The sequence below is a fragment of the Conger conger genome, chromosome 10 (assembly GCF_963514075.1).
Source record: "Conger conger chromosome 10, fConCon1.1, whole genome shotgun sequence".
Classification (NCBI taxonomy): domain Eukaryota; kingdom Metazoa; phylum Chordata; class Actinopteri; order Anguilliformes; family Congridae; genus Conger; species Conger conger.
Genome location: NC_083769.1, coordinates 13,512,953 through 13,585,041, shown reverse-complemented (window position 1 = coordinate 13,585,041; position 72,089 = coordinate 13,512,953). Strand labels below are relative to the sequence as shown.

The window sequence follows — 72,089 nt, the reverse complement described above, 5'->3', positions numbered from 1 at the left end:
GAATAATATTAATAATGTTATTAATCAAATCTATAACTACAAAACCAAGCAAACTGCACACAGAAACACAGGCACTTGTTTAGTTTTCTTTTTCAGTTCCTACTGCTCATAAGTCGTTACTCCCTCCAGTGGTCAGACATGGGAATTACAGTGTCTTGCTTGCACAAAATATAAAACCATTGTTAACAACACACTAAAGAAATGCTGGACATTCATCGGCCAGTGTGTCTGTCCACTGTTATCCTCTTCCAAGGCCTGTAGTTTTTAAAGCCTTCGGGGGGGAGGGGGGCCATAAATAATGAAGCTTAATCAAGTTGAGTGGGGTCTTAACTAACTGGTATTGTAGTGCTGGGTATAATCACGGGTCTGGTAAAGACTGGGAGTTTTAGTTGGTGGTCTTGGTGTGGAAATACATGTGAGTGTTCCTGTTGAAAATGAAAATGAAGGTGGAATGATTCTGGAATGTTCTGAGTGCATTTGGTACCAGCGCTGAGCCTTCCTCTTGTGTGGCCCCAGTTGCTTAGAAATGATACAGTCAAAATATGAGAGAAATGCTGTTTGAGCACCGCCCATAATGCAGGGTCCACGGTAAGCTGAGAGCTCTATCACTCCCAACCAAGAGAGCGGTGTGTGTGTGTGTGTGTGTGGCGGTATGTGAGTGTGTGAGAGAGAGTGTGTGTGCATGTGAGAGAGAGTGTGTGAGAGAGTGTGTGTGTGGGCGCGTGAGTGTGTGAGAGAGAGTGTGTGTGAGTGTGTGAGAGAGTGTGTGTGTGTGGCGGTGCGTGAGTGTGTGAGAGAGAGTGTGTGTGTGAGTGTGTGTGTGTGGGTGCGTGAGTGTGTGAGAGAGAGTGTGTGTGCATGTGAGAGAGAGTGTGTGAGAGAGTGTGTGTGTGTGGGTGCGTGAGTGTGTGAGAGAGAGTGTGTGTGTGAGTGTGTGAGAGTGTGGGTGCGTGAGTGTGTGAGAGTGTGTGTGACTGTGTGCGTGTGTGTGTGTGTCTGTGTGTGTGAGAAAGCGTGGGAGTGTGTGTGTGTGTGTGTGTAAGAGTGAAAATGTGTGAGTGTGTGTGCATGTGAGTGTGTGTGTCTGTGTGTCCGTGAGTCCATTTAATTGAACCATTTTTAAAATACAAGATCACTATTGGGTGGATTGGGTGGAGAACACCTTAAAAAAAACAAAAAAAAAAACAGATTTGAGCATTCAGGAGGATCAAGTGTTTTTCTTGCATCAATGCCAGAAGCCCTTCCTCGCTGAAGCTAAAGATGTCCAAAGCAAGCTATTGTAGAAGAGTCATGGGGGGGGGGGGGGGTCTATGTGGCATTCCTTAGCTGTTCCTTCAGTGTAGAGTCCAGTCAGCCAAAATGCAAAGATAATACACAAGGCCAAGATAATACACACGCCAAGTATACCTGCTTTTTTCCTCTAACTGAAACCACTGCAGTTATACACAAGCTGCATACCCTGCTGTAAAATCCAGCCAGGCCAGCTTAACCAGGTTGAAAATTGAGCTGGTCAAGCTGGTCATAAGCTGGTCTATCAGGGTATGAGCTGGTCAACCAGCTACCAGCTGTTTCAAAACATAGCTTGAGCTGTTTTTTATAGCAGGGTAGCTCTCTCTGTCATTTCCATCGGCAGTAATATGGAACCATCGTATTTCTCTCTCCCTCTCTCCCTTTCTCCCTCTTTCTCTCTGAGCAGTGCAGTGTAGCGGGAGAGAGAGGGAGATATGTACAGAGGGATGCCTGGCAGACTTGGCCGGTGTCCTACAGGGACTCCCTCTCCACATTCCGCCCCGGAAGCGCGTAAATCAGCCACGCGCACCGTCGCGGTCTGAAGCACAGGTGAAAATGACATTACTGTCCCCCCCTCTCTCTCTCTCTCTCTCTCTCTCTCCCCTGTCTCTCTCTGCCTCTCTCCCTCTCCCCTGTCTCTCTCTCTCATTCTCCCTCATCTCGCTCTCTCCCCTCTCTCTCTGTCTCTCCCTCCCTCTATCTCTCCCTCTCTCCCTCATCTCGCTCTCTCCCCTCTCTCCCCCGTCTCTCTCCCCTGTCTCTCTCCCTCATCTCGCTCTCTCTCCTCTCTCTCCCTCATCTCGCTCTCTCCCCCCTGTCTCTCCCTCTCTCCCCCTGTCTCTCTCTCTCTCCCTCATCTCGCTCTCTCCCCTCTCTCTCCCCCCTGTCTCTCTCTCTCCCTCGCTCTCTCAGGTGAAAATGAAATAACAGCCAGGTGGCTTTGCGCCACATGGCAGAGCCCTCTCCTCCGCAGCGACACAACGCCGCACTGTCCTAAAATGGAGCCTCATTCACCCCGCTACCTGTCCTGAAACTGACAGGCCAAAGACACCGGAGGACAGGAGTCAGTCGGTCTCCTGCTGTGGTCCAAACAGCTGGAGGAAAGATAGGGTTAACCCCCCCCACACACACACACACACACACACCCCACGGCCCATCCACACCCCCAGCCCTGATTTTTCATCAGGAAAATTCAACAGTACCTCCGGGTGGCCCAGAACTTAATGTTCATCCACTAATTACAGCTGGAGTGCCATAAAAAGCCATAAGGTAATTTATATTAATTATACAGGAATGACTGTAATAGCGCAAAACGTGGCGGTCTGACACGCCGTACATAACACGCCATAAAATTGTCAGAGGCACGAGAGCTAGAGGCCTCTAATTGATGCGCGCGTGTGTATGTGCTCGTGTGTGTGTGCGTGCGCGTGTGTGTGTCTGGGAGAACACACAAGGGCCTATAAATTACCCCCATCATCTGCAGGCTTACAGTGATTCTGTGACTGCCTGCACCACTGCCAGCTTTTCCTCTGCAACAGAATGTATGTGTGTGTGTGTATGGGTGAGGGGGAACTGTGTGTGTGTGTGTGTGTGTGTGTGTGTGTGAGGGGGAACTGTGTGTGTGTGTGTGTGTGTGAGGGGGAACTGTGTGTGCGTGTGTGTGTGTGTGAGGGGGAACTGTGTGTGCGTGTGTGTGTGAGGGGGAACTGTGTGTGCGTGTGTGTGTGTGTGAGGGGGAACTGTGTGTGCGTGTGTGTGTGTGAGGGGGAACTGTGTGTGTGTGTGTGAGGTCTGTGTGTGCGAGTGTGTGTGGGTGAGGGGGAACTGTGTGTGTGTGTGTGTATATGTATGGGTGAGGGGGAACTGTATGTGTGTATGTGTGTGTGCAAGGGGAAACTGTGAGTGGGTGTGTGTGTGTGTGTGTGCGTGAGGGGAAACTGTGTGTGAGTGGGTGTGTGTGTGTGTGTGTGTGCGTGAGGGGAAACTGTGTGTGAGTGGGTGTGGGTGGGTGAGGGGGGGACTGTGTGTATGTGCATATTTTTGCCGCATGTATGCAAATTGGAAAATCTGAAATGGAGCAGCAGAAGCCCACTCTTAGTTCTTGAAACGAATGTACTGATGAGCAAAAAAAAGAAGAAGAATGAGAGACTTAACGGGCACTAATTATAATATTAATAGCGCTGCAGGTACGCTAACGACGGCGAGCGCGGCTCTAATCAGTGAGGGGCCTCTGCGCTCGTCTCCGTTAGCGCTCGTCTCCGTTAGCGCTCGGCTCCGTTAGCGCTCGTCTCCGTTAGCGCTCGACTCCCTTAGCGCTCGTCTCCCTTAGCGCTCGTCTCCGTTAGCGCTCGACTCCCTTAGCGCTCGTCTCCGTTAGCGCTCGGCTCCGTTAGCGCTCGTCTCCGTTAGCGCTCGGCTCCGTTAGCGTTCGGCTCGCGTGCGAACTGTGCGAACGCAGCGGCTTACGAGACGCACTCATTCAATTTCACTCTGTTTATGCCGCGGAAAAGCGCGTGGCGAGGACCGGAGAATGGGCGAAAGGCGGCGATAAACAAAGCTACTGTTTGTGTAGAGGGGTGGGGCGCGGCCGTGGAGACGCAGCGCCAAGCGGCCGTAAAATGGCTTCTTTGACGAGGCGCGGGTCTCGGGCCAGTATCCCTCGGCCGCCCGGCCTGGTTTATGGCTGCGGCCGGCCTCGATGGGCCCGTTTATGGATTCTCGTAGAAAAGTCATTCCGGCGCTCGTCGCGAAGCCGGCCAAAAACAACACCACCGCCGCGGTTCTCCCTTTCTCTTTCCCCCCGTGCAGAGCCGTAAATCAGTCACGCATGTTTCTGCAAGAAAAGGACCGATAAATTCCCGTACGTGAATAATATTCTATTCAGATTTCTTCGGCCGTAGCTTTGTTTGCTGAATTTATTTGCTTGTTATGGTGTGGTGGTGCAGGGCTAAATTCACTCCTCTACGGGAGAATTGCACCAGTATATTACACGGAAAATAGGAATGAGTGAAAGTGGGTGATTTACGGCTGTTGAGAGTGGTGCAGGATAGATAAATCTCTGCCAAGGAGAATAAAGAGAACAAGCAAAGCAGGAGAAGAGGAAAATGATGAAGAAGATGAAGAAGAGAAAAAACCAGCGAAAAAGAGTTTTCGCAGAAAGCTCGAAAGCTCCAGCTGGTTTGGGGATGCCCGGATAAAAAGACACAAGTGCATGGCAACAACGTGAGGACATGTTCTCACAAGCTTCACATATAGGTCTATGGGTCAAGAGAAGCAAGGTCAACGTGTGTTTTTGTGCATTAAATTAAACACGGCACTCCGTCTTGTGCAGCCTGGCATACCGGAGTCATCCTGATAATCGCATGCCTTGTCGCGGGCCAACCTCACAAAGGGAGTGCCCATGCTTATACTTGGCTTCATACAATGAACATGTGTTGTTCGTTGTTGTTTTTATCGTACAATATCGCTGTGCGTTTCTGCAAATACTGTAGCTCATGACCTTCACGTGCGTGGCAGAGGGAGGGGGGGGCTCGGGGTGCATATGATTAATTGAAGCCACACTGAATAATCTAATCAATTCACTGACATCATTTGGCTGGATGTGGGTTTTTTATCCAGAATCTCAGTCAAATGACCACCCTGCTGAAACAAACAGCTGAAGCTAGGTTTTGAAACAGTTGGTAGCTGGTTGACCAGTTTAGACCAGCTTCATACTCGACATTGTTTGACCTGCTCAAGCTATGTTTTGAAACAGCCGCTAGCTGCTCATTTAAGATGGTCATGGCTGGATTTTAGTTGTAACGAACCGTGGATTTTGATCAATTCCTGAAAGGATACCCGTAGGACGAGTCACAAAATGTTTGTCAAGCAACTGCAGTTCGTCCCAGGATTCCCAGTAAGGCTTTTTATGGGGTGTTTATGGGGAACGGCCAAAACACACCCCAGGTTGACGGTACTGGCAAGGCGGCGTTCGTAAAATCGCGGCCAATAGTCTCGTCCGACCAAAAACATTCCCCGGGTTCCGCCGTGTCCAAGCGCAACATTTCGGTGCTTACTTTGAAGCAGGCAGTTGGCCGCTGAGCAGAACCGGGCCGGGGCGGGCCGTGACAGCGAGGACCCGGGCAGCGCAGCTGGAGACGCGAGGGGAATCTGGGCAGATACGCACGGGGGGCGCCGGCGCCACCATCTGGACCGGATCAGCACATCTGGCCGCCACCCTTTCAGGGGGTACGGTGAGACCCGGGCCCTGGCGGGCGGCCCGTAGAGCGCTGCGTTTAATTACCTCCCGCACAATAGCCGCATTGCTACATCGACTCTGAGGAGCGCTGCATGTAGAGAGACTCGTTTGTAATGGCGTTTCACGTAGCATTAATTCGCGGTGGTTAGCAATTATAACAAGTTTATGTTTTTCTGCGCTCCAACCCCCGGTGTCTTGCGCCTCTCGACTCTTTGCGCTCTTGTTTGGTCTTGTTTAACTCAGAAATTCCTCTGCCTGCAGGCTGCACGTTGCCTGATTGTATTTGGCTTTTTATGGAGCCGGAGAAAGAAAAAAAACAAAACGTTTTATTTGGCTGCATTCTTCTCATCGTTCAGTCTCTCGGTCTCTCCCCCCCACTCCCCAGATTCCTGGCCAGCAGCGAACCCCCGCTAACAGACTCCCTTCCTGACAGATTTACCGCTGCCGCCCCTCCATTGGCCGCCAACCTGACAGCGGTGATTTAATGCTGGCCTCCCATTGGCTGGTGTGTGACAGGCAGATTTATGGCTGCTCTGTGATTCGATGCTGGCTGGCTTTGATGTGAGTTACTGCTCTGTCGCTTATAGGACACAGAAACGGTGTCAGGTTGCAGTCGTAAAATCCTGTCCCTGAGGGCGGGGGTCTGTGGCCTTGACGTCATAAAAGAAGGGAGAGAGAGGGAGAGAGAGAGAGGGAGAGAGAGAGAGAAGGGGGGCAGGAGAGGGAGAGGGAGAGAGAGAGGGAGAGAGAGAAGGGGGAGGGAGAGAGAGGGAGAGAGGAGAGAAAGAAGGGGGAGGGAGAGAGAGGGAGAGAGAAGGGGTGGGAGAGAGGGGGGAGAGAGCACACGAGAGCATGATTTAAAGCTGCAATATTTTTCAGCTACATATAATTCTCTGCCGCAATTGCTTTCGTGGAAATGCATTTCCTGCTATTCCTTGATAAAAAAAGGCCTTAGAAACACTCGCACATTGTACACATTGTACATTAGGAGGAAACGCATTTCCACGAAAGCAATTGCAGCAGAGAATTATAATCAGTGTCGGGCAATGAGTGCAAACACTTGTAATACAAACAAACACGCCGTTGCATTAAAATTTAAACATTGTTGCAAGTACCCCATTACTCTTGAAGTCATCATTTCCTTTAGTGAGCTCATTTAGCATTTATTCCTCTCATCCTGAGATGTATAAACCGTTATCACACCCTGATTGTGATTGATATGCGCAGATCGTTTTGGAAAGTGTAACATAAACTGTAGCTTTGCGCAGTTCACTTGTGCATGAAAATGGGCAGTCATTTACAGCAATAACTGTGTCTGTCGTAGTGAAGGTCACATTCATTTACAGCAATAACTGTGTCTGTAGTAGTGAAGGTCACATTAATTTAGTGAAGGTCACATTCATTTACAGCAATAACTGTGTCTGTAGTAGTGAAGGTCACATTCATTTACAGCAATAACTGTGTCTGTAGTAGTGAAGGTCACATTCATTTACAGCAATAACTGTGTCTGTAGTAGTGAAGGTCACATTCATTTACAGTAATAACTGTGTCTGTAGTAGTGAAGGTCACATTCATTTAAGCAATAACAGGGGTGCCTCTCATCATACTGGACCATATTAATAATCACATTTAACATTTTACTGTTTGGATGAAGTGCTGTTGTGTGTGAATGATTGTGTGTGAATGGGTATGTGTCTGCGCATGTGTGTGTGTTTGCATGTGACTGTGTGCGTGTGTGTGTCTGAGTATGTGTGAATGAGTGTCCGTGCACGTGTGGTAGTGACTGAGTATGTGTGAATGGGTATGTGTCTGTGCATGTGTGTTTGTGTGTGTGTATGTGTGGTTGTGACTGAGTGTGAGTGTGTGTTTGCGTGTGACTGTGTGTGTGTATGAGTGTGTGGGAGTGTGTGACTAAGTGTGTGTGTCAGTGTAGGAGCAGGCTACTGCAGTAGTACTGTCAGTACAGTATGTGTCTTTTTAATAACTTCTACAGCAGTGTCCCTCTCTGGAGAGCCTGTGCTTAATGTCTTTGTAAGTTAGTGTCGTGTGTTTAAATTACAGCTCTGCTCGTTTTCTCCATTTTATAAATTATGCATCATACATAAAAATGATGCTCCTAGCTTACACTGCAGAAATACACTCCTGCTCTGGATTTTGGAGATTTTTTCTGCGTAAAGATGAATGCCTGTTGAAACAGCCTGGCTGGGGCAGGGAAAATACGGTGGAACAAAAAACAGCAAATAAACAGCACTCTGGGAAACCACACCTTCCCCAAACTCCCTCCATCTTCTATACCCATCCTGGGCTTGCCTTCAATCTCTCTCTCTCTTTCTGCAGATGGCCGATCCATCATCGCATAGCTGTATATTAATATCTCTGCAGATATTACTTCCTTTTTAGCCTTCCTAACATCCAATCCTATATTATACTCACCGTTCGAATAATAAAACGCAGAACTTCCCTCCAGAAAAAAAGATAAGTGTGTGTGTGTGTGTGGAAGGAGGGGGGGGGGGGGGGTACAAAAAAAGAAAAGGTTGGAAAAATTCTTATATATACATATTTGGTTTAGCGACTTTGGAGCACGCTAAAATCTTTCTCAGCATGAGTGGGTTTATGACGAGGGCAATATGTGCACCATTTATTAAGCTGAAATACCATCATTGTGTCACCAGCCTGCCCCCCTCCACCTACCCCCGTTCCTCTGGGAGTCAGTCAGCCAGAGTATGACTTATAATATGTAAAAAGTCTCTGAACAGCGCAGTGTAAATCAGGGCTCCGCATAGCTGATCAGCAGAGGGAGACCGCCAAAGTCACTCTGCTCTCCAGCCTTTCTGTCTGCCTGTGCGCTTCTTCACGTATGGCTTCGCACGCCATCTTTCTGTCCGTGCGTCCGTCAGCCCGTGCATCAATCTGTCAGTCTGCAGCGGCCCGGGGGAACCGGGGGGGGGGCGCGGGGGGGTCTGCCTGAGACTGGGGTGGGTGGGGGGAGGGGCGTCAACGGGTCCATTTTAGGTCAAAGAGACCGGGTGAGGTAAGTTAACCGCTTCCATTGATCAAAGAGTGAACGGTGAAAACCAGCATGCACTGCAGCTCTCCGGGACCGGAGTTGGCCATCCGTGATCGAAATAAAATGAGTAATCCTTCACTACAATGTAAAATACAAAGATTCCTGTTTTTTTCATATTTACTTGGTTATTTGTTTGTTCATTCATTCTTGGACTAAAAGCAAACCTTTCGCTCTGTGCTCATGTGAGAGTGGGGGGCCTGGTCTGAACTCACAGAGATATGAATTTCATTGAGAACGCGTTATGTCGACTTCGTCTTGCGGACTTTCGTCGGTATTTCAAGGTATTTTCTGTATCATTAAAGTCATAATTTGCTGCTCTTAAATTCAATCGACTAAAGTGAGCTAAAAATGAATGATCTTGAACTATTCTGAGTGCTTATACACGTTTTTTCATATTCAACATCTAATATATGTTCACAGATTAATGCTTTAATGTGACTGGGAGAGCACTTCATCAGCACAACTTTTTCTTAAAGTGACAACCTCCTGTCCAGAATGAAGTGCAAGTCCGCTGCCCCGCATCTCAGCCAATAACAATAAGACAAATATTTTCTGTCTGAGATTCAAACCCGGCGCTCCGTGCCTCCATGGGGCGTACGTGGGGCGGCACAGCCGAGGCCGGCAGGTGAGGAGAGGCCACCTGCAGGCCGGCTCACGGGCCCCGTCGAGCCTCAGATTGATGGGGGTGGTTGGTGGGGCGCGGCGGGCGGTAATGTGTCTGTCGGGGCTAAACGCGCGGCGTTCCGCCACCACGGGCAGAGCCGGGCCGGGGTCCTGTCAGCGGCACGCGGACGAGTCTCCGGAGGAATAAATCTCCCGCGGCGACGGAGTGTCCCACGCCTGAGTGCCACCATTCTTCTTCTTCTTCTTCTTCTTCTCGGGGAGACGAGACGAACGGCGCCCCTGCCGCACGCGTGGTAACTAACCGCACCCCGCAATTAGCCTACCGGATCCATAACGGGGGGGACTCACCTCAAGCATTACTGATGTGCAGTGCGCCTGGGTGATGCGACGGCAGCCATTTTGCGGCAGAATGCTCACCACACATCAGCTGAGGTGGAGAGGGAGAGAAAACTATGAAGAAATCACGTCCTCAAGGCCTTGGGAAATCCTGAGTGTCGGAGCAGTTAAAACTCTGCGCGTGCTACAGCACGATCTACTGGACTGGTCGAGTTTCTCCATCGATCCGGCTACGCAGTGAAGTGTTTGAGGCGGGAGACACGCCGGTCTGCTCCCACGCGTTCGTTCACGACGGCCAGAAAGATAAATGCCGTTCTCCATTCCCGTCACAGCAGATGTCCTTACATATCCACTGCTGTCCATGGTTCCTGGGCTGGAAACTACAGCCAGCTGGCCTCTGTTCACGGCTTGTCTGACCACTTTGGTCGTAAACAGGTCAGCAGAAAGGACTGACGTCTAGTGCTGTATATGCGTCAACACACAAAAGCACACAGGAATAACCCTTTTGAAATTCCAAGCCTATGTTACTTTTATGATGCCATATCCTCTGAAGACCCAGAAGTTCATTTTTGTCCACTGTTGGGGACCGAAGTCTCTGGTCTCAATCTCAAGATCCATATATCCCACAATGCTGAAATCTACGCTGCAACGGGCATTCAATAAAAAGAATATCGACAATACTTCCGACAATATTTTCGCCAAGCAAGACATTCGTATTTTTTTGTTTCATTTTGCCAAGCAAGACATTTGTATTATGTCAAAACATTTCAATACCTCAACTTTTTTTTTCTGCTAGGTCTCTGGAGGATATGCAAAAAGTACTAATTATTGCCGCGACAGCAACACAGTAATCCTGATTATGCACATTCCGGCGCAGGGGTGTGCATAATGCGTGTGGGTCCGCCTGTGTGTTCCCGGGTCCCCTGGCTGCTGTCGTTGGTGGCGTGGCGACGCGGAGAGGGAGACGCGCGGCGATGTGGGAATTATCCCCGCTCATAACTCATCTTGATCAGTGCTAATTGGGCGGAAAACGCGCCGCCCGACGCCTGATTCTGTCAGCCGTGGCGAACGGAGCGCGCGTGAAAACCCCTCGCGCGCCGGGCCCCGCCGTCAGCATACATAAATAAACAAATAAATACACTTCACGCGTAGGGGGTGTGTTCTTATCGTCATACCTGCCGTTTCATAAAACAAGGAATCCTGATAATAATAATAATAATAATATTATAGTCGGAGTACTTAAAGTGAAATGTTCAGTCCAAAAATAACTGATATGGGTATATATAATGTGGGTAAATTAGTCCTGCAGCAACTGCTAAATCTCTCATTCACGTGAAAGGGTAAAACAATTGAGTCCCGAATCAATGCTGTAAATATTCATAATGCTTCAACTGTTCAGGCTTTTAGCTAGAAAAAACACAACTGTTATTTCCTGCTCATGAGGAACTGTTGAGTGTTCCTGGACATCTTGTCTGCGTTACCGGACAGCCGTGTGAAGAGTGGAGGCAGGACTTAGGGCGGGGCGAGAGAGCAGCACGTCGATCCGACAGTTAGTGGACAGGCTCCGCTAGCGTCCGCCGCCTGTTTCCTGCGCCGCACGGCGTTAGGAACCGGAGAGAGGGAGGGAGAACCGGAGAGAGACAGAGGGAGAACCGCAGAGAGACAGAGGGAGAACCGCAGAGAGACAGAGGGAGAACCGGAGTGAGACAGAGGGAGAACCGGAGTGAGACAGAGGGAGAACCGGAGAGAGGGAGGGAGAACCGCAGAGAGACAGAGGGAGAACCGGAGAGAGACAGAGGGAGAACCGGAGAGAGGCAGGGAGAACCGGAGAGAGACAGAGGGAGAACCGCAGAGAGACAGAGGGAGAACCGCAGAGAGACAGAGGGAGAACCGGAGAGAGAACCGCAGAGAGACGGAGGGAGAGACGGAGAGAGGGAGGGAGAACCGCAGAGAGACAGAGGGAGAACCGCAGAGAGACAGAGGGAGAACCGGAGTGAGACAGAGGGAGAACCGGAGTGAGACAGAGGGAGAACCGGAGAGAGGGAGGGAGAACCGCAGAGAGACAGAGGGAGAACCGCAGAGAGACAGAGGGAGAACCGGAGTGAGACAGAGGGAGAACCGGAGTGAGACAGAGGGAGAACCGGAGAGAGGGAGAGAGAACCGCAGAGAGACAGAGGGAGAACCGCAGAGAGAACCGCAGAGAGACGGAGGGAGAGACGGAGGATTAAGTAACCCCACCATTCCACCTCCGTTAACCTGCGGAGAGGGAACGAGCTGCAGCATCCGTCACTAAACGAGAACACAAAGAAGTATACCTGCGAAGATCGACACCACCTTCTGCTCTCCACATCTTTACGGGGACCATCTGTCCGCACGTCGGACTCAAAGCAACCTCTGTCTTCGCCTAGATACGAGTAAAATGTTCAGCGTTTAATCACCTCTGACAGAGTAAAGAGGAGAGGTTCCCCCGAAAGAGCAAATGTGATCGCTGTTGGACTCACAGAAACTTCAGCAAGTTCATCTTGGAAGCTTAATCTCTTGAGTTAAAGTAACGATGTGTATTTTACTCAGCGGCTTCTCATCTGAATTCGGTCAGTCACTCGCCAGCAGGTCGGTTTGGTAAGATTTCATGAGCTTAAAATGGAGTTCCATCGTCTTCTGTACACAGTACAGGCCAGGCCTATATTTCTGCTTTGGGGACGCAGGAGAACAGTTGACAAGGAGCGGCTGGAGAGCAAAGCGCCAGCAGGGGGCTCTGTTTACAAGTAGTGTGGACAGGCGTACACAGCTATGTACAAAGAAACACCTTTGCAAATACATAATGCAGTTTCTTTTTAACACCGCAGTGATTTATTTCAACATATATTTGAAATGTGCTGATGCAAGCAGCACTCTAATGTGTACAAGAGTATATGTCCGCAATGTGTGAGCACATTAATACATGTGCTGACGTGGTCTATGGGGAGGCATATATATTAGGTACATGACTATATTAGGAATATTAGGAATATCGCCATCTGCACAGAGTGCCGTTGTAAGGAAAAACCCAAGAGCTCCTGCCACGCAAGGCCACAATTTCCAGACAATTACAAAAAACTTGCTCATGCCTGGATAGACATAATTTAAGTTCACGAACAATGATATGTTTTGTTGGGCTGCTGTACAGCTTCCTTGGAAATTGATTAAAGGCTTCTAGTTATTTTTTTAACAGAGCAATTTGACTTGGCTCATTGGACGCCATTTTGTTCCACAGGCAAGAGAAATAAGACATGGTGTCACATAAAATGGCTGCCGCCCAACAGTCACCTCCTGCACAATCCCCAAGGAGCACTTAATCCTCAGACTTCATATGTATGCTCAACCATTTTCCTATTATTATTACAGTTTATTACAATTGGTTATACCCATGTGCCAATACTGAGTGCGCTTTTTTAAAAGTCTTAACACAGGTAGCACAAAAGCAGTCGATGTGGACCAAACAGTGGATCATTTTTCATTGCTTTCACACAAAATGCGTTCAATCACAACATCTTTCAAAAATTAATGAATTATTTTCTCACTCAAACACAACCATCAGCAAAACTCTTTGTGTATCTACAGCACTCTTTGCACATATACAAGAATCAAAACAGTCAGCACAAAAAGTAATGTAGCCTATCTGCCTGTTCAAATCTTCAAATTCCAAAATAAAATCATTGGTTGAAATAACTCCAATACTGACTAATACTAGCACATAACTCCAGTACTGATTCATACCAACACATAACTCCAGTACTGACTCACACCAGCACATAACTCCAGCACTGATTCACACAGCACATAACTCCAGTACTGATTCATACCAACACATAACTCCAGTACTGACTCACACCAACACATAACTCCAGTACTGACTCATACCAGCACATAACTCCAGTACTGACTCATACCAGCACATAACTCCAGTACTGACTCACACTAGCACATAACTCCAGTACTGACACATACCAACACATAACTCCAGTACTGACTCACACTAGCACATAACTCCAGTACTGACTCACACAGCACATAACTCCAGCACTGATTCACACAGCACATAACTCCAGTACTGACACATACCAACACATAACTCCAGTACTGACTCACACTAGCACATAACTCCAGTACTGACACATACCAACACATAACTCCAGTACTGACTCACACTAGCACATAACTCCAGTACTGACTCACACAGCACATAACTCCAGTACTGACTCACACTAGCACATAACTCCAGTACTGACTCACACTAGCACATAACTCCAGTACTGACTCATACCAGCACATATCTCCAGTACTGACTCACACTAGCACATAACTCCAGTACTGACTCACACTAGCACATAACTCCAGTACTGACTCACACAGCACATAACTCCAGTACTGACTCACACAGCTCATAACTCAAAAGTAGTCTCAAAAGGACCTGTGCAGAACACAGGTTGGACGTGTACTTCTGCCCACCCAGTGTCTCTACCTCCAGTCCTAAACCCCACCCTTACACCCAATCATCACTTTCCCCCATCCTGGCCCAAGTGCCTAGAATGTGAATGGGAAATTGTAATGCTGCCTCAGTTCCGCTGATGTCAGCTTGTGGCGACCCACTGCATGAGCTTCAGTTGTTTTCATTCTGCATTTGCGGGAGAGGTCTCTTGAGACCAGGAGGAAGTGCCGTACCACAGCTAGCTGCATCACAGAAACAAACCATCACGTTTACAGTTTTATTCACAACTCTTGGCAACTCTTCTGAGTTTTTTGTTGAAAATCGCTTCATGATTATTTAGTCATTTGGCACGACATATCCGTTCTTTATGAGGTCTTAAAACACGCTGAACACATTTAGGGGCCTGCCTCACATAGTCCGCAATGTGCAGGGGCACTGTAAGGTCTAATGTCAGGCCAGGCCAATGGGCTGAGTGCGAGAAGTACTGCAGGGAGATCTTTCCAGACTTTGAGTCAGGCAGCCTCAGCATTAAGCTTCCATTTTTAAAGATGCGGTTTGAGTTTAGGAGAAACAAGGCAATGCAGTTTGTGCGTGCGTGCCTGTGTGTGTGTACATGTGTGTGTGAGTGTGTGTGTGTGCATGCGTGTGTGCATGTGTATGTGAGTTTGTGTGTGTGTGCGTGCGAGTGTTTGTGTGAGTGAGTTTGTGTATGTGTGTGTCTGTGTGCGTGTGAGTGAGTGTGTGTGTGTGTGTGCGTGTGAGTGTGTGTGTGGGGCTGTTCGCTCTGGGAGAAGCCCGTGCTGATGGGGGATGTAAATGTTAATGAGCTGCGCTGACAGACAGCAGCTTAAACAGCAGCGCTAATTAACGCAGAGAGGAGCCCTGTCAGCGCTCTGATGGATGAGCGGGGAGTCCGTCGCACCGCACCGAGACCGACTCACTCATTTATTAATGAAACATTAGAGAGAGAGAGAGAGAGAGAGAGAGAGAGAGAGAGAGAGAGGGAGAGGGAGACGGAGGGAAGGAGGGAGAGGGAGGGAGAGAGAGAGAGAGAGAGAGAGAGGGAGGGAAAGAGAGAGAGGGAGAGGGAGGGGGGAGGGAGAGAGAGGGGAGAGAGGGAGAGAGAGAGGGGGGGAGAGGGAGAGTGAGAGAGGGGGAGGGAGAGGGAGGAGGGAGAGGGAGATAGAGACACGGAGCCAATGTGAATCTGTACAGTAGAAGATGGCTTCAGCTTCTGACTGTGTGGAGCTTATCCTACCCAATCCCCGCCCCCTCCCTGCCTGCCTGCCTGCCTGCCTGGGCCCCGCCCCTCTCCCCTCACATAGCCCTGTATGACTGTGGTAAGCCTTACAGCCCCCCTGGGTGCTGTACATCACCCGCCCACCCCTGCTTCAGGTCAGAGCTCACGTCTCCCCTATTGGGGGGGAGGGGGGTAGAACCCCTCCAGCCAGTCAGCAGACAGTCATCACGGCTGCAGCGGTTTGATTGATTGGATCCCAGTTATTGTCAGAGGCACAGAGCATGTGCAGAGGATTTTGGGGGCGTGGCTACCAGCTAGCACCAACCCAGTAGCCCCTACAGAGGCAGACTCCTAAAGGCTTCATACAGCCAATCAAACGGCTTCTCTGCTTCTCAGTTAAATCCCTCCGCACAGTCAAAATATTAAGATATCCTCTGACCGTTTCACACACACACACACACACACACACACACACACACACACACACACACACACCAAGAACGTTCCATTCTCCCTTTCCGCTTGGTGTTGGTGTTTAGTCTGAAAATGAACGTTTCCAGACATTTCTGTCGCCGTGACAGCCTAGGGAAGCAGGCCCTGCCATTGGAGCATGAGTGGAGGGGGCGGGGCCACCGGAGGATGCTGGGTGGAGAGGTAGTGTACAGTGAACTCATTCTCTGGAGAGAGGACAGGACAGGGCCAATCACAGCTCCATATGCCAGCCTAACAGATCTCAGGTAATGGCCAACAGTGCCAAATCTGACCTGAAATCCCTAGATCAGCAAGTGTGTATGCAACACTAAATATGGCATGTCACCCAAAACACAACTTGTGAATATTTCACAGAAAAACACCCATACCAACTAATGTATTATTGCTATTATTATTAGAGACATTAAAAGTTCCCTGCTTTCACAGGCCTGTGTGCCCACTGAAGCCTACCTGGGAAGCCCTTTCCATCACGACAGACTCGTTAATGTAAAATTGTACGGGAGGTTTCTGAGTTTCAGTTCGTTCTGTAAACGCTGTATAATAAGTTACTGTGGGTAGTCGAACACATTTGGAAACAGCGCCCTCCAGTGGTAAAAAAACCCCCAAACAAACAGAAAAACAAAAAATATTCTGTTTCTGAGACACTCACGAGGAAGCACGTGATACAACGGCTTCTGATAACTCGTTAAAGATACAATTCGAATTTTGTTTTTAACATTTCTTATGCAAAACTACACTTTCTCAGCTGAATTTGGTATCACGCCGCCTTCAGAGTTTATGGCGTCTAAAATAACCTGAACAGGCAATAAATTGGAACTGAGTCTGTAGGCCATTATCAAGCTGGTATCATGACCCAACAATGACTAAAACAGCAACGATGAATCAAGCGTTACCGGTTTTTTTTTTACAATTTTAAGGATAAACACCTCATTTTGGGAACTATGCATTTCTTCCGAATTACCCAGACTTTAATTTTTGTGCATTCACTGGCTCAATTTCCATGTTAGCATAACGTGTTGCTTAGCATAAAGACTTCAATCCTATCGGAGTCAGTAGCCTACCTCCTTCAAAGTGAAGAAATACAGCTTACAGCAACTCTGAAGCTGTCTTATTTACACGAGGTATCGTGTGCATTTGAGATACACGTACTGGAAAACATTTTTAAACGAGACGTTGTTTTCGGAGAAGTTAGACGGTTGGAACTATAACAGCTGAACATACATGTAGCCTTCCGTCTTCCGTCTTCCGCTGGTTGAGCGCAGTGATGCGCGCACCTTCTGAAGGTAGTTTTAAAAGGTAGAACTTCTCCGAAATGTCAATTTCCCCCCCGCACGTGTATTTCAAATACACATGACACCTCGTGTAAATTAGACAGCTTCTGAGTTGCTGTAAGGTGTATTTTTTTCACTTTGAAGGAAGTAGGCTACTCACTCCGATAGGCTTCAAGTCTTTATGCTAAGCAACACGTTCTGCTAACATGGAATTGAGCCAATGAATGCACAAAAATGAAAATGAAATCGAACCGTGGTAGTCTGGGTTTTCTTTAAACATAATAGCACAGGCAGCATTTTAAAGATCTAGTTTTATTGAAACTATTTACGAATAATATAATGATGATATGACTAACCTTGAATGCACACACTAGTTTACTTTTTGAAATGGACAATTATGCCGACAACATTTCATTCCCCCCCCCCAAACAATTAGCCTATCAACACTTTTTGAACAAACTTTTAGAAGAACAACTGCATGCAAAGATGGTAAATAAAAATGACAAATAATATTGTTTCATACACAACAAAGGCACAACAGAGTTCATTCACAGAAAAAGAGTGTTAAAATAAATCCAGTAGTAAAAACGGGTGCTATATTCCGAGGCAATAAAGGCCTTGAAAATGTATTTAAAATACAGAAGCTTTATATACAATATTGATCAAAGTAACTACTGTTTTATAAATGAACTCTATATATTCTCCCGTTGAAAAGACCAAGAGTACGACGTGGTGGAAAATGTACCCACCATTATCTGCTTGTCTTCGTACTGATCATCAGTTTCAGCATTTTAAGAATGTACTGGTAATGAAATAACTTTGAGACAACAGGGCAGAACTGGAAATAACAAAAAAAAAGGGAAATTATGCTGACAAATTGTTCTCCACCTTTTCATTAGTCTGATTTAACTTGTATTGTAAAAACACATCAAGCCGTTACAACTGAAATTGCCTATCTCTAATCTGCGACATAAAAGATCGGTATGAAGGCCATCTAGAGCAGTAAAAAGAACAGATTTACCCATAAATCGCTAGGGCAACAATGAGTGATTCATCAAATCATTACACCACAGTCTACACAAAGCCTGGGACCGCCAGCGTGTGGTCATAGTGATAGGATTTCCTTTTTCACAGAAGACACTGGCTTAATCGTTATGTTTTTATATGGATGGAAACCCAATATTCCCAGAAGTCTCGGAAGCACAAAATACACTTATTTGCGATGCCACAGGCATGGGCTTTTGTCATGATCCCATGGCAAATTTGAAATATTATGTTCTGCTTTGTTATGTTACATTAAGGCCCTGCGAGCATAAAATGCAAATGGAAGATTTAATCTGCTCCTTTCTAATGGCACAGGGTCAAATTCTAAATCGGATCTTCGCTTTTGCAATCTCATAGGCGATGAGTCAACCTGTATTCTTCAAGCATCATTGCAAGGCTGGCACAGGTTAACCTGACAGCGAGTTCTTTCAGTCTGGGTGGCGTATAAGTGCTCTTCTGTGGAAAATAAGAGTTATAACTGAGTAAAAATGGGCCTGAATGCGGGAAGGCCATAAGTGAGGGCTTGGATATTTCAGTTCCCACATCAGTAGCACCACATCAGTCTGACTCCTGCCCCATGTTCTGGGGCTTCCATCCATGCCATTCAGTTTTGGCATCATGCTCAGCCACGGACTGCCCTGATGACACCGCTAAACACAATAGTGCATAAAATATGAAATTATATTACCAGCCTTATTCTAATAGAACTGCAGTGACCATGACATTGTACATGACACTAAGGCTTTTTAGTTATTTGTATTCCCATATCTGTTTAAACTTATTTTTAAGGAATACATATGGACTAATCATTATTTCACACAGCAACTTTTGCACTGCTACCCCAACATTAATATTTTCCTACTACATTGACACCAAATCCACCCAAATTCTGACTCCTGACCCCACTCCAAAAACACATAACAACACATGAATAAACTCAAAATAACCATAAAACGGAACTTTTACAATAATAAAAAAGTATAAAATAATGAATCTCTCAGGTGAGAAGTTTTTTGTATTTTTTTTTGTAGCTGAGCTGCAGTACTATTTTGCAGCAGTGTGTGGCGCCACTGAGCTCTGGCCTGTGTGGTGCTGCTGCTCATTGCGTTGCTCCAGGGTGGTGGTGAGGGGGGAGGGGGGGAGGGGGCAGCCAGATGGTCAGTTGACCAGGAGGAGGATCTAGGGGGGTCCAGGCGGCGGTGGGAGGGGGGTGATCTTGGGGGTACGGCAACTGGACGTTGCGGCAGGGCTGGCCCGTCCCCTTGGCAACAGTGGCAACCATGGTAACTGTGCCCATGGAACCCACCTGACACTGGCGCCGGTGTCGCAACAGCCGATCGGTCCGAGCGAAAGTCTGGGAAAAGAGAGAATCCATTAATAATTCAGACTGTTCTGAGGTCTAGGACCCAGGACTAGAAACGTGTACCTATTAAACTGTGTGTGTGTGTGTGTGTGTGTATATACTCTCACTGAGAACTTTATCAGGTATTTATTAGTTATTTTTTAGACTTATTATGTCTTCTGCTGCTGTAGCCTATTATGTCTTCTGCTGCTGTAGCCTAATTGATGCGTTGTGCGTTCAAGAAATGCTCTTCTGCATGCCACTGTTATAATATGAGGTTATTTGCGTTGCCGTCACATTCCTGTCAGCTTTGACCAGTCTGGCCTTTCTCCTCTGACCTCTCTCATTAATAAGGTGTTTCTGCCTGCAGAACTGCTGCTCAATTAATGTTTTTTTTCTTTTTTCGCACAATTCTCTGCAAACTGTAGAGACTGTTGTGCGTGAAAATCCCAGGAGATCAGCAGTTTCTGAGATACTCAAACCACCCTGTCTGGCACCAACAATCATGCCATAGTCAAAATAACTGAGATCACATTTTTTCCCCATACTGATGGTTGATGTGAACATTAACTGAAGCTCCTGACCCGTATCTGCACGATTGTATGCATTGCACTGCTGCCAGTTTAGTAAGTACTAGGATTATAAACAAAAGACACACTATAGCAATATTAAAGGAGCACTGTCACACTTTTTTCACTTGAGTTTATTTGGATTAAATGCTTACACAATGCGTGTAGGCATGTTTAAAATCACCGTCAGTGTAGCTGTTTCCTAGATATGGGGAAAAACAAACACATCTGGATACATGGCCTGGGCTGAAATCCGGCCAGGCCCCTGTCTGTTTACACATTCTCCGGGTGCCTGTGTGGATTTCCTCCATCATATTCTCTGCGCTTGCTTACTGCTGCTTTGTTGCTTGGACCCCGGCAATTGCTGCTTGCAGCTATATCTATGTTCAGAAATATTACCTAAAGTGCCCATGCGGACTAATGACACAGCTGACTGTCTGCTCACAATACCGGCACTTAAAATGCACTATACCAATAGTGTACTTTGTTTATCATTGTTAAATGTCTTTTCCTTTATGTTTTTGATAGCTGATGGTGATAGACAACTCCAATCCAAACTCAAACTGTGTGTGTCTGTGTGTGTTCACTCCCTCACCTTATGGCAGCCTTCGCACTGGTAGGGCTTCTCTCCGCTGTGAATGCGCTTGTGTCTCATCAGATGATATCGCTGAGTAAAGCGCGTGTCACACACGTCACAGCCAAACATCTTCTGCCCTGAACGCAGAGAGAGTTTGTTTATTGAAAAGTGTCAGTGTGTAAGCACTCTTTAATGATCCAGGCCTTGGCCTAGTTAACTGCTGATGTAGTGTATTACCTAGTCACATTTAAAAAAAGGCGCATTATACTATTTTGGTCTAATATGTGGAAGAACGATAGGTGCAAATATGTTGCGCATGATGTATATACATTTTGGCAGTAATTAGACTAACCCTAACACATATCTAACTGTGAGAAGAGAAGGAAAGAACTGAGATCCTAGTCACAGAGCAGAAATAATCAATCACAATTCATTTCAACATAAGTTATACTTTGCTGCACAACCCTTGCCCAAAATGGCACATTTTCAACTGAAAAAAGTGTTGCACAACACTTTTTCTCAATGTGGCGTGCCTCTAGAATTTTGCTATGTTACTACATACTTTGTCGCATTGATTGGAGCACGGCCAGATGGAACACTGAAGTTTGTTGTCACCGATAGGCTATGCCAGGCGCCACTGTGTTTGCAGAGATTTAAATGTTCGGCATCTTGTTACGTAGAGACAACAGAACCCTCTTCACAGACCCTAGCCGAAGTATAAAAAACGCAAACGCAAAACGCCGTAGGAAAGGTCATGCGGCGAAGTATGAATGAGGCTTAGTAGTGAACAGCGCCCTCTGTGGATTCCTGACGGTAATGCACCACAGCCCTATAAACAGTGCTATGATTCATAATCTCTTTGGTGTCACGGCAAGAAGTGGACGAGTTCAGGTGTGAGACTGCTCTACCACTTCATCAAACCCATGGTGTGCACATTCCCCTGTCTACTTATCACTGTATTCTGTTGATGTGATTTGTCTTGGTTCAGTGTTATTTTAAGGGGAAAATAACCCCTGAAATTTTAGGGGTATCCCAATCCTCTCAATTTAGAGCAATGCAGCACAAGTAATATTTTTTAAATTGTTTTATTTCAGGTCAGTGAATGCCCCAAGTTTTCGGTAAATACAAAGCCACTAACTAGATAATGAGGGTACATATTAGTTCATATAAGAAAACATAATTATTACAAGATTTATTTCAAAACTTTAAGAATCACAACTGAATTAAAAGACATTTAATAAAAAAACTAAAATGATATTGTCTCTTCTACACCATGCAAGTACTCACATAAGCTTATATTCCTAGAGTTAATTCAAGCAAAGACTATACTATATTGAGAAAATAATAGCTCCTAAATGTCTTAATTACTTAATGGCCTTCTATACAGTACTGGTCTACCGACTGGTCACAACATTTATGTCTTAAAATGTTTGTCAGATGTTTCTTCATTAGGTCAATAATAAAATGGTTTAAGTGACACCTCCTTTATCAATTGGTTTTACTGGTTCCAGAATATATTAGGAATAAAATGATAAGACAAGGGAACAGAAACATGATACAATGGGAATGAGACAGAAACTAATCTGGCACATTATCTCCACCCCTTCCACACTCAGCACCTTCTCAGATTCAAATATGACCACTCACATAGACATGTATACTGCTCATTTCAAAATATACCATAATAAAATATAACCATACAGTTGTAAGTATTAAAGCTTCCTGCTGCAACCACAGCTCCTGTACACCCCAGTATAGCATCATTAGCCTTTGTGTTTTCGCTGGATGTTTCTACAGCTAAAAGACATCCAGCCCAAACGGCTGCAATTGTCCATCCATAATCTGGAAAATCACTTGCAAAATCTAAAGAGGTAAAATAACACATTTTGCTGCAACTCTAAGATATAAAAGGGCAATGATAACCAATGGACAGAACATATTTCTCCCCCACAGACTATACTACATCAGGAATTAAGGTGTGAACAAATAAAACTGCAGTCACAGTGAGAGGAATTCCCTTTGGCTGTTCACAGGAAAAACCAGCACAATGGCATGGATGGCAATATCTGATGCATGAAAGCACAACAGAAACTCAACAGAGAGATACAACACTTTGTCTGCCCCTGTCCAAGGGTCTGTGAATGTCCAAGGCAAATGTTCTAAATTTCATTCCCTCATTAGTGATGCCACAGTCAATTTATCTGTGCATGCATCATATGCCATTTAAAGAAAGTCTGCTCCTTTGTGACATCACAGCTAAGCTGTCTGTGCTTAACTGTGAATTTAAATTTGTTTGTGATGTCACAGTCAATTTATCTGTGCATGTATATGACAATTAAATAAATCCTTTGTGACATCATAGTTAAGCTGTCTTGTAAAGAACAGATATAGAATAATTCAGAAGTTCTCCTATGTGATGTCACAGAGCATGGATATACTGTGAAAGCACCAAGGCAAGGCTTTCACAGGTTTGGTGATCCAGAGAAAGTAGAAAGAATATAACAAAGACAATGAGTAAAAATGGGTCTAATGCGCAGAGCCACTGAGCGCTGGCCTGTGTGGTGCTGCTGCTCATTGCGTTGCTCCAGGGTGGTGGTGAGGGGGGAGGGGGGGAGGAGGCAGCCAGATGGTCAGTTGACCTGGAGGAGGCTGTAGGGGCGTCCAGGCAGCTGTTGGAGGTGGGGGCTGCTGTGGGTATGGCCACGAAATGTTGCGGCAGGGCTGGCTCGTCGCCTTGGCAACAGTGGCAACCGCAGCGACCACGCCCATGCTGCCAACCTGACACTGGCGGCGGTGTCGCAACAAGCGGTCGGTTCTAGAGAAGCTCTGAGAAAAACAACAAGAGGAACTCTTACTGAACGGGTGTGTGCATATACTGGAAAGAAGTGTGAGAAAAATGTGTGTTCACTCCCTCACCTTATGGCAGCCTTCGCACTGGTAGGGCTTCTCTCCACTGTGAATGCGCTTGTGTCTCATCAGATGATATCGCTGAGTAAACCTCTTGTCACACACGTCACAGCCAAACATCTTCTGCCCTGAACGCAGAGAGAGTTTGTTTATTGAAAAGTGTCAGTGTGTAAGCACTCTTTAATGATCTAGGCCTATGATGGAGTTCAATGTTAATGACAGGTATTATCTACTTAAATTCAAACTAAAGGTACATAATATTATGACCAGTTAATATGTGGAAGAGTACAAGTGTTGTTCATGATGTACAGTACTGTGCAGAAGTCTTAGGCACCCTAGACTTTATTATATATATGTTTATTTTTGTGTGTGTGTTAGTATAAAAGAACACATTTGAGATTTTTAAATATTCATTTTCCAAAAGATTGAATTTTACAGAGACTTTTTTGTATTTAATCAAAAACATATTACTGTAAGCAATTGACTACTTTTTACATAAAAACTTGATCAAGGCTGTCTAAGATCAGAAGCAAGGAGTCAACCAAAGTCTGCAGAAGAACTGTGTTCTCCAACATGCTTGGAACAACCTCCCTGCTGATTGTCTTATAGAACTGCAGGACAGCATTGGCTATCTCAGAGAAGTGATGCACTTTTAACGCCAAAGGGTGGTCACAAAAAAATATTGATTTGATTCAGTTTTTAACTATTCTGCCAAATTACTAAAATGTAATGTAAAATGTCTAGTATGTTTATTTAGGACCTTTCATTGAATTATTTTTTTAAAGGATCTTATCTGTACAGAATGTTATACAGGTGCCTAAGACGTTTGCACAGTACTGTATATCCCAAAGGTTTTTTAACAGAGTGGCGCTCTTGCATTTTAAACCACCATAAAAGTTAGTTTCGGTATTCCAGAGCCTTAGAATTACACAGAAATGCCTTCAGACAATGACAGTTAAGAAACAAATGTCATAATTTGGCCGTCAGAAAAAGCCATTAATTCTCCTTCTGATTCTCTTGCTTGGCTCAAGTGCACCAGGCAAGATCAATCGAGCACAGACATGTATCTGAATCCAAAATAATGATATATTTGGCCCAGATCTGTTACATTCATTGGTGAGAACCCTGAGACTGTGAATAGATCTCTCTGTAGTTTACATAAAAGTTTATAAATAACAAAACATGGAAATAAACAGAATAAACTGAGATCCTAGTCACAGAGCAGCATATGAAAATAAATAACAATCATACTCAAAGGTAGGAGTGCACACTGCCCCCTGTTGGACTGCTGGCTCTGGTGCAGCACAACTTCTGAAAGAAAGTGATGTAACTAATAATCAGAATGATGTCACAGCATTGAGACTCCAATATTGGCGATCAGGACGTGCACTGAAGAGGTGGATGTGATTCAGTGTAAACCCCCCTCTCTGCCATTTCTCTCTATCAGATCAGTCATCGTTTACGGGGGGAAAACCCTAACATTTTAGGGGCACCCCAATCTTGTTGTGATTTAGAGCATAACGGCACAGATAGGATCTTTTTAAAAATTGTTTTATTTCAGCTCATTGGAAGGCCTGCTTTTTACTAAATACAAAGCTACTCACTAAATAATGAGGGTACATACTAGTTTTCCTTTCCAAATAAGAACAATAATTATGATAACAAAATTCAATTTTTGTTATTTTGCTCAAGCAGTAATTCACATGACCACTTTAAGAAAAAAACATTTAAGACCACAAACTGCATGCAAAACCGGCTGATAAAAAACTAAAATATAACATGTTTCCTACACTACACAGACACTCGCATTAGATCCTTCTATTCCTAGGGTTAATTCAAGAAAGGAGTATCCAATGATATATTCCGAGGAACCAAAATCCCCCAGGTTTTGGGATTAAATGCTGACTGTGGCTGGCAGGCAGGCCCTCAGGGTACGATTGGTTTTAGCATCGCCCAGGGTCAGGTAGACAGTATTGGCCAGGTTCTCCAGCGACCCCTGCTGGATGTTTGTTTGCACACAGTCTGCACACTAAAGCTGCACATGGAGCACTTCCTCACACTCATGGTCGCGTGAGCTCGGCTTGTGGGCCATGATGTGGGAAGAAGCAGCTAATGACGTCACATGCTTTGGAGGAGAGAGCATGTTCGTCTACACTCTGCCACCTTGCCTGTTGAGATTGCAGAGTTCACTGTATACGATTGGACACTCCAAATTTGGGGAAAATGGGGGAAAGCATAAAAAAGGGGGGAAAGTCAATTATTTTAAGTCAATCTGGGTACTCTATTCAGCACTGTTACAACTACTGGTCACAACATTTATGTTGCAGTCAGAACATATATTAATTAATTTTGTTCTGAATTAATTGACCGATAATAAAATGGTTTAAAATTACACCTCAAATACCAATTCTCCTCACTGATCCCCTGATTTAAGAATATTCTTGGAATAAACGTATATTAAGACAAAGAAAAACAAACATGATACAGTGGAAATGAGGTGGAAATTAATCTGGCACATTACGTCCAACCCCATCTAATGTCCTCAGCACCTTCTCAGATTCAAATGTGACCACTCACATAGGCATTTATGCTGCTTATTTCAAAATATACCAAAATAAAATATAGCCATAGCTACAGTTGTAAGTATTAAAGCTTCCTGTTGCAACCACAGCTTCCTTGTAATCCGCAGTATTTCCGCATCGTTAGCCTAAATTGGCTTCAGCAGCTAAAACACATGCACCCAGCCCTAAAGCCTAGAAGTCCTTTCATACACTGCAACACGGAAAAGAGTTCTTAAAAAGCTGCAGCTCTATAAAACAGAAATTCAAAGATAAAAAATAAAATACAAAAATCTCCCTCACAGGTGACATACAGTATTCGCAAAACATGGAAGTAGTCAACCGCCGCCATTTTGCTGACATACAAAAATCGTGTTACTAGCTAGGTATGGTTACCAACCTGAAGCCGTTTACTGACATTACAATCAAGAACAGTTTTTCCATCAGCAGCTCATTAACAGATACATAGCTAGCTAGGGTAAATTTAACAGTGGCAGCAAAGAGAAGACGGATAAATAATAATCTTCCTAGCGGTGTTGACCACTACATTCTGTGGACAAATTATTTATTTAGCAAACATGAGTCTAATGACGTTAAACACTGCAAAATCACAATGGTTTTAGCTAGCTGCTCATCAGATGTATTAATATGTGTGTGTAAGTTAGTTATGTGTGCAGACCATAGACGGTACAAAAATAACTCCAACTCCAACAATGCTTCAAACAAGCTAACGTTAGCTACGGTACAGAGCTAGCCTAACGTTTGACATAAATAGCTACGTTAAGTTAAGTCTAACATTCTATCAATGTCACTCTTTCTGGTGGTTGAAGTTATTCCGTTTTAAAATGGTTTACTCGCGAGCCAGCTACTGATTGTGCTGAGCGTAGCTAAGTTTGGGCGATAGCCATCTGTTTTGCTTGTTTTCTTTGGGTGGACTTTATGCATTGCTGTAACGAAGACGCAAATCAGCTAGTTAATGTCCCGCCGATTTTTCTAACTAACACCCGATTTTACCTCTGGTCTGAACACACTTGTACGAGGACGGCTGAAACTCCTTGTGATTCATGGCTAGCCATACCTCGCCTTAGTTTCTGGCCTTACCTGTAAATTAATCTAACTGTTGATGTACTAGCTGTAAAATGTAAATTTAGAGAAATCTTATCTTGGTCGACCCTGTTGTTGATTTATTGCTGTCGTGTTGTTGCAAGCATGCAGTTTTAGCCACCTGCTGTAGTTAGCCATCTAGCCGCCATCTGAATTGGGGGGTATTTTAACAAAGCAGGATTACTGAGTTAACTAGCAGGATAAATGCGCTGAATAAAACCCAGAACAGGTCTTACTTACATGTTCCAGATTTGGGAGGGCAACTATTTATTTACTAACTACCCAGTTATCCAGCTAACTCCGTAATCCTGCTTCGTGAAATACCCCCTGGACGCTGTGTTTTAGCCAGCATAATGGTTATAGATTGTTGCTTCTATGTCAACAAAATGGTGGCAGCATCTCAATTCCGTCAATGGAATACTATCTACACTGACAGCCCCAAGGAAAGATTTCGCAGACTCAATCCCCCATGAAAATTAACCTGACAAATTATGTCTGCAACTGCCATTATGTTGGGGGTAACATTAACAACACAGCCTAACTGTAAATGAATGTCTGAAGTTCATAGTTGGGCTTTGGATATTTCACTTTTGATGGTGAATGAAAATGCCACCTCGATCCTCCGCTGATATTATACAGTCCCTCCCAAAGGTATTGGAACAGCAAGGCAATACACTGAATACATTTGAGGTTGAGAAAAACAGATGAACACAAGACAAGAGTTCAGAATTTCTGCTTTTATTTCCTGGCATTTACACCTAGATGTGTTAAACTACTTAGAACATAGCACCTTTGGTATCAAATCACCCAATTTCTAGGAGAAAGTATTGTTCCAAAACTTGTGTGGCTCATCTCTGTACTCCTTTTCCAATTGTAAGCTCACCTTCCGATTCTTACTACTGATGAGTGGTTTGCATCTTGTGGTATAGCCTCTATATTGCTGCTCTCTAAGTCTTCTTTGAACGGTTGATTGAGATACCTTCAGCCCTGCGCTGTGGATATTGTTTGTGATGTCACTGACTGATGTTTTGGGGTTTTTCTTCACAGCTCTCACAATGTTTCTGTCATCAACTGCTGTTGTTTCCTTGGTCGACCTGTTCAATGTCAGATGTTGCTCAGTACGCCGGCGGTTTCTTTCTTTTTCATGACATTCCAAGTTGTTGCACAAGCTATCCCCAATGCTTGTGCAATGGCTCTGATAGATTTCCCCTCTTTTCTAAGCTTCAAAATGGCTTGCTTTTCTCCCTCTGGTCTTCATGTTGGTTTATCTTTTCTAACACAAATGCAGTACTCACAGGCAAAGTCCACGGCTAAAACCAAGAGCAGGCATTCAGAACTATTTATTGTTTAACCAATCAATCTAACAGGACACATCTGGAAACAGCAACAAGAAACACCTGTCAGTCACATGTTCGAATACTTTTGCTCACCTAAAAATTTGGTGGGCTGATACAAAAGGTGATATGTTCTTAGTTGATTAACAAATCTAGATAAAAATACCAGGAAATAAAAGCTGAAATTCAAATGTGTGATCTCATCTTTTGACCTCAAAGTCAATTGTCTTCAGTGTTCAGCGAAAACAAAGGAATCTACCTTGCTGTTCCAATACCTTTGGAGGAGACTATTTTACTTATTTACCATTTAAAAACCCTGAATTAGTTTTCCCTAATTAGCATAAACAGCATAACGCAACCTGACTAAAGCCATAGGTTACCCCCTTCCAAGCCGTCAACAGCACAAAATAACTAAAACCAAATTAGAAATGTTGCAATATGGAAAAACAAAAAACAAAATGAACTACCAGCTCACTTCATGTGAAAGAAGTACAGAAAAAAAAAGTTTTTGTATCAACTTCATAGCTGAGCTGCAGTACTAGTTTGCAGCAGTGTGTGGTGCTGCTGCTCATTGCGTTGCTCCAGGGTGGTGGTGAGGGGGGAGGGGGGGAGGGGGCAGCCAGATGGTCAGTTGACCTGGAGGAGGCTGTAGGGGGGTCCAGGCGGCGGTTGGAGGTGGGGGCTCCTGGGGGTACGGCCACGAAACATCCCGGCAGGGCTGGCTTGTTGCCTTGGCAACAGTGGCGACCGTGGCGACCGCAGCGGCTGTGGCGGCCGCAGCCACGCCACCCACCTGACACTGGCGGCGGTGTCGCAACAAACGGTCGGTTCGAGAGAAGCTCTGAGAAAAACAACAAGAGGAACTCTTACTGAACGAGTGTGTGCACAGTAGAGGAAAGTGTGTGTGAATGTGTGATGGAGAACTGTGTGAATGTGTGTCTGTGTGTGTTCTCTCCCTCACCTTATGGCAGCCTTCGCACTGGTAGGGCTTCTCTCCGCTGTGAATGCGCTTGTGTCTCATCAGATGATATCGCTGAGTAAAGCGCGTGTCACACACGTCACAGCCAAACATCTTCTGCCCTGAACGCAGAGAGAGTTTGTTTATTGAAAAGTGTCAGTGTGTAAGCACTCTTTAATGATCTGTTGCACAAGATGTAGGTACATTTTAGTGTTCTGTATTATCTGTGACATTTAAATGAAAAGTGTGATACTATTACCGTCTAATACAGTGGATCTCATTCCTGGTCGTGGAGAGCCGCAGGGTGTGCAGGTTTTAGTTTTTACCTATCAGCAACCAATTCAGACCCAAAAAACTAGGTCAGTTAATTGATAAAATAACAAATTAACTGCTTTAAGTGCTGAGTAACAACAAAAGCCAGCACACCATGCAGCTCTCCAGGAACAGGGAACAGAGATCCTAGTCAAGCTAAAAAATAATATTACTACTCAAAGGTAGCAGTGCACACTGCCCCCTGTTGGACTGCTGGTTCTGGTGCAGCACAACTAACGAAAGGAAGTGATGTCACTAATGCCTGACCCAGGGCTCATTCCAATGGCTGATTTCACTAATCATTTTTCTTCTTCTCCTAGCTCAGCCCCTCGGGAGAGGCTAGGAAAAGTGTCAAGAAAAAAGAAATGAAGACGGTGAAATTCAGAAAACGCGAATTAGACAAATTGAATGTCCATGATCCTTCAAATGTAAGTTAGGAGCCACATCAGTTACAGACTTGGCAGGTGGGGAGATACTTCCGCAAAGGATGCGCTAATGTTTTCCTGCTCAAAGGAAAGATTGGGAGTTCCTAACTTCTACTTCTAGCTCCTAGAAGGAACATTTAAAGGGTTTGAATGTCCTTAAAGATGGCGGATTTCTGGGTCAGAAGCAAGTAAATGACAGAAAGGAGAATAATAAGCGACTGGAATGAGCCCCCTGTGTCTGCATCACAGGTCCTGGAGATGTTCCAGTTCTTTCAAATTGCTTATTTTTCACCTCCTCCTTCCATTCCTTGCTTATTTCTAGTCCTAGCTCTATCGGGAGAGGCAAGAAACAAAAAAATATGAGAAAAAGAAGTGAAGATGGGGAAATCGAGAAAACGTGAATTAGGCAAATGGAACATCCTTGCTCCTTCAAATCAGTTCCAAGCCATATCAGTTACAGACGTGGCAGATGGGGAGAGACGGATCCACAGGCTGATCACTATACGTCAGGAATTCACAGAAAATACTTTCGCAAAGGATGCGCTTGTGTTTCCTTGCTGAAAAGTTGGGGAGCCTCCCTGCTTCGAGCTTCCACAGTGTAGCTCTTGGAAGGCACATTTAACGGGCTGGAATTTCCTTAAAGATGGCGGACCTCAATCTATTCCCGGATCAGGCAAGGAACAAGGAGAAAAACAGGCGATTGGAAAGAGCACCTGGTTTTTGTTTTCTCCTTTAAATAAGCAGCCATTTTACACCCAAAGCAAGCAAAGCAGCCCAGGTGGCGTAATCCACTTGTGTAACAAACTAGTTTAATTGGACAGTTAACTACTGAGCAATGCCAAAATGGATGACACTGCATCTCTCAAGAACCATGGCTGCAGACTCCTACGTTTGACTGATGTCATAGCCATGAGACTCAAATGTTGGCAATCATGACGTGCACTGAAGAGGTGGATGTGATTCAGTGTGAGACTCTTTCTACCCCTTCATCAAGGCAGAGGTGTGCGCACCCCCTCTCGCTGTATTCTACCGATGGAGCCATTTCTCTCTCACATCAGTGATCGTTTAAGGGGAGAAAACCCTGAACTTTTAGGGGCACCCCAATCTTGTTGTGATTTAGAGCAATACGGCACAAGTAGTATTTTTTAAAAATGGTTTTATTTCAGGTCAGTGGAAGCCCTGCTTTTTACTAAATACAAAGCTACTAACTAGATAATGAGGGTACATATTAGTTTGCCTTTTCAAATAAGAACAACAATAATTATGATAACAGAATTCCATTTTTGTGAGCAAATCTTTCTCTTTTTTTTTCTTTTTTTTTACTCAAACAGTAATTCACATATGACCACTTTAAGAAAAAAACATTTAAGACCACAAACTGCATGCAAAGCCGGCTGATAAAAAACTAAAATATAATGTGTTTCCTACACTACACAGACACTCGCATTAGATTTCCTTCTATTCCTAGGGTTAATTCAGGCAAAGAGTATTCAATTATATATTTTGAGGAACTAATGGCCTCTAAAAAGTCTTAATTACTTAACGGCCTGGGTTCTCTATACAGCACTGATCCAACTACTGGTCACAACATTTTTGTCTCAAAATTAATTTTTTCTGCATGAAAAACAAGAATAAAAATGGTTTAAAATGACACCTCCATTATCGGCTTATCTTCACTGTCCCAGTGGTTTCAGAATATATTAGGAATAAAATGATATTAAGACAAGGGAACAGAAACATGATACAATGGGAATGAGACAGAAACTAATCTGGCACATTATCTCCACCCCTCCAAAACTCAGCACCTTCTCAGATTCAAATGTGACCACTCACATAGACATGTATACTGCTTATTTCAAAATATACCATAATAAAATATAACCATACAGTTGTAAGTATTAAAGCTTCCTGCTGCAACCACAGCTCCCTTGTACACCCCAGTATTTCTGCATCATTAGCCTAAATTGGCTTCTGCAGCTAAAACACATCCAGCCAAACGACTGAAATTGTCCATCCATAATCTGTCACATAGAGAATCACTAGCAAAGTCTAAAGAGGTAAAAGTAACACATTTTACTGCAGCTCTATGATATAAAAGGGCAATGAAAAGCAACCGAAAGAACTCTCTCTCCCTCACAGGCTGTACCACACCAGGAATTAACAGAGGTGTGAAGGCGTGTGGAGCCTGTAGGGATAGCAATGGGAGTTTCCCTCTCACTGTTCAGGGGAGAAACCAACACAGTTACTATGGGGAAGAATGTAGGTACGGATGGACACCTCTGCATGACAACATTGAAAGCACAAGTCACAGAATCTATCAGATGCACAAAGAACATTATATCAGCTCTTCTGTAACAGTCCATGGGTCTGACTAATTCTAAATCCTATTCCCTCCTTTGTGAAACAAGTCCATTGACCTGTGCATGTTAACGGATGCCAGTTCCCAAAAAAAATGTATCTGCTCCCTCGCGACATCTATGAAACAAACACCCACAAACTCATAAATTTGATACTTCCCCTTTATGTCACAAAGGACAACTTGAGAAAACAACCAGGCAAGGATAGCTGGTTCCCAACAGCAGGAAAACAAACTAAACTATTGTCCGTGGTTTCCAAATGGGGAGCTGGATGGAAAAGTATGACAGCACTGAATCAGTGTGCCTGTATGTCGGAAGGCCACGGGCAGGGTTTGAGGCATTTTGTTTTTACTATGAATGGACCATCCCATTAGCCCGCTATGTTGTAATGGCAAACAACCACAGTTTTTTCTGCCTGCTCTGAAAGCAATGCCATATGTAACACTGGGGAAATGGCATTGCCAACCAGACTCAATTTAACAGCAATGCAGAGAACTTTATCTTCCCATGTCTCAATAGTGTGTATCTTTTCACTTTTTTTTAGCAACACCAATTGAAGGTCAAATAATTATTTTGTACATGAAATTTCAACTGCTACTAAATTTCTACCAACTGAACCCCCCCCCCCCCCCCCAACACCTTTAGGTTTGCCCAACTACAAGTAGTTCAATCGAATCCACCCAAAGCATTCCCCCACCCCCTTCCTGAACCATCAACATCACATAAAATGATTCTAAATAACAATAAAACACATTAAAAAAAACAAAAAACAAAACCAAAAAAAGTACAAAATAATCTACCATCTCTCGCATTGAATGAGCTGGTACTTAAGGAAAAAAAAAAAAGTTTTTATCTCAACTTCATAGCTGAGCTGCAGTACTAGTTTGCAGCAGTGTGTGGCGCCACTGAGCTCTGGCCTGTGTGGTGCTGCTGCTCATTGCGTTGCTCCAGGGTGGTGGTGAGGGGGGAGGGGGGGAGGGGGCAGCCAGACGGTCAGCCGACCTGGAGGAGGCTGTAGGGGGGTCCAGGCGGCGGTTGGAGGTGGGGGCTCCTGGGGGTACGGCCATGAAACATCGCGGCAGGGCTGGCTCGTCGCCTTGGCAACAGTGGCGACTGTGGCAACCGTGGCAACCGCACCCACACCGCCAACCTGACACTGGCGCCGGTGTCGTACCAGTCGATCCTTCCGAGAGAAGGTCTGAGGAAACCAAGGACAGGAGCAATTAGTGTGTGTGTGTGTGTGTGTGTGTGTGTGTGTGTGTGTGTGTGAGAGTGAGTGAGTGAGTGTGTGTGAGTGAGTGTGTGTGAGTGTGTGTGTGTGTGTGAGTGAGAGTGTGTGTGTGTGAGTGAGTGTGTGTGTGCGAGTGTGTGAGTGTGTGTGTGTGTGTGTGTGTGAGTGAGAGTGTGTGTGAGTGTGTGTGTGTGTGCGAGTGTGCGAGTGTGTGCGAGTGTGTGCGAGCGAGCGTGTGCGAGCGAGCGTGTGTGTGTGTATGTGCTTGTGTGAGTGTGTGCATGTGTGCATGTGTGTGCACGCGTTTTCACTCCCTCACCTTATGACAACGTTCACACTGGAAGGGCTTCTCTCCACTGTGAATGCGCTTGTGTCTCAACAGGTGATAGCGCTGAGTAAATCTCATGTCACACAAGTCACAGCCAAACACCTTGTCTCCTGAACATAGAGACAGACAGAGAGAGAGAGAGTTTATTTACTGAAACGATTCATTCCCCAGCGAATTGCATAAACATTATCTAAGCCAGAGGTATTCAATTACAAATTCAAATGGGCCAGACTTTACAAACAGGAAATACAGATGGACCAGAAATGTTTGGCCAGAGATTTTTAGATTTTGGTGATAAAAAAAAAAAAAAGTAAAACGCAAAGGAATGTAGTAAAAATGTATTTGTGTAAATGTATTTTGTCTGTGTCTGACATAAGGCCAAATTTTAGATTTTCAATTAATTAATTTAATTCAATTGAATTAATAAATTCAACCATCTTACCCAAACACATCACAAACTCTGCAGAAACAGAATACAAAAGACAAGAAAAAAAAAATGCTTTCAATAAATGTAACCCATGCTATGAAGTCAATTTTAAATCACCGGCATGTGAGATCCTATATGAATCACTATCCTTGTTTATCCCACATTGAAGTTTGTTGTTTTTTCTGATTGTTTTAATAAAGTGGTCCCAGAGTATAGGCAATACCCAAATGAGCAGAAATGAAAATGTGATTAAAAATGTTCAAACTAAATTATTTTTAAGAGTAACACAGCCAGGACGTAAAACACAGAGCCGCCGTGTAACCTCAGAAATTGACAGATTAAAGACTTCAAAAGCACTGCCCCTGGTGGACCACTGTCTGTGGTGCAGCACAGCTGCAGAAAGGTGTAGAGGTGTGTGGTTCAGTTTATCCTTCAGCTCAGTGTTATTCTCAAAGGGAACCATTTATAGCTCGTGGTGGGGGGAATCTGCCCTACTGCCACACGACTGCTCTAACCACCGGAGCCAATGTTTTAAAAGAAAAATGGCATTATTATTTTCAACCATTTAAAATGTCTGCTCAATGGATGCCCTACTATTTAAGAGGTCAAACACAAACACTTGAGAACTAATGTTAAAAAATCAGGAACATAATAACAAGGTGAAGGCTTTTGGTAAGTATACCTTCCTTTTTACCAGAATAATTACAGAGTAACTTGTATATGACCCGTTTTATTCTCACGCTGAAGACCAGGTCTTCAGGCAAAGCCAGGCAAACCCTAACCATTTCCTACCATTCTTTTTTAAGTACTGAATGTTTTAACAAGATTTGAAGGTCCAGAAGAAACTCAAGTTTCCATGTGATTGCACTATTCACTGAATTATGTAATGTGTATGTATGCATTGCCATGTGAGGCACTGTATAAGTTACAAAACCGTTCCTCAGAGAAAGAAAAATGGTAGACGATGATGGCATCGCTTTTGCTACTGCTCTCAAACAGCTTCGCCCAGAGACACCCATCTACAACCGTAACAATTTAGCCAATATCCGAAAGGAAAGTGAGAAAAGAAACCGCGTTCCGAATAAGTTTTTCCGAGCCAAAAAAAGCCACGATTAGTCTTCAGCTTTTTGTTCCACCAAGTTAGTTCTGTCAGTGAGAGCACACTGCTCCAAGGAGTAACCATAGCAACAGGTTGTAACGGTCGTTTCTGATGAAACGCGTTTTTGTAGCTAGCACGTCGCGATACGGATCAATGCAAGGTGTATGCCAATTTGCCATTGGAAAACCTGTTGTGACGTTGTTAAATTGATTAGGTTTTGTTCTACAGTGCAGTCCGTAGGCTAAGTATTTGGACAGGGGTACAATTTCTGTCTTTTTGGCTCGGTAAGTTGCTCGGTGGTTTCTCCTCTAAATTTGACGATTTAATTTTGAGGAAATGTACATCCATATTCGGTGACGGATGTAGGAATTAAATTCCTTTTTAAAACCCACCTGAACTAAAGAACCCAATATTATTTTGTAGCTAAAAAATCCTGAAATGGTTCATCCTTGACCTACAACCTTGGTACAGAGGTTAAGGTAGCAACTTTAACTAAAGCTAAATAATACAGAAGGGTAATGACGAGTGACTGACTCAATCACAGGCTTCACCAAATAGGGACGAGTATAGGCAGATGGTGGCAGCAAAGGGAATCGCATCCAGAAACCAACACAATTACTGGGTTTCAGCAGAGCAGTATGAAACTACCTGAAGTTCCTCTTGGGAAAGATAAAGGCATTATATTATTTTCTATTCCATTCTATTCTATTCTGTTCTATTCTATTCAATTAAATCCTGTAAATACAGAGGCCTTTGAAGCACAAGTCAATCAAAATGTTACTCATCCCACTGCAATGTCACAGTTCAGGGGACCCTGAAAATACTTAACTCACCTAAGGAAGCCTAGGAAATGCTCAACGACCCTACAAAAACATGAACTGAATCATTAGGGGGAGCTTTTGCGGCAATGCCATGCCGAATATTTTTCTACAAACAAGGACCTGATTGAACTACAGGAAATCTAACCAAAATGTAATTAGTTAAGATTCACAAACAAAAATGTATGCAACTGCCAGTCTGTTTCAAACAAATGGGTATAGGGGATTGCTAAGAATGCTCAAATTGGAGGGAGAATAATTTTTTTTGCAAAATTTACCTAAATGTTTTGAAAAAGCTTTTGACAAAGAGCACTGAAGATACATTGCAAGTGCGACTAAATCCATCTTGTTTCCATTCCCATATTTGAATAAATCAGAGCTGCCATGTTTAACCACCATCGCTCACATTCCATTCTATACACTCTATAAAGTAATCCTCTCCACTGCAACTACATTTCAACCAATTTACATGCACAATCCCAAATAAGACCCCTCCGTCAGCACACAAACGGAATCTAAATAGCCGTAAAATAAGAAATTCTGGGATAAAGTCTAACGCAAAACTACAAAATAATCTAATGTCCCACAAATAAAATTGGGCTAATGTTAAAAAAAATTATGTCATTATTGGTCAACTTCTGAACTGCAGTACTAGTTTGCAGCAGTGTGTGGCGCCACTGAGCTCTGGCCTGTGTGGTGCTGCTGCTCATTGCGTTGCTCCAGGGTGGTGGTGAGGGGGGAGGGGGGGAGGGGGCAGCCAGACGGCCAGCCGACCTTGGGGAGGCTGTAGGGGGGTCCAGGAGGCCGTTGGAGGAGGAGGAGGAGGGGGCTGCTGGGGGTACGGCCACGAGGCAGTGCGACAGGGCTGGCTCGTCCCCTTGGCAACAGCGGCCACCAGGTTCACGCCGCCGACCCTGCACATGCGCCGGTGCCGTAGCAACCGATCCGTCCGAGCGAAGCTCTGAGAAAAACAACGAGAAGTGCACTTACTGAGTGTGTGTGTGTGTGTGTGCGTGTGTATATATATATATTAGAGGGAGCCTTTGCATGTGTGTTCACTCCCTCACCTTATGGCAGCCTTCGCACTGGTAGGGCTTCTCTCCACTGTGAATGCGCTTGTGTCTCTCCAGGTGATATCGCTGAGTAAACCGCGTGTCACAAACATCACAGCCAAACAGCTTCTCCCCTGAATGCAGAGAGAGTTTCTTTACCGGAGTTTTTAATAGCCAGAAATTCTACAAAACCCGCTAGTGCGTAATTCCATGTCAACTTAACACACTTTCGGCCCGCATCGTCACAGAATTGAAAGAGATTTGGCATGCTGATTTGGCCTCATACGGCACCCCAGAACCAAAATGACAATTATCACAGATTATTAATCTGGGAGATGTATGATAAAAAAGGTTTGCGCTAATTTGCATTATTCGATGACTTTGACTTGCCCCATCTCGATGACTGTAGGTCATAGAGAACTCACTTATATCACTGCAAAGCTTTTACATATACAGAGTCCAAAAGTCTGAGAACACATTGAAAATTTGGGAGTTATTTTTCATGTAATAGTGTTAGGATTTTGAAAAATATAAAACAAATGAAATTTAGTTCAAAGCTATGCAAGGACTACTTGAAGACCAAAGAAGATCAAGGATTGCTGCACAATCCGTTATGCCAATAATTAATTGTCATTATTTACTTTTTAATTAAATTAGAAAAGAACACAAAATAGACTTTTGGACCCCACTGTATATTATGTTGACCTCAAAATTAAAGATAGCAGTTAAGAGTTCTGACAAAAAAAAAAAAACAATTTAACATTTTCACCAAAGTTAGGTTATAATGGCAACAACATCCCTAGAGAATTAAGTCTTGGATATATCTGGCCATTGCAGAGATATCAATAATTATCTGAAGCAGCATCACACAGTTTTGGATCACTAATTCCTGGTTACCAGCACCCTCCCTCTGGCCAATCAGTAACACTAATTACCCAGGAGAACCATGTTACCTTTCATTTTGGGGTGAACACAATATACGTGCAAGATAAAGCTGGTTACAGTAATACAAGAACCATTTCTCTACAACCTAACCTACAGTAATGGAGATAGGGAAAGTCATGGAGTCGCACAAATCTCCCAGATTAACAATCTATCACATCGATTTCAGGGGTTTCTTAAAATGCTAAATAAGCATGCTAAAATCGAATTAAAATCTGTGACACTGCGGCCCAAAAGTGTGTCGAGTTGACATGGAATTACCGTAGCCAAGAGATGATCAGCATTTACATTACATGCACAGAATATTATCACCAAACTTAAATCAGAAAATGTGTAGAAACAACAGTACTTCACTTCGGCTTGAGGGGGGAAATTAAGTGAAAATATGTGCGGCAATTATATAGTGATACATTTACTTTTTTTTTTTTTTTTTTAAAGCCTTTGGAGGGGTCGGTCAAAAAACTCCAAAAGCAACAAGCTTCAGTTAACAAATGTGATTGTATGACCACAGAACTCAGTACTTGGTCACATATGGACCATTTAAGAAAAATAACAGATCACACACTGCCCTCTGCTGGAGCACAAGCGAGCAGATTTAATAATGCGTTTCAGTGACGTCACAGCAGTGAGTCAAGCCACGAGATGGAGATGAGCCAAGAGCTCAGAGGATGGATAGGACAGACTGCGACACCCCCGTACCTCCTTCAATAAAAACAGCGGTGTATACGATTCGTACATGTACGCACATTAGTATATGAGTATTAACTGTTAAACTATTTTAAATCAGTGTTTGTCTAAAAACAGGGTAATTCTTTTTTTCTTTTTTTTTAAAATATATTTGAGGACAGGCCCCCAATCTTGGGGTGTCTTGCAGCCAGATGGCTTTTTAGTAATAAAGCATTTTTATCCGTTTTTTTTTAATTTTATTTTATTTCAGCTCAAATGTAAGCCCTCCTGCTTTAAAGTAAATACAATATCACTAACTGGATACATATAAATTTTCCTTTCAGAAGAAAAACAATTGTGAAAACAAACATAGGCTATATTTTAAGCAAGTAATCTTTTACAACTGCATGCATAATGAGCATTTTGCATGAAAAAGTAATCAAATTCTTCAGGAAAAGGCGCCAAGCCAGAGAGACTGGAGACGCTAGGCCAGAGAGACTGGAGGCGCTAGGCCAGAGAGACTAGAGGTACCAGGTCATAAAATGTTTTTAAGCAATTCATGGCTTGGTAACCAATTACTCTAAACTATACTAATCCAACTACCAGTTATATAATTTTTTATCTCGGAACTTTACAAGAATATTCCTTCCAAAAGAACGCTTTAAAAGTATTCATTATATTTATTTATTGCTCCAGCGGGGTAAAAACAATAAATAAGGGGTGCCAAGAGGCAAGTGAACAGAATCAGGAACATTACGGACATGACCGAAACTAACCGGGCAAATAAACACATCTGACTCTTAACTTCAGGCAATACATGGTAGAATGACTAAAGTCAGTCAAGATCCCACCTTAAATTCAACAGATCTTTACTTTTCAGTTAAAACAGGAACAGAATTACCCTTCCTAACCGAACACAATAGATATAAGGAGGCAAAAAGGACAGATCTTAGCTTGGCCATACAGACTAAGTCAGGGGCAGATACATGCATTTTAGATGCCAGCAGATCACAAATCATTTACAACAGAACACACTGATATAAGATTCACAATCAAATGAGAAACAATTAGGTCCTCTATACTGGTCAATAAAGAAGTTTTGTTAAAAATTATAATAATAATAATAATAATAATTTTACAGGTGCATAAAGAGTTATTTTAAATATTGATTTAAAAGACTAATACACCTAACAGGGAAATGTATGGATAGCAACCTCAGGGTCTAGGGCAGGGGTCGGCAACCTTGGTCCTGGAGAGCCGCAGGGAGTGCTGGCTTTCGTCTCCACCTTAAAATAAGCAACCGATTCAGACCCAAGAAACCAGGTGAGGTGAGTTAACGGTGTAATCAACGGCTTTCATTGATCAATTAATGCCAAGTAACAATGAAAGCCAGCACACCCTGCGGCTCTCCAGGACCAGGGTTGCCGACCCCTGGTCTAGGGATATCACTTACTGGGCCAGTGCATACATTACATTCCAATTCTAATTTAGAAATTCTACATCTGATCTGTTCTATAGTGATGTCACATAGCATGGGTTTATGGGGATACAAAGTGTGCCCAAATGTACACAAAGTTTGCACTAGTATAAACACTCACACATGCAGGGACAAGGAAGGGACCGCTCTCAAGACTGATCCTACCTAGTTTTAGCCAGTGTTGAGCTGGTTGGAAAGAAAGTTTACAACTGGAAGACAAGAGCATTTTCCAGTTTGAATAATCACCCCCAATAAGCGTGGCACCTCTCAGTAGTAACTGGCCACAGGTTTATCAGCTCAGCAAACCCTCAGAACGTGGGTGGACGTGGGCTCGCACCAGAGGGCTGACTATATCTCATTATATCAATGTTATGAGAAATCAGCCAGGAAAAAGGGCCGAGGCAAGCACTTCAAGCTCAAGGAAAGCTACTCAGACTGGTTGACAATGACTCCCAGTCACTAGGGGGGAGCTGGATATATCCCTGTATAGAAAAATGTTTCTCAGGCTAACAAAAAAAAGTAAACAAGTTAACTTGAAGAATGAACTTCAAGGTCCTCTTGGCACTTGTCTTTGATCTGCACTTCGTTGTACGTCGCTCTGGATAAGAGCATCTGCTAAATGCCATATAATGTAATATAATGTAACATGGATTGGAGTATCTTTTTGTGACAACAAACATATTTCTATGTTGCAAGACCTCCAAGGTTCTCATTTTAAGAAGGAATCGTCCCTGCTGTAAAATCCCAGAGAGTTGCTTACTGTATAAATGGCATTGCCATCACCATCACTGGATCTTACACAAAGACCACTATAAAATATAACCACTATTAAATATAACCACAATGCAATTATTCCCTAAGTTTGAGTAATACCAATGTTTCAGAGCAATTAGTCTGGTGACTAAAATTAATACCGGTGATTATGAAAAACAAAGGCTACAGGGTATGTGCATCGTTTAACTTTGTTCCTCAAAGTTCAGAAGGGGGGAACCCCACTCACAAACTTGGCTTGGCATCATCCGCAGACATCATAGACGTGCGTTTCAGTCCAATACCAAAATAAAGTATTAAATTGTCAGTACCCCAGTCTATTGTGCCACTATCTGTTTCTATCAAAATTAAGATGCATAAAAAAGCTTTTTGTGTAACAATTTTCGTACTGATATCTAAACTGAATAAACACATAAACCTGCTCCAAAGCATACCTGGGTCGAATACGTAATTGTTTTGGATTCAAATACTTTTCTACACTTCTAATGAGCTTATCTGGTGTACTGGAACCAATACGCAAACTTTGCCTTCATGTCCTTTCGACTAGCTTACCAGCCCCAGGGAATATCAATCGAGCACAGAAAAGGATTTGAATCCAAAACAATTACGCATTTCACCCTGGACTCACCTTTGTCGAACATCACTCAAAACAGAAATCAAAACAAGCCACCAATAATAAACTAGTTATCTATCTCAACTTCACAGCTGAGCTGCAGTACTAGTTTGCAGCAGTGTGTGGCGCCACTGAGCTCTGGCCTGTGTGGTGCTGCTGCTCATTGCGTTGCTCCAGGGTGGTGGTGAGGGGGGAGGGGGGAGGGGGGGAGGGGGCAGCCAGACGCTCAGCCGACCTTGGGGAGGCTGTAGGGGGGTCCAGGAGGCGGTAGGAGGTGGGGGCTCCTGGGGGTACGGCCGGTTAACTTCGCGGCAGGACTGGCTCTCCCCCTTGGCAACAATGGCGACGGCTGCGACCGCACCCACACCGCCGACCTGGCACATGCGCCGGTGCCGTAGCAACCGATCGGTCCGAGCAAAAGTCTGAGGAAGAACAATAAGAGGAGCCCTTACTGTGTGTGCGCGTTTAGATCAGACCTGGGTCAATTACGCAATTTCTTTTTAATTCAAATACTTTCCTGTGCTCAACTGATCTTGTCTGGTGCAATTGAGTCAACCAAGAGCGCCAAAAGGTGGAGTTCACACTACAGACATACACCAGACAAGCTCAGGAAAGTGTAGGAAGGCATTTGAATCTAAAGGGTACGCAATTGACTGTATGAGTCCTTCTGTGCACCTGTGTGAGAGGTGTACCTGCATGTGTATATACATGTGTGTGTGTGTGTGTGTTCACTTCCTCACCTGCTGGCAGCGTTCGCACTGGTAGGGCTTCTCTCCACTGTGAATGCGCTTGTGTCTCTCCAGATGATAGCGCTGAGTAAATCTCATGTCACACACGTCACAGCCAAACGGCTTCTCCCCTGAACGCAGAAAGAGTGTTTTTTTACTAGAAAGTTCCATTACGTGTCACTTATTAGAAACCCTTTGAATGTTCTCCATTATGTATCAAAGAAAAATGGTTTGAATGACAGTACTGCCTTCTAAAACTTTGAACAAACATTTCAAAAAATTAAGTAGTGCACATGCTAATTAGTTTTTTAAACCTAGTTGTCCCTTCTCAAACCGCAAAACACAAACACAATTTAAACCTGCTTTCAGAGGAACTAGAAAAATGGATGAAAACTCAAGGGCCAGAGTGCACACTGAAGCCAGTAGGATTAGACCAGCACAGGGCAGAAAGGAAGTGATTCGGGCAATACTCCGATACCACTGAGTAAGGTGATCATTGAACTCATGGATAAGCTCTGAGGAGCTAAATGTACTGAAATGTAGCGCGGGCATTGCCCTGTCCAGTCTCAGGTGTATTCTGCTGATGTGACAATTTATCTTTCAGATAAGTATTAGTCTAAAGAGGACTCAACACCTGTAATGTCTGGTGCCCCCAACCTTAAGGCATGTTTAGAGCAATACGGCACAAGTAGTGTTTGTTAAAAAAAAACTTTTATTTCAGCTCATGGAAGCCCTAATCTTTACTAAATACAATGTAAATAACTACATCGTGAGGGTACATGTTAGTTTAACTTTTTATATAAGAACAATTATCACGTTTTAACAAGTTTTAAATAATTGTCAGGAAATACCTTGCTTTACCCATACATTTAGTATGAAACTACTTTACGGACAGACTTTGAGGATCACAACTGCATGCAAAGACTAATAAAAAAAGGGATAATATTATTTATCCTACACTACACAGGCTTCCCATTGAAGCTTTCCTACTAGTATTACCGTTCATTCATATAAAACATGAAAAGTATTTTCTTAAATTCAGGAATAAAAAAAGGAATGCTATATTTTAAAGTACTAGAGACCCCTAAACATTTCAGTTACCGAAAAAAAAAAACTATGCTGGCTGTACAACACATATCTGAGGAACTACCGGTCACACCAAAGCCACCCCGCTTTAACACAGCCAGAATAAGAGTTCTTTAAAATGACACCTATTCTAAACTTAAACAATTCCATTCCAGTGATGTAACATATTGGAAATAATGGACTTTAGACAGGAGAACTAAACATGCAAAGAGAGCGAAACGAACAAGGCTTACATCCCACCCCCTCCCAAAGTGTGTGAGTGTGTGTGTGTGTGTGGAATGAGAATAATATATCAGAATTATAAAGCATCATGGTACAGCCTTAGCTCCCTTGTCTGCTTTAGCATCCCAGCATCATTAGTCTAATTTCACTGTTGCCGCAAAAACCCAACCCTACCCGCTGAAATGCCTGTCGCTAATCTACAGCACAGTACGCCAGCCAAGCAATCACCTAAATACCTGAAAACAAGAGATTTAAAATGGCTCTCAAACATGCCCAAGCAACTGAGATGATCACAAGCTGCACTAAACCAGGGAGAGGGGGGGAACCTGTTAGTCACAGTTGTTAACTCAACAAGTACAGCCTGTGGTCACTGCCATGGGAATGATCTTTGGTTGTTCACAGGAGAAACCTCAATATAATCACTACATTATAGTATCAACGTACGGATGCCAACCTCAGGTGCACGGAAGCCACGAAAGTAAAAGCACAACTCTTTTTGAGAGCATTTTGACTGTGGTGGCAATGTCCATTCTGCATCCATCACAAATTCTAAACTCTTTCCGCTCCTCCGTTTAGGTCGATTCACGAGTCTATGGATCCAGTCGGTAAGAGAGGGCACACCCACAAGAACCTTTATCTGTTCACGCCCATCCGTCGAGGAGGAAAGTTTGGCGAGTTTCCACAGGAAACCAATGAAGTGGTCGGGTAAAGTTAACGCCGCTTCTGCAACGGGATATTAAGTGAAACCGATCATGAGCAACTACGTAGTCTAGTTAGTTAGTCTAGCTAGTTAGTCTACTGTTCATGGTTATGGATCAATGCTGTTAATGCGGGTTTTAATAAGCTAGAAGATGATGTCAAGGAGCGGTACCCTCGGGCTATTTGTCCACGGATTGGATTATTTGCCCACTCCATAACCCAAAAAAACAGCACTCGAGTCCCGTTTGGTTTATTTTGCCAAAATACCTGCGCTGTTCTTTAAATATCACAACCGAATGCCATTTGCTGACATTATTTATTAAAATGCTAAAATAGCGATTATCTATGACCGCTCCCTAGTCAGAACAACGGCAGACCAGGGTTGGCTTTCCCCGTCGCAAGGCTGCCCGTGACGCCTTGCTGACCGGATCGGCGCTTGTACGAGGAGAAAACTTTAAACACGACTTGGCTGGTTTGAGGTCACAGTTCATTAGTCTGTGGGCATTTTAAACATCCGATCAAGACTTGCACAAGCTCACAGCCTCAGAACTGGCTGGTTCGACGCTACGGCTGACAGCACATGGCTTAACTGGACTATTCCAGTACGTAAGACTTGTGCCTTTCTTTCTGCTACACTAGGGCATTAGGCATACAGGACTGACCACTGGCATCTTAGGTTCATACGAAAAGTAAAGAGTGGTTTACTGCTACAAGGGGGTTGCTGCAGGTACCACTGAGTCAAGTACAGACCTCCTGCGTAAGGCGCAGATTCAATCTAACCGCCATGGAATTAGTCTGACTACATGACAGGCAAGTGTAATAATCAACAGGTGATTGCTAAAACTAATGTTGTGAAAGTGTTTAGACCAGGGCTACTCAACTCCAGGTCCTGGTATTTGCTCCAAACACGTACTACACCACCAGATTTCACTCATGAGCTTACTTCCTGAACCAAGCTGGTAAAATAATTAGTGAAATCAGGTGGTGTAGTGCGTGGCTGGAGCATATACCAGCAGACACTGTGGCCCTCAGGATTTGGGAGTCGAGTAGCCTGGATTTAGAGAAAAGCCCACTGGGGTTAGATTGCATATGGGCCAAGAGTCCCTTCCCTCATCTACATAAAGTCCAACTTGCTAGTGCTTATATTTTTTTCTTTATCTAAAGCAACACTCCTCAGACAATTACCCATTTCCTCCAATATCAGAATTTCCTATTGGACGGGTTTCATTCATATCTCCCTTATCTTTTGCTCCTCCACCACTTTCAGAATGACTCACAGCACATAAAATCAATCTAAAAAAATAACAAAAAACAAAAAACACATTTTTTTGCAAAAATGAAATTAATATAGATACAAAAACTGTCTTTCACAGGAAACGAGCTGGTGTAAAAAAAAAAAAAAAAGAAGAAAAAAAAGATTGCAGTATCAGTCTGCACCAGTGTGTGGCGCCACTGAGCGCTGGTGCTGTAGCTCATTCTATTTCCCCAGGATGCTGGTGGGGAGGGAGGGGGGGGGAGGGGGCAGTCAGGCGGTCAGGCGACCTTGGGGAGGCTGTAGGGGGGTCCAGGAGGCGGTAGGAGGTGGGGGCTCCTGGGGGTACGGCCGGTTAACTTCGCGGCAGGACTGGCTCTCCCCCTTGGCAACAATGGCGACGGCTGCGACCGCACCCACACCGCCGACCTGGCACATGCGCCGGTGCCGTAGCAACCGATCGGTCCGAGAGAAGGGCTGAGAAAAACAACGACAGGAGCGCTTACTGTATGTGTGTGTGCGTGCGCATGTGTGTGTGTGTGCGTGCGCATGTGTGTGTTTGTGTTCGTCTGTTTGTGTACGCGTGTGTGTGCGTGCGAATGTGTGTGCGTGACCAGGTACATATATAGGTGTGTGTGTGTGTGTGTGTGTGTGTGAGAGAGAGAGAGAGAGAGAAGGGATTCCGCTAGAAATATATAGTCATGGCCATAGATCAGTTTTCCCAAAGTTGGGCCGGAGAAGACCCCTCAATATTATCATGTTGTATTGGGAGGAACGGTGTGTTCATACACACACAAAAAAATCAACCTTGAAATTAGATCTACACCATTGGCTACGGTCTTAATTTGGAATAAAAATGTTAAATGCCCATTGATAATTTTTCACATTATATGGAATAAGAAAGAGCGAAATGCATCCGATAAATTCCATTTATTTATTTTATTAAAAGTACATTTTAAAAAGCGAATTGCTCGCAAGGGCATGTTGCTAGTGCAACAGAAATCAGAATCAGAAGGGCACTATCGCGTTGCTCATCTGAATGACAATTATGGCTAGTTGTGCACATAGCTGTCCTATCTAACCATTTATCTTGTAGGTTAGCTCAAAATAATGACTAATTAATGGCACTGGAATCAAACTGTGCTTGCCACCCAATTTGACCTGAATACTTAGTTAGGGAGACTGGTATCAAACACGGTACAGCAGTTAGCTGGTTCATGATCGATACTAAATTACCAACTAATGATGCACTTAATGAGATTAAAGTTTTTTGGGGGAATAGTGCTGAGCAATTAACCAACATTTGGTGTTTTTTCTGTGTCAATTCTTTTAGTCGTAGTTTTTAAAAGCCAGCTACTCAACCCAGTTAGAACGGAGATGAGCGTTGCAATAACTAATGGCTGGCAACTACAATGCCCATAATCCATTGCATCTACAGACACGCAAGTAAGTTTTAAAAAAGGAGAAAAACGGAACCCAGAACTCACGACACAAACAATATTGGAGATGCACCCAAGGGGTACTGTTCGACTGCGCCCAACACATATATTCCATAACATGTCTAACAAATGGTCGCTTTTAATAATCAGGATGTCATATTGTCCTCGAAACTGGTCTGATTTTGTCAAATCAACAAATTGTTAAATAAATGCTGTAATATACAGTTGGAAGCAAAGAAAATAGATTGAAAGTGTAAAAGCGCTTTTTAAATGTCAGTATTTAATGGTACATTCGCAAAAACCGTGATTTTCCAAAACCGATTGGAACTCGAAACACTCAATGGTGAATAATGGTGGCTTTAAACAGTTTTTCAAATTAATATAGTCATGAAAGTTAGCATATTATTAAGTGATTGTTCGCAGATAACTTTAGCTCCCAATAACTACATTAACACACTGGAAGCCTGAGGACCATTACTATTGGACGACAATGGCACCACTGCCTAACCTAATATGTTAACTTATAAAACTTATTTTCTTTGTCCAACCACCATGCTGGAAAAAGATAGAACAGTGAAGATGGCAACACTGGTCAAACATAGCCATCACTTTTCACTAAGCGGGCCCACGAGCAGTTATTTTATTAGTTTTGACTAACACACCTATTTTTAAATTGTGCTCGGTCTACAAGCACAGCTTTTGTATCATTCGTTTTTGATTGAGTTGGTCTACCAACACAACCTATTTATCATCAGTTAGGCGAAACTATTCTGCCCAACAGTTTTTATCATTAGTTTGACTCAGCAGGTCTACTAGCACAGCTGTATTTATTCGTTTGATCTCCCAGTATGGTCAAGAAGTAAAAACCCATATTAACCAGCCTGGAACTTATGCTGGCTCTGCTGTTTTTTTCAGCCATGTGTGCATGTGACTGTGCGCGCGCTTGTATAGAAGGGTTTAGCTGCGTGTGTTTGTATGTGCTTGTGTAGAAGGGGTTAGGTCGGTGTGTGTGTGTGTGTGTGCGTGAGAGTAAGTGTGCGCGTGCGTGTGTGTTCACTCCCTCACCTGCTGGCAGCGTTCGCACTGGTAGGGCTTCTCTCCGCTGTGAACTCTCTTGTGTCTCTCCAGATGATAGCGCTGAATAAACCTCATGTCACACACGTCACAGCCAAACGGCTTCTCCCCTGAGCGCAGAGAGTGTTTATTTACGGACTTATTTCCCGCTTTCTGACTTCATCTCGTTACGCAGCACTTCATAAATCTTTTGCTCAAGTAGTTAGTGATTTATGGCCCATTTCTACTGGGAGCAATTGTGGGAACTATAACAATAAGAGATTCATTAGCATTCATAGCAGAGAACCACCTCAGTGATTGCATGGCAGTAATTGGTTGAATGAATTTTTCGCAAATCGGTTAGCAAATCGGTTAGCAAAGTGCTTTACTTCACGCCAGAACAGAAACGATGGCAATCTTTACCGAACTAATGTCGACTGCACATTTTTCACTGCAGTTGACAAATCCTTATTAAGGGGATTTTGAACAATTATCGCTATAGTTAGATTTCCCAGTGGAAACAGGCCTTTATACCATACATACGCTGTATAGTCTAGTTGAATGTAAATGAAATGGTCTGTATGATGATACTACAGTCCAAAACAGGGAAAATAACCATAAATTCAAAAAATGAAGAACTGAAATGGGTTGTGCATGTTTTTTTTGTTTTTTTTTAAATACATCTGAAGAAATCTGGCTACAAATGGGCTGTACAGTCAACTGACTCCGCTTCACAAACATACAACGGGGAGTTTAAACTCGCCCGTAAAAAAATGTCACACGTAAAAAAATAAAAAATAAAAAATAAAGAACACAGAATGGATCACAATGTAATGGCCTTAGAGAGTGCACACTGCCCCCAACTGGACAATCCTGGCTAGGGCACCAACCATTTTAGCTATCGAGAACATTTAGTGTTTTTTTGTGGCGGGTGAATCCCGGAATGGGGGAGGGGGGGGGGGCGCTGTTACCTCTTGTGCGGGGCCTTGGCATCGCCATGACAACCACCGGTTCAGTATTACCGGCTGTTGAGCCAATCGGCACCTGTGGCCTGCGTTCCTGGTGCTCCGCGGGGACCCCTGGGGTGCCAATTAGGGGTGGGCGATTTATGGTGTGTTCTGGGTAGACCCACTTACCCACTAAAGTTCATGCACAGTATGGCTCTAAGGACACGCAGGGGCATTCACGTCCCTCACCTACCTTCACCCCGCTCTAAGCTGATTGGCTGCTGCCCATCTGCTGCACCACTTACACACTTGCGCTTACACAAGCGGTTGTGATGATTAGCTGGTCAAACACTTATCTCATGCCACCATGTTCGATATCAGATTCACCACCATGCTTGATATACGTTCACGTCACGGTCTGCTCAGTCTAAAGAAAATGAGCTAATGCAGCGACACGAGGCCGAGGGTCTAGAAATACTGCGATATTGCCAAAGTGCCTGTCAGTAATTCAGTCTCCACTAGGGGGAGACAGTCTGCAGTCAGACACAGCCAGGGCTGGACTCTAGCAAGGCAGCTCAGAACATTCACAAAGGTAACAAATATCACAAAACATTCATTTGAAAATGCACACAGAAATGCAAAAGAAAACTGGCATTGAACCCGTTTGAAGAAACAAAGTGAAAACAAACATCCCTCAGACACAAGAACTCATTTCATCCAGCCATATGGTCCTCGGAACTGACTTCCAAGGCAATGTATTTTTAGTGGCCACGTGTACTGCACACACGTTTTAACAATGTCAAAAATATTCAAAAATAATTTGATCAGAGTGGTCAGGAGATACAAATGCTTCCATTTAATTGACATAACATTAAAACAGTCTTAAAGGCATACTATGCAGGATTTATTTCCTTGCTTTGCTCGCTTACGCCCACATTCTCAACTCTGCTTACCCCCCCCCCCCCCCCCCCCCCACAAGATGATTTTAGCTAGCTTCTGGTAGCTTTGCAGCATCGTTGCAGGCTACCATCCATGTGATAGCCATGAGCAATGAGCTAGGAAAACAGTGATCTAAAATGATTTGGAAAACATCTGCTTAACCTATTTAAGCTAGCCTTTAACTGACGTTATCTATATTTTTATTTAGATATTGTTAGTAGCTGGCCTATGGTTAGCCAAGTTACTGCAATCGCATCCCTTTCAAAAAGAGCTCATTCATACCAGTCACTCACAAGTTTAGCTCCGCCAAGATGCTCAACAGATTTCCAAGAGCAAAAAACAGCAGTAGCTCTCAGACAGTCAAATGTATGGGAAAATGGTTGACTGACATATCCAAAAACACATCCAGAAAAGTTAGGAGGTAGCTAACTTTAGCCAAATGTTAGTGGTGATTCAATGAAACAAGGCTAGCCACAGCTGCTAACTCCAGCGGATGTCTGTCTGCTCTAGCGTGCCTGCCTGAAGTAGTATAATTACTAAACTTGGAATTTAGTTAGCTAATAACAGCAGCTACCTAATGTTACCAAACGCTGGGCAACCACTTACTTAATGGTTAGCCACAAGGCTAATCTCTTGCAAACCCACTGTCCTAGCCAAATCCATACACATACTCCTCTTTCCCTTCATCTATTGGACCAGCATGAGTTCCGTGTACTGGACAGCACAGAAATAAAAAAGGCCACACCCAGAAGTGGCCCGAGCAGTTTTTAGAATAACGAATAGAAGCAGACATGCAGATGAACACAGATACAGTTTGCCAGTGTTTCATAGTAACACGCGAGTGTTTTATAATATTTTCAAGGTGAAAATCCTGCATAGTATGCCTTTAAATTACAGCACAAAATGCACACATTTCTGAAATTACCATACAAGCTCATACACTTATGGTCTCAAAGCACTTTCACATCGGCACTTTTCACAAGGGAGCAGGAGGGCTCAGGGAAGGGTGGATCTGGTGGGGCCCACAAGCTGAGAATGACTTACTATTTCTTACTAAGAGTCTATCAAAAACTATTTCAACATCAAAAAATATTGTATGCCTTTTCTGATGATGCATTGGCTGAACTGTAAGATGTGACCACACTGAGGGGGGGGTCTGAGGGGCGAGGGGCGGGGTGAGGGGTGTGGCCGGAGGCGGTGCTCACCTGTGTGGATGAGGATGTGTCTCTTCAGGTGGTAGCTGCTCCGGAAGGCTCCATAGCAGTGCTCGCACACAAAGTTCTTCTGCACCTTCAGAGGGCACTCTCCGTTCTCATCCACCACCACCACCTGCGGGCCCCACCCAAACCACAAGCTTATTCCCTGCATCGCCACGGCGACCGCTCGTCCTGCCCAGCCCAGACCCAATTGGACAGGCAGGGAATCCTGCCCCCAGCCAATCCCCCACAAGGGACGCGCCCCCTTCTGACTCCCTGAACTGGTCAGATTACAGCAAAAAAAAAAGCTACATGTACACACACATGGACACACGCATACTACATTCAAGTGTGCAAACACACACACACACACACACTGACATGCAAACACACGTCACACGCATACTGCATTCAAGTGTGTGAACACACGCTCAGACACACACACACACCGCTGTGTCCTGCTGTGTCCCTGGGACGCCCCTCTTACCCGGGACACCCCTGCTCCCCCCCCTCCGCTCGGCCCCGCTCACTCTGACTCCCCTGTTCTCTCACTTTGCAGGGCGTCCCCGACTTCCTGTTCTTCTTCTTCAGCTGCATGTCCACACTCTCACGCATCTCCTTCTCATCCAGGAGGCGTGAGGAGTGGAACTCTCCCTCCTTTCGGATCAGCTAGGTGGGAGAGAGGCACGGACACATGATCTCACACACCTGCCACCAGGCCGCCCCGCCGCGTTCGTCTCCTCCGTACCGTTTTCCGAGGCGACTCGCACGCTCGTGTCTGTGCGTTACGCCCAGGCGTGTCTGGAGACACCGCCATCACGGACCAGCAGCCCGTCATTACATTACAGAGGGGTGCGTTTACCAAAGACCGAGGAATGCTAGCCTAGAGGCCGCAGCCAGGCCACAAGTCTCACACGCACGCACTGTACAACAAGCCACCATGGAGGACACGCCTCAAACGTGCCAATATTAACACTCTTCAAGAGCAGCGAGACATGTGGGCACTACCTGTCCGGCAGCGGACCACCGAGCCCAATACGCGTCGAATACGAATGAGGCTCCTCAGTTGGGCCTTCTACCCCCATTTCCTTCGTTAAACTCTGAACTCACTCCCTCACCTTCATGTTTTGTTTTCTACAAGTTTCACACAGTAATATCTCAAGCCATTACGTATTTTAACAAAATGAGCTGCTGGCTAACAAGCTGCTCTATTGAAACTATAACAGCTGTCTCGTGCAAGTAGGCTAGTATGAAACGGAATAATAATCGGAAAAAAAAGCATTGGAAATCTGCCGAGGAAACCCATGATTCAAAAATGGCAAGTCACTTCTGGGTTTTTAAGACTAAAAGCCGTCCCAACTTATATGTTGCCATAGCACCGCCCAGAAAGGGGAGGGGGAAGAGTCGCCGATTAGCTACCATTTCTACTGACGTTCACACGGAAATCAGAACAGGATAAATTGGCAAATAATTTCAAAAGTTAATTTTGTAGTAGCACAGTTGCAACCTTTTATAAGGTAGAAAAATGTGACCGTTTAGTTTGGACCATTGACCGATGTACAGAAATTCCTGCATTTGAAAAGAGGTTAGAGAAGACAAGAGCAAACAGTGCAGGATGAGACAAATGGTACATTCTCCACATTACTATTGGCCATATGCACAGCTGCACAGCCACTACTGCATGAAAGAAACACATGAAGACAGTTAGAGGGCGTCATGAGCGGCATACCGTGTGTGTCCTGTTCTCACCGCTGACCCCCCACCCCCCAGCGCTTACCAGTGGGGGGCAGCTGACCCCGGACGGCAGCACCATGTGACTCTGGGGGGCGTGGCCCTGCTGGGCGTGGTCGGGGCCGTCCCTCTGCCCCGGCCCCAGCTGGGACATCATCTTCTTCTGACCGGCCATGGAGCCGGCCTGCATCAGAGCCATGCTGGATAAGACCGCCTCACAGCCCAGTAATCCTGCCTGTGACGCAAACAGGAAGCGGAGGGTGAGCGGCCTTAACGTCGGGCACAGGGACACGCTTACGCCCTCACAGAATGACCAAATTAACACCGTCTCAGAAGTGCAGAGCAACTTAAACTCCTTATAGATCCTACATATAAAAACTAAAAATACATTCCCAAAAAAAAAAAAAAGAACTTCTGAATAGTAAGCGGAGACTTCCTATTTGTCAAAGCAATCTTAGTTATAATAGTGGATTTGGCATAATTGTTTACCAATTATATTATTTTATACATTTATTTGTATAATTTGTTTCATTTTAAAAGTTGCACCCATATGAAATGTTACTGCCCCCACAAAATTAAAAACTGGCTGCAGATTAATTTCAGCCCACTCTTCTGCTTTAGGAGAGATTAAAGAGATATGAGCATAAACTGCTCATTTCAGTTCCTGCCACAGCATTGCATTCAAGTCAAGTGAGGACTTTGACTAGGTCACTCCAAAACTTTAGTTTTGTTTCTTTTCAGTCAATCACATGTGGGCTTGCTTTTGCATTTTGGACCATTGTCTTGCGACATAACCCAATTATGCTTCAACTCCAGCTCAGGGACAGATGACACCAGGCACCAGTTCCAGGCACCGAGGTAGTACAACAACCTCACACCATCAGGTTTGACTTTTAGTATGACGTTCTTACAGTCAGTTTACGTCAGACATAACGGACCCATATCATCCAATATCGTCGTTTTAACTCATCTGTCCATAGAACACGATCCCAAAATGCTTGGGGATCATCCAGGCCCTTTTTTTCCCAAATGTGAGATGAGCAATGATGTTTCGCTTGGTTAGCACAGGTTTCCACTTTGCTACTCGCCCATGAATCCCTTCTTTGGCCAGTCTCATTGTTATCACAGTCATGAACACTAGTATAGCTGAGGCTCGAGAAGCCTGCTGTAGTTTGGATGCTCTTCTGCTAGATTTTGTGACTTCCTGGATGAGTTGCCACTGTGCCCCTGGACTGGTTTTTGCAGCCACTCCTGGGAAGACTTACCACCATTCCAAATGTTCTACATTCGGAGGCAACTGTTATCACTGTAGCGCGGTGGAGTCACAGAGCCTTAGACATGGCTTTGTAACCATTTCCGTATTGATACATTTCAACAAATCCGCACATCTTTTGTGCAATTGCCGCCAATATATTTAGCTGAATCAAAGCAGTTCTGCAAAGAAGAGTGGCCCACAGTGATGTGAGACTGATTTTATAGGAATGGCAAATCCATGAATACGTGGAGACGGAAATTTATTTATTTTTCGGTAGAAAATATTTAAGCGGCACAGTTCTTTTATGAGACCTTATAGTTACTGGAAATGCCAGATTTGGACTCAAGGGCCACTCCTTTTTGTATGTGACCCTCACTAAAAAAGGCTCACTTAACTGTCATTAAAAAGAATAAAATGTATCTACATGTAATAGCTCCTTGAAAAACAAATTATTTTTTACTTCCATTAGAATTAATGGATTCATTCACAAAACATTCAACTTTTGAAAAAAAGGCCCCTATGACTTCTCTTGTAACAGTCAAAAAAACATCAATTCCTGCCAAAAGTTCCTTCAAGATCTAGATGCGTCTTGAAAAATTATCTATTAGAGGCTATGAGGAACTAATTCATAGCAAGTGAAAGTAAATTGCCATTTGTTCTGGTAGGGCATGAGATGAAATCTCTAACTTCAGTCACCTGTAACATTACTTGTAATATCAGTCTCAAAATACTACCCATAATCCCTTTCCCATACATGACAACACAGTATAATTTAGAATTCCTATCTTATGCAAAGTGATATGCAAAGTGTTGCTTTCAGACTGTTTACAGTCAATGGGCAGATGGCCAGTCAATGTCAGCCACGCTACATTTATATAGATTACTGGAAAAAGAAAGACACACTTTCAGACATTACTTATTCTGTGAATTTTAATGAGCTATGGTCTTCTAATTCTAAAAGCACCAGTTTCCTTCTTCCAGTAGCAAGAATCAAAGCTTGATATGTTGTATGTCCATCTATAATGACATTAGTCATGCCCCAAACATTGACCTTACACAAACGAAGCACAGAGCTAATGATGAACTGACAACACTTCCGAGCTAAGGAAAGCAAGGTGCAAAATTTGCAGCTAAATAATGAATGGCATTGGCAGCTGCACAATTATTTTACCATGATCGTCTTATTCACAACATCAGGATGCCTTTGGTTATTGCTGCTTATTCAAATGGGTGATATGGCCATTCAATAAGTTTTTTCATTAAATAAATGAACTAATTTTTAAAAAATCAGTTGTGTATAGTCAGGTTCCCTTTGTCACATATTACTTATAAGATCTGAAACCATTCAGATACAAATATGCAGTAATAGAGGAAATCATGGAGGGGCAAATACTTTCACAGCACTTGAGAGTTTGTATAAATTTGCTGGACTGTGATGTCATATTTTAATGCCGGTCATTTCATGACATTGTTTCATTTGTAATGCAAGTCAGGTCAAATGTGCAGGACAAATTTCCTTTGTTAATGGTACTGTTTTATACTAATCAAGAGAATTGACAATTCACAATTTATCTACACCTAATTTAGCATCTCAAGGTCATTCAGGCATGGACCCAAACAGATTTTTTTTTGAACACACCAGCAGCCACTTCACAGTGGGATGAACATGCTTTTGCCAGAGGGAAATGCAGAGCAGCCAGTCTGCATTTACCCCAAACAACCAGAGGGGTCACTGTTCTGCCATTAGCAGGGTCCCTCCCACCACCCATCAATTTATTATCATTATTTTAAACACAATCTCCTATAAACTGCAGTTTAAAATACATTTCAAACAAATACTGAGAGCCAGTAAAGTTTATTTTTTATTTTTATTATTTATTTATTTTTCCTTCTTCCCGATACCTACTGATTTTATCAAGTCGACTGGTCTAATGATTTTACATAAAAATCTTTTGGCAGAAAAGTAACGGCCAATTTTCCCATTGCAGTTTGTATGGCACGGGACAAACTTGGTCTATTTTCCGCTGAAAGCAGGGAATTTTCACTTTCAATGTCCAATGGATAAATGATAACCTATTGCTTAATTTGTATGTAGGCTAGATACCACATAGTGGAACACCATGTTCAGTTTGCCGGAAGTTTGAATTTGCATGTCAACGAATAAACACGGATGAAGAAATGCCCTACAATAAGCCATAAGTAAATCAACAACTACAGGTTTAAACCACAGGAATTCTTTGATAACTAATGTAGCATTCAATTCCCTGCGGTGTTCGCATTCTTCACACTCTGAAATGGCCGCAGATTGCTTGCTAGTAGGCTACTACTGTAGCTTGTCAATTGCTAGTTTAGAACGGAGGGTCTTACAGCGTATTGTAATATTGCGTGTAGCATTTGTCCAATGATGTGTTGCTTTGTTTATTTTCATGTAGATTATGGTTATCAGTTAGCAATTTTTTGTAAACGTTTACAACTCAGTTTCCCTTTGCCTTGGTTAACTATTAACTATTTCACGTGATGCACCTTCAAATGCCTTATAAGATTGCTGGTGTTGAAATTGGCAACACTGTGCCAGCCCTCGAAACTAAAGCCTTGCATGCTGTGCACATCGCTGTTTTACTAGTGGGATTTTCCAGTGTAAAATACTGCCTAATGGTTGACATTTTGCTAGCTCTGACTAAAGTTGCACACTCCTAGCACTGCACGTGTTGTTGTTTGTTGGGAGGAGCGTAAAGTTCTGAGCTTTCATCACGTGATAAATTATGTGACATCGGATCGGTGCATAGACTCGCAGACTCGCCGATACCCAATCCAGTATTTCGTATCAGAGGCATTTCCGATACCGTTATCGGAATCGGAACAACTCTAGTTCAAACTGGACAGAAATTAACAGGCAGCACCAACCACGCAGCAGTAGGCTAATTAATAATGAGTGCGTGTGGGCTTGCAGGAAATGCAGAAAAGTCAGCTTTGGTTCTCTTTCGATTTCAATTGAGCTGAAGAGAGACGGGTCCCAGCACACAGGCAGCGTTATGCGTTAAGTGCGATTGACACTTAACTCGTACAACAGATGACAATGCGAGTCCCCGGCCTTGGGTCAAAATTAAATAAACAAAAGTAGATTTATAAATTTTGCATCCTGGAAGCATTTTAAGTGTTGGCACAGATAGCAAAATGGAGGGGAAGGGGGGGGGGGGGGGGGCACAAAGCATGGCAGCAGGCCAATGTGTTCAGTGATAACACAACCTTACATACATAAAATTAATGAGGTCATTAATCATAATCACCACCGTCATCATCATTACAAAGGAGTACAGCACTGACCCATTTCATGTGGTCACGGACTGTGGTGCTAGGCAGGTGTGTCATCACAGTGGCTGCTCTGTCTGTGCGCTCGAAGGGGCTGGGGGAGGGGGGGGAGGAGGAGTTGACGGGTGCAAATGGAACCGTCACTCAGAACGGTTGGTCTGACAACAAGCCACACCCACCCCAACCATCTGGCACCAAAACCTAGAGAGAGAGGGAGAGAGAGGGGGGGAGAGAGAGAGAGAAATCGGGTAGGTGAGACAAAGGTGTTGCACATATTGCAAATAGCGTTCATTCTAAAACTTTGATGCAATCTTACCTTCCTCCGTTTTCCTGTTTATGCCATGAAATAGCACATTCTTCATGTTTTTTTTTTGTTGTTTTTTTTTATACATATCCGGCCAAAGAAAGGGTAATTTAACAAAGCTATGCCATATAAAACATGGTCTCACGTTAGCTGTCCGACTGTTGGGTCACACTCAAGGTTATTCATTGGAATGTTTCCGTTGCCGACTTTGCCCCTATAACGACTTTTCTTCTCTATATTGCAAAAGGAACAGTGGCTCAGCGATAAAATTAGATGCAAAAATTAGGCAGATTAAACTGCCGGTTAATCTGCACAGTTTACGACCGTCATACGCCACCCGATTTTGCTGTCATAGGCAAATTGCCAATATCGGAGAGAAATCAGGCGATTTTGAAAATAATGTCCCTTTATGTGGCAGGAAATTCGATTTTGGTCTGAAATTCGGGTGAGAGTGTACTGGACGATTGTACGCCATTCTCACACTTTACTCTTGGGCACGTTAGGCAACAGTACTGTTACTTACGCTGCTGATCTTGATTTTCAGTAAATTCTCCAGATGTTTTCAAGACGGGTTAACCCCAACCCTAAATCTAGAGATTAGTTCTGAATACTTAATCAAATTAACATTTCAGTTTGATTCAAGCCCCTCGTTGGGAAACCTTCAATATTGCTCACGTCGTCAGCAGGTTTGAGCACTTTCCTAACATTTTACAAAATGAAGATAAAAATTCTATACAGAACATTAAAATTGGAGCCATCCGTGATATTCCTGAAAATATAGTCCCCAAATACACACTACCCCAAATAAAACTGTCCCATATTTCTGTTTGTTTGACCCATGCAAGGATATTGAAAAAACATCACATTCGCGCGCTTCCATTTACATCAACCAAATCAATAAGCGCCACTGTAAATGACGTTACAGGAAACATTGCGTCGTCTCCTGAAAAATCACATTATTTTCCAGATCATTTACAGCCATTTCGCTATACAACGTAAACATAGACGACACAGCACTATATTTGAGTTCAAGTAATTTAGCCAATGTTACCAATATTAATTATTTGTACAGCGAAAATGTAAGGATGTTGAGGTTGTTGTACTTGCCTAACTATGATCAGCTAGCTAACGTTAGCTAATGTTGGATAATTCGAGTGCACTTATAAAACTGCATCTCCCAATTTAGAAGTGCGATTAGCCAGATACCCAACACAGATTACGTTATGTTGACCATTTTTACACGTAGAACACATGATTACCTAATGTTGACCAAGTAGGTGAACTCAAAGTAATCAAACTCGGAAATTAGCTCAAATACAGTCATGTCGTTGAATTAGCATAGCGATTTGGCGAATTCAAGTCAGAATATGCAGATAGTAGTTAACTGTTTTCCGTCTAACAAGGGACACAGTTGGGTTAGCCATCAGCAATGAACACATTAGTTAATCGTTAATTAACGTTACCGTTAGCTACAGATGCAGGCCATAATATTTGGTTGACTGACTAGTTTGCATGGCAGCTATATTTTAAAATAAAACAGTCAACTAAACCAACTACCTAATATGTAGCTATGGTCAGTAAATAAACAACGATGCACATTGAGATTACGCGCAGTTCAACATCTCACTGGTTAGATTACCATCAAACCAGTTGTAAAATGGCTAGCCAGCGATCTCCCCGAACTGCAGAGGATGGCTCGAGCTACTACGCGATAGCACAGGTCAACTTTCGACCAAATCTAAATTGGCTTGATGGCTTGCTAGCTAGCGATTATTCGATGTAAAAAACGTCAGTTGATTAGCTAGCTATGTAAATTACACCGATAACTGCTACTAAATTAGTTAAATTTGTATAATTTAATTCACAGCAGCCATCGACGTTTGCTAGCTAGCCATCAGCCATGGGCCAAGTCCTATCGCTATATTGTGTTGCCTGGTGGTACTAGCCTCGCTAACTAGCCAGTTTGCTGCTCCCGATAGACCCTACCCAGTTTTACTAGCCAACGTTAGCTAGCTAGCTATCACACTTCAAAAAAAATACCATGAATCAGCCTGTTAAGCCAACTTTATTTTAACTGTGGGATTCAGGAAAACGTAAAGACGGTGAACCGAAGCGGATTGCAGCCAAGCGCTTGAAAGAGAGCGGGGGACATTAGGGCGAATGCCAGACTTTGTGTGGTAGTGGTCCCAGACGCTGCGTAGCTAAGCCCCCCTCCAACAACACAACAGCCAGGGCGTGTGGGTCGAGTTCAGCTCCCGACTGCCGAGCTTCGCAGCCTCAATTTCAAAATATAACCACGGCTATTCTTCGCGCTTCTATTGCAAAACCCACGGTGGCGATGGATAAATAGCTAATATAATCGTTTTACCTTTTCGACGCCTCGTGTTTCGCAGGTATTGGTCTCTTGTCCGAGTTCCAGTTTTTCTCAGTTTACAAACACAGGAAGCGCTACCGGAAGTGCTCCCCGGGGAGAGGGCCGCCACGTGACGAGAGACCCAGGGAAAATTAGCTTCAGCTTCACATCGGCCATGTTGGTTAAGGTGAAGCTGAAAAAAAATGTCGTCCATTTTGGCTGGATAAGCAGATGCTCTGTTGAAATGGGGGATGGGGATGGGGGTGGGGGGTTTAGGGCTTAAGCAACGCGCCTTTGATGTGGTCAGCAGGGCGAAAAGTATTTTGGCCTGCTGAAGTGGCGGCCGGACAGAATACGAATGAATGGAGTTATCCAACTTGATTTTACAAAAGAAAAACCAAGCTGGTCTGAAATCATTTTTTAAAAGTTACTGCTTTTACACTTTTTACACGAGCTAGTGTTTTTTTACACGTAGACTGTATAGCGTGGTATAAGAATGTGTAAAAATGGCGGCAGACGTCAATTATGAGGGACAATTACCAGAGGGAAAACATTTTGTCCACCATAAACATAACCATATTTAAATCTTATTTGGGATTATAACAACATACAGTGGCCGTTGGCCTAATGAACAATGGGTATATTGTTAGAGGTCGAGTTGACATTTTATAGCTGCCTTTATTGTAAGTTAGCCTACGTTTACTTGCAATTGTAGTGTAACCATTAGATTTTAGTGTTCTGTGGTTACTTTACAACATTGCAAATATTAGTTATTTCACTTAACTGACTGGAATTAATAACAGTATATTCTGGTTAGCTGCTGAACAGCTGTTTCACCACAGCTAAGTGTCAAAACCACAGCTTGACCAGTTCAGATTGGTCTAAACTGGAATTTTCAGCAGGGAATTTACAAGCACACACAAGTTGGACAAAATAGTGGAAATATTTTCTCAAAATCACAGTCTCAGTGCCACAAAATGTGCCCCTTTCCTGATCTATATTTATATTTGTCACACTGAATGATTTCTGATGTAACAATAGACAACCTGAAAAACATTTCTTTAATTATTATTTAATTTATTGAATGAAAAAAAGTTATCAATCACCCATGTGAAAAACAAATTGCCCCCTTAAATTTATTAATTGGTTGCATCAAGCAATAACTGCAACCAGACACTTCCTATAATCTTTCACTTCACTGTGGAGGAATTTTATCCCAGTTTTCTTTGCTGCTGTAATTCAGACACATTCATAAATTCAAACATAATAGTTATTGACATAAGCTTTATTTTCCAACACATAAAGTAGTGCGCTTTATTAATGATTCAACCAAAGTCTGACATTTTTCAAATAAAAACATTATTTCCGGTGGCACGGATGGTGTAGCACTGCTACCTAACAGCAAGGAGGTCCTGGGTTCGAATCCCCATCGCCCAGGGCCTCTCTGTGTGGAGTTTGCATGTTCTCCCCGTTTCTGCGTGGGTTTCCTCCGGGTACTTCCGGTTTCCTCCCACAGGCCAAAGACATGCAGGTTAGGCTGATTGGACAGTCTAAATTGCCCGTAGGTATGAGTGTGTGAGCGAATGGTGTGTGTGCCCTGCGATGGACTGGCGACCTGTCCAGGGTGTATTCCTGCCTTTTGCCCAATGTATGCTGGGATAGGATCCAGCCCCCTGCGACCCTGTTCAGGATAAGCGGGTTAGGATAATGAATGAATTAAAAGATGACAGCCACAAGTCTTTCCCGTAATTTGTGATAAGGTTCAAGAACACATTCGGAGGGATTTTTGACCATTTCTCCATGCAGAACTTCATTGATATCCTTGGAATACCCCCCTCTTCAGTTCAGACCACATCTGAGTCTGAAGTCTGAAGGCTGTGATGTGCATTGCACAACATGGTTGTTGTTTTTACTTAACCATTTCTGTTTGGATTTTGATGTATGTCCTGCTGGACAATCTACCTATGACCAAGTCTCAGCTTCCGAGCAGAGGTAACTAGATATCCTGGTAATTTGTTAAATTCATTGTGCCCTTGATCTTATAGTGCCCCTGGACCACTGGCAGCAAAACATCAATGACCCACCGCCATATTTGACAGTAGGTATAAGGTGCATCAACTAGTATGCATGCAATTTTGTTGCCAAACATGCTGATGATGTGTATGGCCAAAACGTTCAATTTTGGTCTCATCTGACTACAGCATTCTCTTCCAGTTATAATTTCAATGAGGTTGGGAAAACTCAAGATTCTTGGTTTGTTTATTGTGCTTAGTACGGGCTGTCTTTGTGCCACCCTTCCAAAGACTTTGCTGGTATGGAGGTGCCATTGTATCTTTTCTTTTTTTAGAATTGGTGACCACAAGGCACAACCAATCTCTGCCATTGTTAAACTGTGATACTTGCGTTACTTGTGTGGCCTCCCTAACCATCTTGCTTACTGTCCGTGGGGATAATATGCACTTGCAACCTCTTCCTGGCAAGTTTGCAACCATTCCATACGTTTCACACGTTTTTATTATTGCATTTACAGTGAAATAATTTGCAGTACCCATTACCCGACTTGTAATTAACATCTTCTGAATTTACAGTTCTTTGGCTTTTCCCATGCTGATGGTTGACAAAGGAATTTTGCATGCTTGTTACCTCATTTTTATACTCGACTGAAACAGGAAGTGATGGAATGACACAATATAGTTCCTTTAGACTGAGATTAACTAAATTAAAGTAAAATTGTATTGCCCATTTCACTTTGTTTGATTCTGTTTACAATAATGGTTTGGGGTGCCAATTATTTTCAGAAAAAAATAGATTACTAAATAAAAAACACTGAAACATGAGAGTAAATGTATTGAAATAAAAGTAAATAAAAACATAGTTTCCCCATCTGTTTGAACATAAAATATAGATAATTATCAATGTTGTTTATTACATGCAGCCATTTTTATTTAGGGTGCCCACTGTATATTCAGTCTGAAAAGGGCTACAAAGCCATTTATAAAGCTATGGGACTCTACTGAACCACAGTGAGAGCCATTTTGTCCAAATGGACAAATTAACTATTGGTACTGTGGTGAATCTTTCCAGGAGTGGCCGACCTGCGAAAATTCTCAACTCATCCAGGATGTCACAAAAAATCCCAGAAGAACAATGAACTGCAGGCCTCTCTAGGCTCAGCTAGGGTCAGTGACTTCTCAATAAGAAGGAGATTGGGCAAAAATTTGATGGGAGGGTAAAAACACAGGTCTTACGACTGCTTCGTCATCTTGCTTCCGGGAACCATGGCCCCCAGAGGTTGTCTATTTTCCCTGTCGGCATATAAGTGAGCCCCGAGGTGCTGGTCTTAACCTCATCACCCAACGGAGCCGGGTTCTTCTTTATGGAAAAAAGGAGAAGACTCTGCGCCCTTGTATCAGCTACCAGGGATTGAACAACATCACAGTCAAGAACAGATACCCCATCCTGGTTATCTCATCGACCTTCTCCGTCAGCCTCTCTCATATGCCTATCATCTGGTGCATATGAGAGAGGTTGACGAGTGGAAGACTGCCTTTAACACCCCAAGCGGCCACTACGAGTACCTGGTGATGCCGTGTGGGCTCACTAATGCTCCGACCGTATTCCAGATTAACAATGTGGTCAGAGTGCCATTCATCATTTGAACTGATCATTGTGACCTGGAGTATCTGTAATCGGCTAAGAGACTAGCCCGCTGGTCCCTCTTTTTCAATCATTTCAATTTCACCCTTACTTACCGGTGCCAAGAATGTCAAGCCTGACGCCCTCTCCTGGCTATACTCACCTGCTCAATCCAAGGAAGGTCCTGTCTCCATTCTGCCTGCCGACACCCTGGTCACCACCCTCAAGTAGAGCAAGCCGTAAGGAACAGCCCAGCACTTGACAACATTCTGGCTAATCACCTCTATGTTCTAATCACCTCTACCCGTCCGGCCCCAGGTCCTTGAATGGGCACACTCTTCCCCTCTGGCCTGTCATCCGGGAGCCAGGAGCCAGTTTCCAAGGGAACGCTGGCGGGTCTTACCATTGTGGACCGCTTTTTGAAGTCTGTTCACTTTGTCGTTTTCTCTAAACTACCCTCATCTAAGGAAACCACAGAACTACACCACTGACCGAGGTCCCTAGTTCTACAGCGGACTCTGGAAAGCTTCTCCTCACTCATTGGAGCCAAGGCCCAGTTGTCTCCCGGGTTACATCCTCACACCAACAGACAGACTAAAACGTATGAACCAAGAATTTGTAAAGACACTGTGCTGCCTGGTGGAAAAGTCTCCTGCCTCCTGTGTCAACTCCCTTCAGTGGATTGCATACGCCAATAACTCGCTCCCTGTCTCCTCCATGGGATTGTCTCTCTTTGCCTGTTGTCTGGGGAACTGGCCATTGCTCTTCCTGGGCAAAGAGAGGGAAGTGGAGGTTCTGGCCGCCCAACTCTTTGTCCAGCATGCACATTGAGCGTGGAAAAAAGCATGCGCCAGCCTTCTCCAGCATGTTACCGAAATGAAGAAGTTTGCAGACCACTGTCATCATCCCACTCCTCGTTACACTATGGGACAAAGGCTCTGGTTGTCCTCCAGGGACATTCCCCTCTGCATTGTCTGCCACAAGGTCACCCCCAGGTTCATCAGCCTCGTCACCGTTACCCGAGTCCTCACCTCCTATGCCATCCGTCTCCGCCTCCCACCTCCCCTACGCTGCATCCATCCAGTGTTCCACGTTTCCTGTGTCGAGCCCTATGTCATGGCAACCCCCTGAGCTGGACTCTAGGGGCGACAGGTGTTGAGGATTCTGTCATGATCTGTGTTTTTCTGTCTTTGTATTTTTTTAATGATTGCTGTGCATTGCTTGGCATCACTGCCAAGGAATATGAAGCCAATTCCAGCGGTGTCCTTTGGTGCAAACAGTGGTCCCTCAAGATGATAACACCCCATTCCATGCCATCCATGGCCTCCACTATCACCAGAATTAAACATTGAACTCTTATTGGAAAGTCTGCAGTAGATTTCCACCTTCTTTATCATTTGAAGAACTGGAAGATTTCCTGCCTGAAGAATGTTCCAATGTCCCAGCACACCCAGTTTAGCATAACGTATTTGACAGCATTCCTGTAAGGATTCAGAAGGGTCAGAACACAAAGGGTCAGAACACTCCAAATTATGTATCATTATTGTTAGGCATTTCCATTATTTATGCCATCCCCGTGTGTGTGTGTGTGTGCGCGTGTGCATGTGCATCTATGTGTGTATGCAAAAACATTGCAGTTTATGTCTGCAATGAAGGTTATTTTAGATATAATGGCTAGTATAGGTATATCAGTGGATTTATGTTATTTATTTCTTAGGCAAGAAAGAGAATGCATTTCAAGTCCAAACAGCTTGTATAATAAACATCTGTGTAAATCAAAAAATGAAATTGAAATAATAGACTATAAAAAATTACAGAAAGTGAACTGTCCCTTTAAGGTTTATCATTGCGTAGCTGTGGGACATTATGATGTTTGATTCCATAAATACCCACCATCAGTGAGCAAGTTTCCAACCATAAGGGATTTTGAAGGCAGTTAATTCTATCTTGAATTCTGAGCTCTATACAGTATTTATCTTTACCTAAGGGACATTCAATTAATATAAAATATATATTTTGAAAGATCACTTGTATTATGTTAAAAAAAACACTTTTTTCTCATGGGTCTCTATTACACACAAATGCAAGCTTGATGGGCTTAGCTTCATTCGGTTCAGTAGATTTTTATTGTTATTATTTGTTTGGGCATTAAAAGTCCACACATTTGACACCATACAGAACATAGGTAAACACAGTAAACTTGTTAATTCAACTCTTAACTCTTCAGAGTAAATTCTGCATATATCAGAGGAGTTTGGTCATCCAGAATGGCAGCTACCATATAGCAGATAAGGTTGCCATTTTACCCAGAAGGGCTAATTTGGGACATCACCTCATACACCTACTTGAAATCTTGAATTTTGGTTTGTTTTTTGATATTCAGCAACACTCACAGCTGTCATAAAATCATCTTGTAGAAGTACTTGCCATATTAAATATGGTATTGGTTATTATTGATAGTAATTCGATGACCGGCCTTCCGCTCTGAGGGTGGGGGGAGGGACTCGTCAGGGGCTGTCGGATTGGCGTATAGAGTAGAGCCCTGACTGCACTCTCCTCGGAGTCACGGTTGCGGGAACTTGAGACGATGAGGCTTGTAGAAGGCGTATCGTTCTCTAATATCCTTACCCTCCTGGGCCGTGGAGCGAGGGGGCCGTTGCAGTGTGTCCACAGCGACATGGGTGATGGGAATAGATAGGGTACAATTGGCTACCAAATTGGGAGAAAAATCTGAAATATAAAATAAAAAAAAGTAATTCCATATTGCGACACTCAATCTGAAATTATGTCATGATGAGGATGGGGATGAACAGAGATGGCACCATTGCTGTTCCATTAATTACTTTCCAGGCAAAGAAAATTGGTGGAAGTGAATCATCGGCCTGACTTTTATAAAATTTTCTGCCATTTTTGACATTCATTAAAATATGACTGAATGGTTTTTGTGCTTTGGGAAGAACAGTCAAACACCACAAAATTTGACCCAAATTTCTTGTATTTACAATGGCAAGATTTTGGAGCGGTTTAATTCAATGTATTTTTTAGTAGTCTATGGTATTGTGGAATAATTTATCACTTTTACATTTACTGGTAATACTTGATCACAGATTGCAGCTACAGTTTACTCAACTGGAAGATGTTTTTAGCCAAAACAACTTGTGAATTTTACAGGGCAGCCATCATGAGGGCTAGTCATGTAAGCGCCCCGTTCAGGTGGATGCCTGGGTTAAAGGGGAGGCCAGTCTCTGAGGCAGTGTCATCTGCTCGCCAGTGGTGTCCAACGCCCAGGGCTTTGTACACCAGACTCCTGGATCCTGGGAGACATCTGGGCCTATGAACTGCCAGAAGGCAGCTTTTTTTTTTGCGATGAGGAGAATTTCAAAGTCTGGTGACTCTTGGGTCCACGTTCCACTGCCTTGTGCTGCTAATTCAGTTAACTGCAGGATGTAGTACATGTAAATCCCCTCCAGGGCCAACCTTAACAGATAAAGATTTAAAATGTTTTTTATTGTCATTTACACTCACAAGGTGCACCTTCTATATTTTTTACACCATTTTTTAAAATAACAGTGGGCACCTGTTACTTGTCCCACCAACATGCCACAGACTGCAGTAACACAGTGAAGTCAGTGTTGTAGCATGGCAACACTTGGGCATTACCCTGTCAACTTTAACCCTCTCTCTCTGTGTGGCACTATGGCCACTTACAGTTCAACCCCCCAGTCAAAGTTCATTAATTAATTAATTAATTCATTCATTCATTCATTCATTCATTATCCTAACCCACTTATCCTGAACAGGGTCGCAGGGGGGCTGGAGCCTATCCCAGCATACATTGGGCGAAAGGCAGGAATACACCCTGGACAGGTCACCAGTCCATCGCAGGGTGCACACATACCATTCACGCACACACTCATACCCACGGGCAATTTAGACTCTCCAATCAGCCTAACCTGCATGTCTTTGGACTGTGGGAGGAAACCGGAGTACCCGGAGGAAACCTACACGAACACGGGGAGAACATGCAAACTCCGCACAGAGAGGCCCCGGCCGACGGGGATTCAAACCCAGGACCTCCTTGCTGTGAGGTGGCAGTGCTACCCACTGCACCATCCGTGCCGCCCCAATCAAAGTTGGCACGTGGAATTTCTCTCTTGTCCTTGAGAAACCAGTGTTTCAGCTCAATATGTAATCCAAGAGCCACAAAATTCTTCTTGAGAATGCTATAAACCTGAGCCTGTCATGCAAGGGCAGAGTCGACTAGTCTGGAGTGTGGATTTGGAATTTAGATTCAGCCTAAGAAACAGTCCTTATATGCACTTAAGGGCTTGATAGACTTCTGTGGATGTGCATCACATGGTATGGAAGCCATTTTCTTCTGGCGTTTGCGCCCCCTTTAATATTGCTAACAAATGACAATGCTTTACCACCAGGTGGCAGTAATATGTAGAGAGCTGCATTTCTGGAACAGAAGTGGACATTCAAATTCTTGTGATGTTCCAGGTTTTGCTACTTATATGTAAAATGAGTTTTGCTATATATTCACTCAGTGAGCACTTTATTAGCTATTTATTACACTTGTTTTTTAGAATTATTGGCCTTCTGTTGCCATAGCTTATCCGCTTAGAGATTTGACATGTTGTGTGTTCAGAGATGCTCTTCTGCATACCACAGTTGTAATGTGTGGTTATTTGTGTTACTGTCACCTTCCTGTCAGCTTCGACCAGTCTGGAACTTCTCTTCTGACCTCTCTCATTAACAACGCGTTTCTGCCCACAGAAGTGCTGCTTACTGGTTGTTTTTTGTTTTTCGCACCATTCTCTGCAAACGATAGAGACTGTTGTGTGTGAAAATCCCAGGAGATCAGCAGTTTCTGAGATATTCAAACCACCCTGTCTGGCACCAACAATCACTCCACGGTCAAAGTCACTTTGATAACATTTCTGCCCTATTCTGACACTTGGTCTGAACAGCTGAACCCCTTGACCACATCTGCATGCTTTTATACATTCAGTTGCTACCACATAATTGGCTGATTAAATATTTGCATTAACAAGCTTGTGTACAGGTCTACCTAATAAAGTGGTCACTCAGTGTAGTTATAATTCAGTTGTGTATCTATGAGCATGGACATTGTTTTAGATCAGGGGTTTTCTTTTCTTTTTTTTTGTATTTACCAGAATTAGCATTAACTGAATTCTAGCATTGAGTATCATCCAATTCATGATCTCAATTTAAATAGCAGACTCAGGCACATTTAAAGATATGGCAACATTTTATTTTCACCAAATTACAATTAAAAAATACAATCGATTTGGGAATAGTCAAAGTCGGGCTGTCTCCATATTTCAACACAGCTACCAAGTGAGATGATTCTAACTAATATTGTCATTTTATTTAATGTGAATGGGCAGTAAATAAATGGATGAATCATGATCAACACAATACCTGCCATACATCACTTAGGACAGAGCAACTTCTGGACAAACTTCAACATTAAGCCAGGGAAGTGGTATTCTTGTTTGAATTTGAAACGATGGAATTATCCTGGACTTGAGACGAGCCATAGTGCTCACAAAATAAACAAGGCATTTTTTTAAATGGTTGATTCATATTTCTTAGGTGGTCAAGAAAACATTCAGATGAAAATGCAAATGTCACAGTAAGACATTTGTGAAATTGTTTTGTGAAACATCAATTTATACAACACATTATATGATATATTTGTTTTTAAAGGAGTTTTCTTAGCACCTAATAACATGAATATAGTACAATTAAATGTGAAGTTCATACACACTCATTTCTTCAGATTATTATTCCAACTAAATTTGTTTATTTCTTTAACATTGATGGAAACAGTCACATTGTAAATAAATGCAGTAAATAAAGGCAACCAGTTTCTTCTCAAAAATAGTTTTAAATTCCTTTCATTCTAGAATGTATAAAATACACCAACGTTAACATTGAAAAAAGCACATACATTCAGCCAATGAGTTGGTGAATTATTGATGTGTGGATGCTATGTTTTTATAGTACAGGGATAAACTTTATCCTTTTGCAGAATCCCATTATGAGTAGTGTGTGACACAAAAATTCATACAGTAACAGAGGGTGAAAAGGTTTATAAGAGTAAAATATAATCATTATTTTATTTTTCTAAAATATTTGCTGACCCATGCCGCCAATTAGTCACTACACTAAACTAACAACATACCCGTAAAAAGCTTTAAGATGATAACGCTTTCTTCCTATTGGATCTAAATACTGAAATTAAAGAAAATCTGAATAAAAATGGGACGATAAGAAGGAAAGGTAAAAAAAAAATGGTAAGACGGTAAACGTGGTCTTTGATTGCCATGTTCCAGGTTGCTTTGTTACATGTCTCGACCCAGGCTCTCGATCTCATCCAAGAAGAAGTCCATTTCCTCCTGGCGTATCTGCGGGGAGAGCACCACCATGCGGAAGAAGTTGACCCTCCCTTTCTGTGGCTGATAGCCAACCATCATGCTTCCCTTCCTCATCATGCGCTCCTTTATGGTTGGTGCCACCTGGTGACAAAGAAGCATTACTACAGCAAGAAAAATTAAACTTGATTCAGCTCAGATGAGTGATACAGCATCACTTTCAGCTCTCATACATGGAAGTTAAAGGTAAAATAGGTAAGATTGTCATGTTAAAACCATGTTACAAGACCATTGTAAATCCCTTCCTATCATTGAACAAGGCTCACTGACATGTTCACTGTGTTTATATTTGGGTTTTAGAATATACAGTTGACGGACCGACCCTACCAAAACATTGTACAGCTGTACAATAATTCAAAATTGGTTCTAATTGGCACAGCCAATGGCGTGGGGGTTTCAACGTCAGCGCTTTCACAGAGAAGGGAGAGGGATAAATAGTGTTGTGGTTTGAAGGTGTTCGTTGCTGCAATTCCTCTCTTGACTGATAGAAGTCTGAAATTACCTATTGTGCCTGTAAATGAACAGTTATTTGGGGAAGATGAGATAGGAGGAGTGAATGGTGCTAACGGAAGATGTCTCTTCGGAACCTACCTTCGCCAGCCTCTCTCTGTAATCCTCACTGTCTTCCATCACTCTCAGACTTGGCGGTATGAACCAGAAACACACATTCACAAACTGTGGCTGTTTTCAAGGGGAAGGAAGAGAGAGATTGTAGAGTGAGTGAAGGGAAGGGAAGAATAAATAAAATATTTACAAAAACCATTCAAAAAATCGGAACTAGGATCCATACTCATTAAAAAAAAAAAACTCCTAATGCGGAAGGCCTAGGCTGGTAATGCACCCAGAATGCAGTGCTCCTGCTACAGACCTCCATGATGCTGTGGAGGAAATGGGTTCACTCACCTCATTAACCAAGCGAAAGCCTTCTCTCTTTTTCATCTCTTCAACAAGGTACCTACAGGCCATTGACAAGGGGTCACAGAAAGAGAGACACCATATCAATAAATGCAGTGAAAGTATCTGATCATGCACATGAGGAGTTGAAGTTAAATTTAAATTACCCCCAAAATGATTTTTTCTTGTTTTTTTTTACCCACATCCGACACTGTTACGTCCCTCCTTAAACAGTCTGTCTGGAATAACGTTAGACGAGCAACATAAGGAAGAAGCTAGCAAGCAAGCCAATAATCTAACCTTAACACACACAAATCTTAAAATTATCGGCATTTAAAAGTGTAAGAACTTCAGCAATTTAACTCTGATCCATTACCTAAATAATGCATTATACATGAAAACCCTCCTTGCCCACCTCTCTATAAGATTAATTTTACAAGTGTGGGAACAAAGTATATGCCTTGTTAAAATACACACAGCTACAAGTATTGTGTAAATTGAAGGTGGTCCCTGCAGTCCTTAAAGACACCGCTTCACGATCAGACTTCTGAACATGTGAAGCAGGGGTTTGCAAAGCACAGTACACTGGTTTTCAATTTCACCTTAAAACCAGACCCAAGCTCAGCTGGGATAACTGTACATAACA

The 72,089-nt window shown here is 43.5% G+C and overlaps 2 protein-coding genes across 9 annotated transcripts in view; both read right to left on the bottom strand.

Moving 5' to 3' along the window:
- Positions 1–17,321: 17,321 nt before the first annotated feature.
- Positions 17,322–60,585, bottom strand: LOC133138999 (zinc finger protein 271-like). Of its 8 annotated transcripts, none has more exons than XM_061258217.1 (21): positions 60,465–60,585; positions 57,808–57,993; positions 53,227–53,463; positions 52,041–52,166; positions 51,507–51,633; positions 49,387–49,494; positions 48,428–48,546; positions 46,214–46,400; positions 42,677–42,795; positions 42,172–42,358; positions 37,483–37,601; positions 37,190–37,376; positions 34,063–34,181; positions 33,515–33,710; positions 29,422–29,540; positions 29,097–29,301; positions 24,716–24,775; positions 23,474–23,592; positions 23,197–23,383; positions 20,576–20,694; positions 17,322–19,423 (listed from the first exon to the last, which is right to left on the bottom strand). In XM_061258217.1, the coding sequence occupies exons 2-21, from the start codon at positions 57,850–57,852 to the stop codon at positions 19,169–19,171; spliced, it is 2,940 nt and encodes a 979-aa protein (XP_061114201.1). In that variant the 5' UTR covers positions 57,853–57,993; positions 60,465–60,585; the 3' UTR covers positions 17,322–19,168. The 8 variants fall into 8 exon arrangements, with proteins under 8 accessions (XP_061114201.1, XP_061114203.1, XP_061114204.1 ...); XM_061258219.1 differs by having other exon boundaries at positions 53,275–53,463; XM_061258220.1 differs by lacking the exon at positions 24,716–24,775.
- Positions 60,586–69,341: 8,756 nt separating this feature from the next.
- Positions 69,342–72,089, bottom strand: part of csad (cysteine sulfinic acid decarboxylase) — a 12,789-nt gene continuing 10,041 nt past the window's right edge. Inside the window, exons 12-14 of the mRNA XM_061257341.1 lie at positions 71,453–71,504; positions 71,141–71,230; positions 69,342–70,633 (exon numbers count right to left, since the gene is read on the bottom strand). Of these exons, the coding sequence (XP_061113325.1) occupies positions 70,460–70,633; positions 71,141–71,230; positions 71,453–71,504 (316 nt within the window). The 3' untranslated portion in view covers positions 69,342–70,459. The remainder of the gene's footprint in view (positions 70,634–71,140; positions 71,231–71,452; positions 71,505–72,089) is intronic.

Coding starts and splice junctions, on each gene's coding strand:
- LOC133138999 (XM_061258217.1), bottom strand. CDS start 57,852: ATGACACACCTGCCTAGCACCACAGTCCGTGACCACATGAAATGG. Junction 34,182..37,189: donor CCCCCTACAGCCTCCCCAAG/GTCGGCTGGCCG, acceptor CTCTATGTTCAG/GAGACAAGGTGTTTGGCTGT. Junction 23,384..23,473: donor AGTGCGAAGGCTGCCATAAG/GTGAGGGAGTGA, acceptor TGTTTTTCTCAG/AGCTTCTCTAGAACCGACCG.